This window comes from Carya illinoinensis, chromosome 8 (genome assembly GCF_018687715.1).
Source record: "Carya illinoinensis cultivar Pawnee chromosome 8, C.illinoinensisPawnee_v1, whole genome shotgun sequence".
Taxonomy (NCBI): domain Eukaryota; kingdom Viridiplantae; phylum Streptophyta; class Magnoliopsida; order Fagales; family Juglandaceae; genus Carya; species Carya illinoinensis.
In genome coordinates, this window is record NC_056759.1 from 5497015 (window position 1) to 5551526 (window position 54512).

Sequence of the window (54512 nt, forward strand, 5' to 3'; positions counted from 1 at the left end):
CATATTCATGACTTCCCAAAGTTGACGGCACTTTTAGCCTTAAAATTAACGAAGTTACGAAATTACAATCCGTTCATCTTTCTATGCAAAGATTGCAAACAACAAAAGAAATCAAACCAACCAAATGAAAGAGTAATTCCCCCCATATGCATCCCTGACAATCCACAGCAAGGCTGTCTTCGAAAGGTCTTCACAACGGCGACGCTTTTCTGTTCGTGACAGCATAGCTTCTGCTTCTGGGATACAACAAATCCGCCTTCCGGCCCTTCCCGCTCACGCCGACTTCTTCAAAATCACAGGGCCCGTCTTCATCTATCCTGCCCATTCCAACGCTACAGGACTTGGGCAAACCCTTGGATCCCCCGGCCTGCTGCTTCATAATCATCTCCATGTCAATCCTTTCGATCAAAGTCCTAACAGAGGCAGCTCTGATAAGCTCTCGCAATTCTTCATCGTTGTTGGACCTCGTCGAGCTGACGCTGAAGCTCTTCGGTAACGCGGTCGGGCCGCCCGTACTCTGGCCGTACCTGACTCCTGTAGCGCAGTCCGTGATGCTCCGGACGTAAACGTCTCTCGCTTTGCCCAAGATCCTAATGGGTGTAGTTATGAACCGCACGAACTTGTTTTGGTTTCCCTTGCTTCTCATTTTTCGCTAGCTTCTTAGCGAGGAGAAGATGAAAGCTAAAGAAAGATTGGTGACAATAACAATCAAAGCCTAGAGTGAAAACGAAATTCAGTAATGAAAAACCTGAAGATTGCAGAGCGACGATTCAAGACTTAAAACGACAAAATTAAGGTTTAAATTTAACCAGTGAGTTGGGCTAATGATCAGTTACAAGAGGAAAACGTTCTCGATAAATCTAGAGAGGGAGGAAGTGGCTGTTGAGGATGGATTTGGGTGTTGGAGATCGGTTTTGTAGAGGAAAGGAAGAAGAAGCAGTAGGATTGAATATAAGCAGGTAGGTGTGAAATCAAGAACAGAGCAGGGTAGGATTGGACTTTTTCTTCGGGGCACGCCGTATTAGAAATACCAGAGATGAGAACGAGCTTACAATTGCTGTGTGCTTGCAAGATATCTGATATTATCTATTATCTACTAAAAAAAAAAAAAAAACATGATTGTTTTGACTTTGACATGTCACAATAAGTTTTTGCTCTCATCCCGTTGGTTGAGTCACCACTCCTCTACGTAACCTGCTCTTTTGTTTTTGTATTCTTCGGCGTTTTTCCTGCTATCTTTATCTCTTACCAATTTTTTAAATTTTTATATAAAATATAATAAATAAATAATTTTTTTATTTTTAAAAAATATATATATATTTTATTCAACTTTCATCTCATTTTATCTATATAAATAAATAAAACCTTCTTCCTCTTAATAAGGGTTAATTAAATAATTTTAAAATTTATGACAATGATATTTTGAATTGGAGTGATGATGTCCACAATTTTAATTAAATTTTTCATACACATTTTTTATAAAAGATTTATTATAAAAAAATTTAAAAAAATTATCTTTTTCAATAGATTCTAATTTTCTACCACCAACTTACGGGAGATTAGTATATTTAAGACTTGTACATAATATTACTCTTTAAAATAATTAAATTAATATATATAGAGTTTGATCAAAATAAATCCAGTGGACAATGAATTATAGTGTATATATTAAAAATAATGATTGTTTAAGATATAAAATTGTTGATCAATAGTGATTTTTACGTGTAATTTAAAAAGAAAATGGTATATGGTGCCTTGACTATAAAAAATAAAATTGTCCTAAGTTTTAAATAATTCCCTCGATCATTAGAGATTACTTGTTAGATCAGTTTTGTTGAAATATTAGTTCAAAAGCCAACCTTCGCCGCAAAATATTTGTGTGAACTATATACAGTACGATATAAATAGGACTTTCAGTCAAAAATATACTAAGCATTTAACGTATATTTACATCTTCTGTCCCAACCAATTAGATTGAGCTCAATACGTATTAATCAAGATATATTGTATTAAAAAGTACGGGTGTACAGGAATAGAGTAAACAGGCTAGAAACCGATTAGATCGGTTGTCAAAGCACAGAACCAGTCGGCCGGCAATAAAAAATTAACAAAACTGACGTCAACTGATTCGGTCTCTATTTGATTCAATAAAAAACCGCTGAACCGGTTAATCGGTTTTACCATGTTTTTTTTTTTTTTTTTCATTTTATACTTATGCAAAAGCGGCATCCTTTTCAACTTGGTCTTTAAAAAATAAAAAATAAAAAATAAAACACCCCTGCCCTACCCTTGCCCCTTCCGTCCCTCTTCCTCAATTTCAGTTTTCATCCTCTCTCTCTCTCCCATCACCACCCATTTCCCTTTCTCCTTCCAAACTCCTCCAGCGATGGTGCAACCACAACACATGCAATAGGGGAGCGACCCCCTCCCCTCTTCCTTCACGCTGCTCAAAGCTTGGCCTAAGATCTCTCCTCTGAGTCTCTATTGTTTACCAATTTGCTTTCATGCCCAGGCCAGCTTTCTCGTTCTCCTAATCCTCTCATCTTAATTTGTTATGTATTTGTTATTTTGTTATAGATTTTTAAAAATTTGTTGTATTTTGGTTGATTTGATTAGAAATTTTAAAATTGTGATGTGAAATTTTAAGGATGGTTACCGACCAACGAACTTATCGTGGAACCGATCAGTATCAACTGTAAGAAACCACCGGTTTTCTTTGTCCCTACTGGCCGATTTTGGTTAGCACCACCTCGTTTATAAGTTATCGGTGCGATTGTGTCGATTTTGAGGCCTATTAAAAAGAGTTTTTATGCTCATCATTCTTACATCATGTACTTATTAAGAAATAAAATAAAATAAAAATAAAAACAGATGCGTGATATATATAGAGATAATGAATAGAATTTGTCTATTAGAAAATATTTACACACTCTTATTTACAAGAATAATAATAATGATAATAGTCTCTCCAAAATATATTTCAATAAAAATATTTAGTCTTTCAAAAATTAAAAATATATATATTTTAGACATAAAGGAATTTTGTATAAATAAACTTATTTACTGATATGACTTAATATAATACATTATATTATAAAATTAAAATTATCTCAAAATAGATTTATCAAATATAATTACGTCAATTTGTAAATAACAGTTTTCTATTTTAATTTGTTATCAGGCTTAGTTTAGATATATAAATATTAAACAGTTTCATCTCATTTCATCATTATAATTTTTTTAATTTTTATATAAAATAAAATAAATAATTCAATCTTTTTAAATTTTAAAATAATAATGATATTAAAAAATAATATTTTATTTAATTTTTATTTAAAATTCTCTCATTTTATCTTAGTGTCCAACTGCACGTTAAGCTGGCAAGCTGCATCTGCCACGAAGCCGACGGCAGGCTAGCAGCAGACAAGCCACCACAACTCAACATGTTGATAATTTTGCGAAGAAAAACTGTAGGCGCCCCTCGCATTTTTCTACTTTTCTAGGATTAGGCCCAGACGTTTCTAGTCACTGCTAAACGGTTACCATCAATAGTCATTTTTCAAACTCCAAGTTGCCGACTTGCCGTGGCATACATTAATTAAAATCACGCTACTAATATTTGCGAAAAGTCGCATGTCAAAATACGGCGATAAACACAACATTCAAGTATGAATAATAATACACGTTCGCAAAATGCTCATACTTTTGGGCACGGAAAATTATGTTATTTTGATTAGTCGCGTTCGGTATCGAAAACAAAGGTATAGAAGAAAGTAGAAAGGGTCAGATGTTTCTCTACTTCTTTGATAATTTGGTATCGATCTCATCATTTATTTCATTACTGTAATTATAATCTGAATGTTTTGGTATCGTTTAGTCAATGCAATGTTTTTTCTGCGTTTTCAATAACAGCGTGTCCAACTTGTGTATGGGTTTGACAACTAATTTGAATGATAAGCATGCCAGCATTCTCAGCTCGTGGCATTGGGCGTTGAAATCCCAGACTCTGTATTGGCTGCTACTGCTATAATTCATTTAAATTGAATAAAATAGTCAATTATGACTCGAACCTACCAGCAGCCGTGCAAACATTATTGTTATAAAAAAGTAGTAGGAACGCAAAATAAACGATTTTTGTTTATATATATATATTAATATATACTATAACAGAATCAACGTGCAAAATACGTTTGTCTAATTAAGTGAAATGATTATTTTAAAAAAATAATATATATTTTATTAATAATATATATTTGGACATAATGATAGTTAAGTAGAGTACAATAATTACATGTTTGCATAGATTAGAAGATAAAAATATTAGTTCAAAATATAACATAAAAAAAAAAGAGGCATCGCCCAGCATGAATTATACATTTAATAACTGGAGGAGCATAATATATAAGAAGATGCACAGCATTAGGATTATGTTTAACAAAGAATGAAACAAAGTATAATTGCTTAAAAAAGAGAGGAAAAAATGAAATTAATGGTCCAACAAAATGAATTGTAATTTAAAGAAAATTCCCATTTCTCATTAACTTTTCCATTTTTTTTTTTCCTGAAATGAAGGTCAACAGAACTCCAATCAAATACCAAGGCAATCAGTTTATTTAAATTGTAAAACTAAATAGGCAGCCACTCTACTGTTTAAATCCAAACAATAAAACAAGGACAAAAGAACTAACAACCCGAGATATCATGGCCTTTAAGGACAATTAAAGATCCAACAGCTGATAAGAGATAGACTGATTAACCTTGTACACATGAATCTTGCAATTATGAGGTGTGTGCAAAGAATGACATAAACCATCCTTAGTAATTGTAGAGGTCACTAAAATTAAATATTAGCTTTTTATGGGAAGGATTTGATTGCAGAAGATTAGGGAACACCATATCAAGGTGATTTATCATATAAATAAGAATGACTATTAATCACACTTGTGTACGGATATAAGTCATATTCAAATAATAACCAACTTACACCAACAAGTAACCGCAGCTGCTAAAAAATAGCCGTCCATGAGGATCAAATTATCAATTCCCAGTAACTCTACCCCTCGGGGTGACTTCTGGTATTTCATCCAGGGCTTACATCTGTCAACTGCACATTCGGGGCAGTACCAATCACCCTCTGGCCAAAGATCACTACTAATTCCTGGATACTTTGAATGGTAAGCAGAAGGACAACCGTCACAATATATTAAGTTTCCATCCATCTTACAAAGGCAACATTCATCACTATTCCAATCAGTGGTGTCCTTAACAATCTCTTCTATCAAGCAAGAGCCCACAGAAACATCTACTGTAACTCTCCTTTTCTCGCAAACATCAAGGTTCATACTTCGATCGAAAACCATGTTAGGCTTAGCCACCAACGATCTTCTACTAAGCTCGGACCTTATAGCTTCCACTTCAATCATATCATCAGACAGACACCGAAGTACCTCGACCTTCACAGAAGCAGGTTGTTTGTAGTAGTCAGTTCTGAATAGTTTTAAGGGACTGATATCAAATCCAGGTTTCAATTATGAACCATGGATCAATAGGTACTCAGCCATAAAAATGGGCCATGGATCAGTAGGTACTCAATTAGCTTCACTTTTGCATTTCAAGCACAATTATGATTGTAAGATGGTTTGTTTCTCTACTCCTCGATTGGTCATAAGCACGTTATGGTTTCTTTCTTTCATTGTCATAAAGATGGCTAGTAAAGATACTTTCCAAAATTTGATGGCATGAAGAAAAAAATTATCTCACGATTAATAAACCACACTACTCAAGATGACCCGGGGAGCACTGAAAAAATAGTCTTTTATTCCTATGTTGCTCTCACGTTTTTAATCTAACACATACTACAAATCGAGTTTGTCATTATAAAATAAACCATCAACATCTTTTTCTAATTGTTGTACAGAAGACTTAGAAGGTATATGGGATGTTAGATGATCACAAAGAGCAAGCCACCCTTGAATTAATGAGCCTCCAAAAAACTCATTTTAGAGTAACTTGTGTCCTTTTATCTCTTTTTCTCCATTTTTAGTCATAAGTTGTATATCAATTGATCCAGAAACGAAGTAAGAATTTTGTTACAACAACCTCCAAAGTAGAAATATTTGATTTATTTAAAATTTGAGGCCATTTCATCAAAGGTAGAGGAATAAAACTGAGAAACTCCCTTGCAGAAAAAGAAAGTCCATTTCTTCTCAAAATCTTTATCCTCACTTCTTAAGTTCTATGAAGAAATTATAAACCAAACAATCTTAAAATATATATTAAACAGGTTCGTGAAAGTTGGGTCATAGTTAAAACAAGAACTCAATTGTATCAAGTAGTGTCCCTTTTTACAACCTCTTTTATCATATCCTACCTTTCTTCAATATTCCTTGAATTCCATGATTGTAACACTTTTATCTATAAGGCTTGTCCCTAACATTTCAGCAGCAGATTCAAAACCTTCATTCAAAGGTACTCCAAAACAAGTTCAAATCATAAAATAGGTTCTACTTAAAATAGTTCAAATCAAATCCAGCATTCACATTAAGCCCATCATTCAAATCAAACCCGTCTTTCAAATTATCATTTCCATTAACATTTCCACCAACAGAAACACTCTCTTTCAAATCCACCCCAAACCCACTTGCGTTTTTTGGGATTTGTTCAATATTAATATTCAAATTTAGATTAACCTTCACACTTTCTCTCAAATTCCCTCCAACAAACCTGTGTCCCATTTCTAAAGTCCTTTCTTTCATATTCTCTTCCAACCCGTATCCCATTTCTAAAATCCTTACAAACCCATCATTTAAATTACCGTTTCCATGTAAATTGCCACAGTTCCCCACAGTTTCCCTCAAATTTCCTTTAGGAGTATTAAGTAAATTACCTGAACTGCTTCGAACTTCACAAATCCGCTCGATATGGCAGCACTTCTTGGCCTTACGTCCGAGCTGCAGTTTTTCATGAGGCAATTCAGAGGCGGCGAAGGCTTCTTCTGTGCCCTCAAAGAGAGAAGCCACTTCGAAAAACTCCAGCTCCTCGAAACTGTCGTCCTCATATACGATCTCGAAGAACCCAGGCGAGGCGTTGTAGATCTCACGATCCCTAAGAATACCCTGAAGCCCTTGAACTCTTTCTTCACCGACCTTCCCAGGAACTCCATTCGGAGCAGTCCTTGCGTGATCTATGGGAAGGGAAGAAAACAATTGAAGATATTTCAAGCAAAGTAAACGCATGCAGAAAGGAATCGGGAAAATGGAATTCCGATCGCTTGGAGCTTTTACATTATCGCTCGCTTGCAATTCTCCTCGGATGGATTTCGTCTTTTGCAATTCTTCCTCAAACGGTTTTAGACTAACGGCGTTAACTTTAACAGAAAAACAATAAAAAATCCGTTAAAACAAGATTTACCGTTTCATAGGCTCTTTATATATATAGAGATGTGAGTGAAACGACCAAGTTTGGTTTGACCGCATGTACTGTTCTAATGGATTTTTCTTATCATTTTCTGAAATTAAGCACTTGGATTTAGAGAATATAAGTACTATAGACAGAGAGATTTCATAAAAATTAATTAAAAAATTGACGTGACTAAATGTAATATTTTAGATATATAATAAAATTAATTTTATAATCTAAAGTACCATATAAAATAATATTAATTTGTGAGTTTATTTTTATAAAAAAAATTTGTCTAAATCATTTTTCTTTAGAAAAAGCCGTGTGCGTTACTTGAACTATAAAATTTATATAGACAAGATTACGTCAAATGTGAATATTACATGCATTTTTATAGTTGTAATTAGCTAATTCGAGTTTAGCATTCATTTTAATTGCTTTTTATGATCATTTATATGTTTTTCTAAAGAATTCAAAAGAAAGCAACTCAAGACTTAGGATGGAAGTGTATGACTTGGAAACTCTAAAGAGTATTTGTATATCTACAAGAAAGTATTACACCACACACATCTATCTAACTAAATGTGATTTGTCATTTTTTACATTATATTTAAATACACATATTAAGTCTTAAGATAAAGGGCTAAAATAACAAATTATATGTTAATTAGATTGAGGTGTATGGTATAAAGCTACCATGTAGAATTTCTCTTTGTATATAGAACATACATACAAGGCTAATGCTACTATGCCATCAAAGTTTGCCTACTTAGCGTGCCCCTAGTGCAAATTAGTGGTGAAAGTTTAAATTGAAAAATCGGACCAGTTCCAGATTGGTTCCTATATTTTAAAAACCAGTTAAATCCAATACTCTGATTTCGATTCTTAGCTTTTCAAGATTGGATCGGACTGGTTTATAAAAAATATATATATAAATTAATTTTTAATATTATATAAACTATTATATATAATATATATGATTATATATGAAATTTATCTATATATTATATATGAAATAATTTTATATTATAATTTATAACAGAAATTTTAATCTTAAATATAAATATTTGTTTGATCATATGTTATTAATATAAAATATATATTAATTATATTTTATGGCCTAATAAATTTTCAACATATTCATTTTGATAAATACAGAATATATTAGTTGTTGAACTCAATGTTTCAAGTTTTATGCGATTATAAATCTACATATAGATTTTGATGATAACAAATAAATTCAAAGAATAAAGAAGTTTCAAACTCAAGTTGTCCACACAATGGAGTCAAGCACATCAAAGAACTAAGCATGAGTAAGAAGGAAACAAGTTCACATTAAAATCATAGAGTAATGTTGTAAATCTCTTAAAATTCGAAATGAGAATTAATACTCAAAATTAATATTTTATCATAAAGTATTAAAATACATTTTCCACATGTGCATGAATATTTTTGAAAATTAAATTTGAAAATTTTGAAAGATGATTGATTGTCATCTTTTACATGTGCATGCCTTGATTAAAGGGTTGAACTTTGAAAATATTAAAGATGATTGATTGTCATCTTTTACATGTGCATGCCTTGATTAAATGGTTGAATTTTGAAAATATTAAAAATGATTGATTGTCATCTTTCACATGTGCATGTTTTATTTGAATATTTTCAAAAGTGATTGATGCTTTTTTAGACTTATACAAAAGGTAGATGATTTTGTTTGAATTTTTTGAAAAGTAAAGTGTGCTCCTTTTGTCATATACAAAAAGTAAACGATTAGGTTTGAATTTTTTGAAAAAAAAAAGTGTGCTCCTTTTGTCATATGCAAAAAGTAAAAGATTAGGTTTGAATTTTTTTGAAAAGGAAAGTGTGCTCCTTTTGTCATATGCCAAAAGTAAAAGATTAGGTTTGATTTTTTTTTGAAAAAGTGAATGATGTTGTCTTTGACATGTGAATCTTTTTAAATTTGAATATGAAGTCTCATATGCCTATAAATAGATCATTTGAGAGCTTCACATTCATAACATCCAGAGCATACAATATTCATTCAAAACTTTCATTATCTCTTCTCTAAGCATTAAGCCTTAATCCTTGTTCATTTTGAGAGATATAGTTTGCGCTGTATTGTTCTTATTTCACTCATTGAGGAGTGTTTTCTGATAACCTACCCACTATCAGTTTTTATATCAGAAAAATAGTGTGTATAACCCTTGTGCGTGTAGAAAGTATTCTACACGGGGAATAGTTGAATCACCACGTGTAAGGTGATTGCAAGTGTAGAGGGTGTTCTACACGAATCCTTTGTAGTGGTGTTGTTCAAAGGTGTAATAGGTTTCTATCTCCACCTGAAGGGGGTTGAATAATGAATTTGGGAATCCTCAAGGGTTAGCTTGAGGCGAGGACGTAGGCAGTGGGGCCGGACCTCGTTAACATACTGAGTTTGCTTCTCTCTTACCATTACTCTTTATATTTATTGTTATTTCATATTTTGTTTATATTTTATATTATATATTTGATTTATAATTGTTATTTTTTAATACAACTCAATTCATCCCCCCTCTTGTGTTAGTCATCTGGGCAATATTAGTAATACTAATATATATTAATATAGTAATTATATTTTACTTTAATTAATTAGTATATATTAGAAAATCATATTTTTTTTAATGGCATTGATACTTTATTAAAATCGAAAACTTGGACTGAACTGGTTTAGAGGGTAACCGGTTTGAAATTAGTTCTTGAAAATATAAAACCAGTATATATCCATTCGGTTTGAAAATCTGTACAAAATCAGACCAAATCGAATCAGTTACATCCCTAGTGCAAATTGCACATTTTCTGTTTTTTTATTTTTTATTTTAAACATTTTTTAAACATGTTTAAATATTTTAAAAAAATATCAATATAATAATAGCCACTTTTTTCTATCATTAAGTAAAAACAATATTAAGAAATAAAATAAAATAAAAATAAGCAATCAAATTGATGGGACAAACTTAGGGCCAGAATATTATTTTTTGATGACCATTACAAGTTGTAATTAAAGCATATACAAATAACAAATAAATATTAGAGATCAATCATTACTACGTTGGGAATCTGTATCCTTTCAAAGTTGTTGATGTACTTTATTCGATCCTTACCAGATAGTTGCACAGTTGCACTGCGTGATCTATGGAGGACTTAGATAACGATTCAACGGGCAAATTTCTATAAATCCGCCCACTTATACCATGCATGAATTTCATTGAGAAGACCACAAAAGGTTCTACTCAACCCATGGACCGCCACCATCAGTGTGCATGGTCTCCATGCGTCGTCGAGTTCCAAACGCCATAGCAATATTTTTTTTTCTTCCCTCCATTATTGAGTCTCATACTTTAATCTATAATTTTTTCCCTATTTTAAAATAACCAAACGTAACTGTTCGTCCTCCCAACCCTCACTATTAAGTAACGGGCTTTGAGCTTTCGTGGATCAAATGGGCAAAAGAAATAAGGTTCCTGAATGGGCTGGAAGGTTGTCTTAATTGGACCGAATGGGCTATGGCCGAAATGTCTAAACCAGGAATTAAAACCTCGGACGGACCAAACAAAATGCACCTAACTAAACCCCAATTTGGTATTGCCACACACTTGAGAGTATTGTTAAATTAATTTGTTATTTTCATTGAACTGCAACTTTTATCATTTTTGTGTTGCTTTTTTAATTGGTTTATCTAACATGCAAGAAGACAGGCCAATGCAGCGGCTCACAAGCTTGCAAAGAAGGCTTTAAATTTAGAAACGGTTTGGTTTGGTTATACAGATAAAATGAGATAAGATATGATAAAAATTAAAAGTTGAATAAAATATTATTATGATATAATTTTTAATGTTTTTATTTTAAAATTTTAAAAAATTGAATTATTTATTATTTTATGTGAGAGTTTAAAGAAATTATAATAATTATATAAAATAAGATGAAATAATTTTATCTGTGTAACTAAACCAACCCCAGCATAGGGGTGTTCATTCGGATCCGGATCCGGATATCCAGCCATAACCAGATCCAAATTTCAAAAACCGGATGGTTATCTGCCTGATTGAATGCGGATTCAATCTGGGCAGATATCCGGATTATTTGCTTTTTTTGGGGGATAAAACCCTCAATCCGGGTTATAACCTGAATCAATCCGGTTTTGTAATATTTTATTTTTAAAAAAACTTTATAACTTGAAAAAAAATTTATAGCACTTTTTTAAAAAAAAAAAAAATCTGATATCCTCTTCAAATTGCCTAGATTTAAAAAAAAAAATAATAATTTAAACACTTTTAAAAAAGTATTTTTAAAAATAAATTGAAGAACAAAATTTAAAAAAATGCAAAATATGTAATATTGTTATTACATCACAATGCAAAACATAAATTTACAAAAAAAGAAAAAATAATAATACATCACAACTAATTAAACTAATACAATATTACTACTCTTAACCGATAAAAAAAAAACTAATACAAATGCGGCAAACATAACCAAGATCATCCTGCAAGACAAAAGAATGATCAGTCTTCCCCTCCTCCTGCTTGTTCTTCAGATGGAGGATCTATAGCATCATCCTAATGAAAGCAGCATAAAATTAAGTTGATATAGTCAATAATATCTAGTTATCCATATCAATTTCACATTTATAAAAAGTTATTTCTCCAGTCCTTAGTAAGGTTGAGTGACCATGACCATTTTCTAGGTTTTTGGTAATACCAAACAAACGCCTTAAATTGAACCTAGATTTTCAGGATTGAAGATTAAGTATGATTCATATTAATGCTTGTGTAGCAACTTTGAAGTATAAATAAGCAAAACTTTGTCGTTAGTGCTCATTATAGAAACACATAACTTTTAGTTTTAAGGACAGGAGATAAATATAAAATATGAAAAATGAGAAAAGAGCTTATGCAATGCATACATAACTAAGAAAAATTACAGGAGTAGAAGTTTAAACAAACAAAATAACATGAATAGATGTTTAAACTACTAGTAATTAACGTACATTTTAGATACACTGATGCATTCCATCCAGCACAATCACTTGGCAGTGACTTCTTTGTAGAAAGTATTCATCATCTTCTTCAATCTATCTCATCTTAGAGAAAAATAAAACAGAATGAACAAATTGAAAATTAAGAACCATGTCTGTCTTGACAATGACTAAACTTTAAATACTTTCGAACATTCTAACGCCATTGACATCTCCTACCACATATCTTCCAGGTCATCATCTTCAACATCAGTTTGATAATTGTCTTCATCGTCCATTTAACTTAACACAATAGATTGAAAGAATTAACACTCTCTATAAAAGACATATCGTGGCTTTCAATATATATATAATTAAGTTGCAAGTAATATCAACAAGTGATGGTATTGATTAACACTCCCAAGAGAACAACACTTCTAACTAGATTAGTATCTTATTCTACACCAGAATCTCACTTTCTATGGTAAACCTAGAAATAAATAGTGGTTTACAACCGCAATATTTACCTGCAACAAAGTGCTTGGTGAGGATGGGCCATGAGATATTGGTTCGGACTTTCTTCCATCAAGCTCATAAAGTTCTCCTACACCATTCATTTGTATAAAATTAAAAAAAGAAAGAAAGAAAAAACACAAAAAATTTTAAAAGTATCTATGATCCACTAAAATTTTAAAGATCTAAGAAGGCCCACACAGGCCAAAACAGAATAATATACTTATAGTTACAGATGGTTTGTTAAATGTGCTAAGCCCAACACCAATGGCAATGACTGAAGGCCCTGCAAAAGAAATCATGAGTTTGATTAAAGCCCCCTCAAATAAATGGAAGCCCCCTCAAATAAATGGGAATTGATACAAAGTAAAGCCTCATACCATGATTGAATATGCACTGTATGCAAAGTTAGAAGCTCCAAAGTTTATACCATCAAGAACAAAAAATTAAGTTGCTGAAGTTGAAGGAAGAGAGTTACCTTAAGAAGAAAGAAAAAATGTAGAGGTTTATTTAAATGGATAAACTAGAAATAAAATAAAAAAATCATAAATTAACAAATAAAAGCATTAATCTTCTATGTCAACGTCTTCTACATGCTCCTCCACCTCCCAAGAACTAAGTGATTTACAACTCAACCAATTTTACATGTAGATTAGTGCTTGGACAATCTTTGGCGCTAATGAGCTTCGGTATGTGTCTATTACACGTTCACCGGTACTGAATGCAGACTCAGATACGACGGTGGAAATAGGGATGACCAATATATCACGTGCAATCTCCGCAATGATGAGATATCTAAATGAGTTTCTCTTCCACCAATTCAAAATCTCAAACCCGGATACTTTTGGTTCAATCACATCCGACAAATACCTCTCTAAGTTCGAGCTAAATACTGAATTGTTTTGCCCCTCAAGATATTGATCTAGAGATGTATCAAAATTTTTATATTCCAAGTCGTTACCACTAATACTTGAGGAACTTGAAACTTGTGCCATATTTGATCTTCCACTATCTAGTCCATAAAACTTGTGGTATTGCTCAATCAAACGATTTATGAGCAATCTTACATTGGCCTCAATTCTATCTCTGTATTCATCCCCTTTACACTTTTTTTACCAATATAACAAGGCTGTAATCTTATATCAAGGGTCAAAGATAAAAGTTACATAAACAATTATGTTCATCTTATTCGTGCTCCCCCAATATTTATCAAACTTAAGTTTCATATTAGACGACATCCTCCTCAATATATCATCCACACTCTGATCCATTTTGTTTAAATTGTGCTCAATTGTAAAAATTTGTTGAAATAACATATTAGATGTCACATAAGATGAACCGGAGATTTTCAAAGTGGCATAATAAAAAACTTTTAGAAATTTAATAAAAACACGAGCCATTTACCAATCTTCAAATGAACGTGTCGCAAGCTGTGACTCCCTTTCATTAGCACAAAACTTTTTCATATTTTTCAGCAATACTAAGTATTAGTTGTGACGTCCCCAAATTCCGTTTGGGATCGGACGGACATTTGAAGCGTCGAGACATGTAACACAAGGTTACCTGCCCCCGTTCATGACATATAAGATGCAATAATCCTAACATGCATCTAACATTATGCAATATTCGCAGCGGATAATTTTTTTTTAGCAATACTATGCACCAAACTGAAAATATCCCAATACTTAAAACATACTTCATACATAAAGATCCATTGAATAACTAAGATCACAGCACTATTCCAAAATAGTTATGATCCAAAAGTACTGGAGATGCAACTCCATCGTACAAGTAGTAATTTAACTACTATATTAACATTAACGACGCACCGTCGTTCAGTCGACTGTGTCTAGTTGGTCAGCTCTTGATCCTCCTTCAGGTCCTGTAACAAGATCTACCATTCGGGGGGAATGGTAGTTGGGACTACCACAGTGAGATTTGATTACAAATCTCAGCAAGTTAACAAAAAACTTCCATACAGACTAATGATGCATGTATGACAGTAAAAGCATAAATGCATAATCAAATTCATAAGTAATTAAAGCATAACTTAGCGTACAACATAACATAATTGACATAGCTTAAATTGAATCATGAACTGAACTTGACTTGACATGAACTTGATCTGAAACTTGACTTAGCATGAACTTGCTCTGAAACTTAAATTTAACATGAAAAATACATACTCCACAGTTGTTGTGGCCCCATGTATTCTACGTGTAAATACATATTCCACAGTTGTTGTGGCCCCATGTATTCTACACAAACTTGACTTAACATTAAAAATACATACTCCACAGTTGTTGTGGCCCCATTTATTCTATATGTAAATACATACTCCACAGTTGTTGTGGCCCCATGTATTCTATACATCACTATGCAGTTAAATACATACTCCACAGTTGTTGTGGCCCCATGTATTCTACATAAACTTGACTTAACATGAAAAATACATACTCCACAGTTGTTGTGGCCCCATGTATTTTACGCATCACAATTGTAGTTAAATACATAACCAACTTGAGATAGTAACATTTCGTAACATGGCATAACATATAACAGACAACATATTTAACATGACATATTTGTAATGTATAGTAATACATGACAGAATATATTGTGTAACAGATAAAAAATTGATGACAGAATAAATTCTGTATAATAGACAATTACATGATAACTTGGCATGGTATGACATATATGATAACATACATACATACACTGTAATTCTTTTACTTAGCACACATACACAGTAGACTGCTAGTAAGTTAAAAGCTAACTTACCTCGATCTCCGCGTTTCTTATAAAACTTCAAGTGCGATCACGAGGAACTGTAATTAGTGATTCTAAAAATTAGAACTAAATCACTAATAATTTGAAATATGGAAAATATTAACTTAAAGAGTAAAATTTTCATTTTACTCTCTACATGTGGGAAATTGACCGTTTTACCCATAACTTAAGGATTTTGCATACTAATTTCAAAAGTTTCCAAAATTTACATTCCTCATGTAAATTTTGTCCTAAACTTAAATATCAACTCATAAAAATTTAAAACAAAACACAACCATGAAGAACACACTATGGTCGAAACATCCATAGGCCATTTCCCTTTATTTTTGTTGCAATTCCTTCCAACTTCAAAACTCATGCTTAAACCAAAATTTTGCAACAAACATCTTCCAATCCTAAGTTCAAAACCATACTTAAAACATCCAATTAGAAAAATCTAATAATCAACACCAAACTTTTTTGTAAAAAGATCCAAGCATTTGAATCACAAGTTTTGACCTTAAATCAAAACATCTTCAAGAATTTCAAAAATCAAATCTTACTTCTAACATATTCATAATATCATCCTAACATCAACCATGCTTTAAATCATCAAACTAAAGTCACCAAAATCACAAAATAACATTTGGAGTTTTTTGGTTTTACACTTAGTCCAAAAACAGGAGCTTTTTCCTCAACTAGTTTTGATAAATCTCTTGATCTATAACTTATAAATATATGATCTTCAAACCAAACCATTACATGGTTTAAAAAGATGTCCTAAAACATATACAAGCTTCTAATTCAAGATCACATGGTTAGAAATTAACCAAAACATAAATTTAGCCAAGAATATCCACACTTTGGCTTATCTGAATATCTCTTTGCATAAAATTTCATATCTTTGAAACTAATATCAAATATCTTCAAAATAATAATATAACATGTATATAAGATGTTTAGGATCCTCCAATAAAATTATCAAAGTCATTAGAATAGGTTTAGACCACCAAAGAGTTAAACTTTCTCAAAACAGAAACTGTTTTTCCTCTTCCAGTTTCTAAGTTTCTAAATCTAAGAACATCTTTCATCAAAACCTTTAATCATGCAAAAATCCTCAACCAATAGTCACATATACATGTTAACAATACTCCATAAAAATTTCGGATCAATATCTATCCATTAGCTTGGTCAAAAACTCCAAACTATAACATATTCTCCAGTTTATCTCCCAGAATGACCTTTCTATAGTTTACATAATATTTGACTGACCAAATGATCTTCAAATGGGGCAAATAAGATATCTATGTAAACTAGACTAAAAACGGAACAACTTATATGAAGGAGATTTTATGATAAAACACTTACAACAGCTTCGAAATGGGCGTGCAAAAGATCTCCTAAAATCTGTCCGAGAGAGAGTGTTTGATAATCTTTTATTAGAAGGAGTAATTGAAGATAAGTTCATGGGTGCTGGCTAGACACATTTATGGACGAGATAAGGGAGGTGATAAGGCTGGAGTTGAGAGTGGTTTTCTCCTACCCAAAATATCTATAAAAGATTATCTCATAATATTCTATCCAATAATATCTACAAAAATCAACTTAAGATATTTTTATCTAATAATATCTATAAAAATCAACTCAAAATATTTTTACCCAATAATATTCACGAAAATTACCTCAAGATATTTCTTTTTTATCCAATAATATCTACAGTTTTGAACAGACGTTTTGTCCGAAAATGTGAAAAAAAGTTATTGCGCCATAAGACTTTAAATAACCCTCCGAGTCTAATGGCACAAATCATAATACATTTTGACACTTCTAACTATCTCCAATAATCAAAAATACACTTCTGATACCATAGTAAATAATAACACTAACTATGTAGTTAGACAAAAACCTATACGATTAATGGATTCGTGAAAACTTATGGGTTTTTCATGAGATTCCTAAAGTTAATAGAAATTTCACAATTGAATTTCTAGCGGGCTGTTACAATCTCCCCTCCTAAAAAAAAGATTTCGTCCTCGAAATCGAAGTAAGTAAGAAATAACAATTCAAAAGTTAAGGAAACACATATACTTTATTGATATTCGAATAACGAAGTACAACGTCTGATATTGTCAGTCCCGTACAAGTGAACTACAAAGTATCAATTAAGCAAAAGCCCAAAACAATTCTGCAAGACTGAATTTAGATGTCAAACAACTGGGGGTACTTGGCTCGCATATCAACTTCTTTCTCCCAAGTCGCCTCTTGAATATTATGATTTTGCCAAAGTACTTTGACCAATGGGATCTTTCGGTTCCGCAACTCTTTATCTTTCCAGTCAAGAATTTGCATTGGCTTCTCTTCATAGGTCAAGTTGGGTTGTAAAGGTATGCTATCGGGATCCACTATCATTGGTGTCTGATTCCCAAAACTTTTTTTCAAAGAAGACACGTGGAAAACATTATGAATTCCATGGAACTCAGTTGGCAATTCCAAACGATATGCAACTACTCCCACTTTCTCCACTATCTCATAGGGTCCCACATATCTCGGACTTAACTTGTTTTTCACTCCGAAACGACTTACTCCTCTCATAGGAGATACCTTCACATAGACCCAATCTCCAACTTTAAAATCTATGCTCCTTCTTCGATTATCAGCGTAGCTCTTCTGTCGACTCTGTGCTGTTTTCATCCTTTCTTTAATCAAGTGTACTTGGTCCTTAATCTCTTGTAAGACTTCTGGTCCAACTACTTTGCTTTCCCCTACTTCATCCCAATACAGAGGTGATCTACACTTTCTACCATACAAGACTTCATATGGTGCCATTTGAATAGTGGCCTGGAAACTATTGTTATAAGCAAATTCTACCAAAGGTAATTGTTTCTCCCAATTCCCTTCGTAATCCAAAACACAGGCTCTTAGCATATCTTCCAAAGTTTGAATTGTCCTTTCTGTCTGTCCATCTGTTTGTGGGTGGTATGCACTACTAAACCTCAGACTAGAGCCCATCGATTCTTGTAAACTTTTCCAGAAGCGTGACGTAAAACGAGGGTCTCTATCTGATACGATCGTCTTAGGCACTCCATGCAATCTGACAATCTCTGCTATATAAATTCTCGTCAATCTTTCTAGAGAATCTGTATTCTTAATGGGTATGAAGTGAGCACTTTTTGTCAGACGATCAACTATTACCCAGATAGTATTATTTCCGGCTGAGGTCCTTGGAAAGCCTACTATAAAATCCATGGAAATATCCTCCCATTTCCATTCTGGGATTGGCAATGACTGCAATTTACCGGCTGGCTTTTGGTGCTCTGCTTTTACTAATCTACAGACAGAACATTTGTTCACAAATTCTGCTACGTCCTTCTTCATTCCTTCCCACCAAAAAGACTATTTCAAATCCTGATACATTTTTGTACTACCAGGATGAGCAGTGTAAGGTGTGTTATGAGCTTCCTTTAGTACTTTTTCCTTTAACTCTTCATCTGCTGGAATGACTCTTCTGTCCTTGTAATACAGAGTCCCATCCTCTCTGAGGCTAAAGTCCACTGGTCCTTTTGACTTTTTGATCTTTTTTATAACTTCCGCAAGTTTACTGTCCTTCTTTTGACGGTCTTTCAGTTCTTCCCAGTCCAATGGAATGAATTCTTGGATTGTAGTCAACATGGTTTCCTGACTACGGTTTCTAATCAACAGTTTTCTCATACTAAATAAGAGGGAATTTACTTCTGATGAAGGAACTGATGAAGCTTCTTGTCTGCTCTTGCGGCTTAAAGCATCAGCTACCACGTTGGCCTTTCCAGGATGATACTTGATGTCGCACTGATAGTCGCCGATTAATTCCAGCCATCTTCTTTGCCTCATATTAAGATTCTTCTGCTCAAACAGGTACTTTAGGCTTTTGTGATCTGTGAAGACTTCACACTTCTCGCCATACAAATAATGTCTCCAAATCTTAAGAGCAAAAACTACTGCAGCTAATTCCAAATCATGAGTAGGATAATTCTGTTCGTGATTCTTCAGTTGTCGTGAAGCATAAGCAACCACTTTCCCTTCTTGCATTAGCACACATCCGAGTCCTGCCTTAGATGCATCGCTATATACTACAAAAGATTTAAGAGGTTCCGGCAGTGTAAGTACCGGTGCGGTGGTAAGTCTTTTCTTCAACTCAAGAAAACTTGTTTCGCACTTATCATTCCAAGTAAATTTCACATTTTTCTTAGTCAGGGCGGTGAGTGGTCCAGACAAACGGGAGAATCCTTCCACAAATCTCCTATAGTAACCAGCCAGTCCTAAGAAACTTCGGATCTCATGCACACTGGTCGGTCTCTGCCAGTTCGTTACAGCTTCAATCTTGCTCGGGTCTACTGCTACTCCTCTACTAGAGATCACATGACCTAGAAATTTTACTTCTTCCAGCCAGAACTCACACTTACTAAGTTTGGCATAAAGTTTCTGATCCTTAAGTATAGTTAAAGCCATGCTTAGATGATGTCTATGTTCCTCCTTGTTCTTAGAGTAGATTAAGATGTCATCAATGAATACGACAACAAAATTATCCAAATAAGGTCTGAATATTTTGTTCATCATGTCCATGAATGCGGCTGGAGCATTGGTTAACCCAAAAGGCATCACTAAAAACTCGAAGTGGCCATACCTTGTCCTAAAGGCAGTTTTCAGCACATCTTGATCCTTGACTTTTAAAATCATCGATTCTGGGTAATGGGTATCTATTCTTAATCGTCACCTTATTCAACTCTCTATAGTCTATACACATCCTCATAGATCCATCTTTTTTCTTCACAAATAACACAGGTGCTCCCCACGGCGAAGAACTAGGGCGGATAAAACCCTTCTCCAAAAGTTCTTCCAATTGTAACTTGAGCTCCTTCAACTCGGTAGGGGCCATACGATATGGCGCCTTGTGAGTCGGAGTTGTTGCCGGCTCCAACTCTATTTGGAATTCTACTTCTCTATCTGGTGGTAAACCAGGTAACTCATCAACGAAAACTTCAGGAAAGTCTTCAACCACAGGTATCCCTTGGATTCCTATAGTTTTGGTTGTCTCCTCTACAGTTATCAATAGAAACGCTGAGACTCCATCATCGATACACTTCCTAGCTTGCAACGCCGAGATCAAAGGTGGGGTGGCCTTAACTGATGTTCCTGCGTAACTCATCCTGTCTTCAGTTGGAGGTTCAAACACAACCTCTCGTTTCCGACAGTCTATCTTAGCGTAGTGCTTGAAAAGCCAGTCCATCCCCAAAATCAGGTCGAATTCCATCTGACCGAATACTAACAAGTTAGCCTTCAGTGTCCTTCCTTCTAGCTCTAACGAACAATCATTAACTAAACGGGTACAAGATACTGTATTCCCATCGGGAATTAATACTACAACCTGTCGTGGTAATAGTTCAGTCTGCAAACTACAAATTCGTGCAAACGCTGCAGACACAAAGGACTGCGACGCACCTGAATCGAATAGTGCACAAGCCGAGAACCTAAACAAATTAACCCTTCCTAAAAAAAATATATATACACCAATATTAATACTAATTCTAACACATTCATAACACCTGCAACATCATCAATACTAAAAGGAAAGAAAAAAAAATATAAAATAAAATAAAAAAAAATACCAGTCATGACGCCAGCTTCATCAGTTTCAGGTGCGTCAACATCAAAATCACCGGGTGTTACTGCATACACTCGTGCCGGGATGTGGGGCCTTGGCTTGCGATCACCAGCTCCACTACCTTGTTTGGCGTTAGGACAATCTCTAATCATATGTCCTGGTTTTCCACATCGGTAACAGACTCCATATCCCTTGTAACATTCTCCAGAATGAAGCTTACCACACTTAGGGCATGGTGAATAAAAGGACGGCTTCTGTCCTCCAATCATTATTCCCTTGCCTTTCTCCGGACTAGAAAAAGGCCTCTTTTTCTCAGCACTACTGCTTGTAGTAAATGGCATGACTCTCTTTCGATCGGTCATGTTCTGGATCGCCAATTCCTTATGCTCAGCCTCTGCTATTGTCGCTACATTTACCAACTCTTGGTAATTCTCTATTCTAAGGCAAGCTACTTGACTTCGGATTCTAGGCAGAAGTCCTGCTTGAAACTTTTGTGCCTGCATCTTTTGAGTTGAAATCAAGTGTGGTGCAAACCTTCCCAATGCCATGAATTTAGCGGCATACTGCTCTACAGTCAAACTACCTTGTTTTAAGGACGCAAATTCCAGGGCTTTCAATTGTTTGACAGAGTCTGGGAAGAATCTGTTGTCAAACTCTTCCTTGAACCTCTCCCAAGACAATGCAGCCATACTACCTAGTTCCCTAACTAGAAGTTGCCTACGTGTATCCCACCATATTCCAGCTTCTCCTTGGAATAGGTATCCAGCATATAGAACCTTTTGGTCCTCAAGACATCCACAAATCTCGTACGTTCTCTCGAGATCTATAATCCATTTCTCGGCTCTCAGTGGTCCTTCATTACCAAAAAAATTTGGGTAACGGTAAAGCATAAACTTCTCATATGGACAACCCCTAACTTCGGGTCTAGGTGCGTTCACTTGTTGCTGTTGCTGATGTCTAAGCACGTCAGTCAGCATACGCACAGCTTCAGCTAATCCTCCATCCATTGGGGAATCATGATTCTCCTGATTGATACCACCTTCAGGGTTTTGAGGTATTCTACCATGAGTCATTTGTCTCTTCCTGTAACACATGAGTATACATATTACAATCATATAATACCTCTCATACCTTTAAGAAATTCAAGCCTAATGACAACTAAATTTCAAATCTAATATTTGGTGCATTTCCTAAGGACATGTGGATTTACTGCCCAGAGACGTATTGCTCTGATACCACCCTGTGACGCCCCCAAATTCAGTTTGGGATCGGATGGACATTTGAAGCGTCGAGACATGTAACACAAGGTTACCTGCCCCCGTTCATGACATATAAGATGCAATAATCCTAACATGCATCTAACATTATGCAATATTCGCAGCGGATAATTTTTTTTTAGCAATACTATGCACCAAACTGAAAATATCCCAATACTTAAAACATACTTCATACATAAAGATCCATTGAATAACTAAGATCACATCACTATTCCAAAATAGTTATGATCCAAAAGTACTGGAGATGCAACTCCATCGTACAAGTAGTAATTTAACTACTATATTAACATTAACGACGCACCGTCGTTCAGTCGACTGTGTCTAGTTGGTCAGCTCCTGATCCTCCTTCAGGTCCTGTAACAAGATCTACCATTCGGGGGGAATGGTAGTTGGGACTACCACAGTGAGATTTGATTACAAATCTCAGCAAGTTAACAAAAAACTTCCATACAGACTAATGATGCATGTATAACAGTAAAAGCATAAATGCATAATCAAATTCATAAGTAATTAAAGCATAACTTAGCGTACAACATAACATAATTGACATAGCTTAAATTGAATCATGAACTGAACTTGACTTGACATGAACTTGATCTGAAACTTGACTTAGCATGAACTTGCTCTGAAACTTGAATTTAACATGAAAAATACATACTCCACAGTTGTTGTGGCCCCATGTATTCTACGTGTAAATAAATACTCCACAGTTGTTGTGGCCCCATGTATTCTACACAAACTTGACTTAACATTAAAAATACATACTCCACAGTTGTTGTGGCCCCATGTATTCTATATGTAAATACATACTCCACAGTTGTTGTGGCCCCATGTATTCTATATGTAAATACATACTCCACAGTTGTTGTGGCCCCATGTATTCTATACATCACTATGCAGTTAAATACATACTCCACAGTTGTTGTGGCCCCATGTATTCTACATAAACTTGACTTAACATGAAAAATACATACTCCACAGTTGTTGTGGCCCCATGTATTTTACGCATCACAATTGTAGTTAAATACATAACCAACTTGAGATAGTAACATTTCGTAACATGGCATAACATATAACAGACAACATATTTAACATGACATATTTGTAATGTATAGTAATACATGACAGAATATATTGTGTAACAGATAAAAAATTGATGACAGAATAAATTCTGTATAATAGACAATTACATGATAATTTGGCATGGTATGACATATATGATAACATACATACATACACTGTAATTCTTTTACTTAGCACACATACACAGTAGACTGCTAGTAAGTTAAAAGCTAACTTACCTCGATCTCCGCGTTTCTTATAAAACTTCAAGTGCGATCACGAGGAACTGTAATTAGTGATTCTAAAAATTAGAACTAAATCACTAATAATTTGAAATATGGAAAATATTAACTTAAAGAGTAAAATTTTCATTTTACTCTCTACATGTGGGAAATTGACCGTTTTACCCATAACTTAAGGATTTTGCATACTAACTTCAAAAGTTTCCAAAATTTACATTCCTCATGTAAATTTTGTCCTAAACTTAAATATCAACTCATAAAAATTTAAAACAAAACACAACCATGAAGAACACACTATGGTCGAAACATCCATAGGCCATTTCCCTTTATTTTTGTTGCAATTCCTTCCAACTTCAAAACTCATGCTTAAACCAAAATTTTGCAACAAACATCTTCCAATCCTAAGTTCAAAACCATACTTAAAACATCCATTTAGAAAAATCTAATAATCAACACCAAACTTTTTTGTAAAAAGATCCAAGCATTTGAATCACAAGTTTTGACCTTAAATCAAAACATCTCCAAGAATTTCAAAAATCAAATCTTACTTCTAACATATTCATAATATCATCCTAACATCAACCATGCTTTAAATCATCAAACTAAAGTCACCAAAATCACAAAATAACATTTGGAGTTTTTTGGTTTTACACTTAGTCCAAAAACAGGAGCTTTTTCCTCAACTAGTTTTGATAAATCTCTTGATCTATAACTTATAAATATATGATCTTCAAATCAAACCATTACATGGTTTAAAAAGATGTCCTAAAACATATACAAGCTTCTAATTCAAGATCACATGGTTAGAAATTAACCAAAACATAAATTTAGCCAAGAATATCCACACTTTGGCTTATCTGAATATCTCTTTGCATAACATTTCATATCTTTGAAACTAACATCAAATATCTTCAAAATAATAATATAACATGTATATAAGATGTTTAGGATCCTCCAATAAAATTATCAAAGTCATTAGAATAGGTTTAGACCACCAAAGAGTTAAACTTTCTCAAAACAGAAACTGTTTTTCCTCTTCCAGTTTCTAAGTTTCTAAATCTAAGAACATCTTTCATCAAAACCTTTAATCATGCAAAAATCCTCAACCAATAGTCACATATACATGTTAACAATACTCCATAAAAATTTCGGATCAATATCTATCCATTAGCTTGGTCAAAAACTCCAAACTATAACATATTCTCCAGTTTATCTCCCAGAATGACCTTTCTATAGTTTACACAATATTTGACTGACCAAATGATCTTCAAATGGGGCAAATAAGATATCCATGTAAACTAGACTAAAAAAGGAACAACTTATATGAAGGAGACTTTATGATAAAACACTTACAACAGCTTCGAAATGGGCGTGCAAAAGATCTCCTAAAATATGTCCGAGAGAGAGTGTTTGATAATCTTTTATTAGAAGGAGTAATTGAAGATAAGTTCATGGGTGCTGGCTAGACACATTTATGGACGAGATAAGGGAGGTGATAAGGCTGGAGTTGAGAGTTGAGTGTGGTTTTCTCCTACCCAAAATATCTATAAAAGATTATCTCATAATATTTTATCCAATAATATCTACAAAAATCAACTTAAGATATTTTTATCTAATAATATCTATAAAAATCAACTCAAAATATTTTTACCCAATAATATTCACGAAAATTACCTCAAGATATTTCTTTTTTATCCAATAATATCTACAGTTTTGAACAGACGTTTTGTCCGAAAATGTGAAAAAAAGTTATTGCGCCATAAGACTTTAAATAACCCTCCGAGTCTAATGGCACAAATCATAATACATTTTGACACTTCTAACTATCTCCAATAATCAAAAATACACTTCTGATACCATAGTAAATAATAACACTAACTATGTAGTTAGACAAAAACCTATACGATTAATGGATTCGTGAAAACTTATGGGTTTTTCACGAGATTCCTAAAGTTAATAGAAATTTCACAATTGAATTTCTAGCGAGCTGTTACATTAGTTATGTGGAGTTCCATCTAATGGGAACATCTAGACATGCCACTTTTCCATACATAATATTAAGCTTATTTGCACATATTTTAAACATATCAAACTTTACTGGTGAAGACCTCATCCCTTATCTTATGGTAATGGAACTATGGATGAAGAATTTCCCTAGTCAAATCCAATGATGCAGTCAGTCCTAGTAAAGTAGTGCTCATGAACATTACCCAACAATAATGCTATTTGAGGATATTTATATATTATTTATGTGTCATGATTTAATTTATCAGACTAAAGTTTTAAAATTTATTGTTTAAATCAAATGATTAACATGAATAGTGTATCGTGTAAATAAAATTTTCACTCCAATTTGTGAGGAAAAGATGTCAGAATTTAAAATAATTTTTATAAAGATTATTAAATATACAAATAACAAAGAATAATAATAAATAATAAATATTATAAGGAAGGCTTCAATGTCGTCTCTTTTTATCAAGTTCATATCTAAAAAAAAAAACTCTAAACATAAACCTACACATCACACATCATAATTTTTTTTTTCTGTTTGATATATATATATAAAATGAGTAGAAAATTTCAATTAGTTTAAGAAGAATAAACTCAAAAAAAATAAAAAAATAAAAAAATAAAAATTCTGTGATTTATGGACTTATGTAAAAAAATTAAAATAAAATAAAAATAAAAATAAAATAAAATAAAATAAAAAAAAGGTCAGAAGGCATTGTCCACCACATGTTGCATCTTTCATCGCACCACTCTTGGCGGTCAAGTAAAGCCACTAAATCCAAAAGTCTCTCATCCCTCTATTTCCATCTTCTCCTGCTCTTGCAGAACTCACAGCGTCACAGAGGAGCTGGAGCTGGCAGGAACAGGTTAATGGGCATCAATTTAGCTCTGGTTTCAGTGGCTGTGATGCTGTACACGTGCCACGCAGGCAGCAACCTCCACCCTCTGATCCTAATACCTGGGAATGGTGGGAACCAGCTAGAAGCCCGGCTAACCGCTGGCTACAAGCCCTCGAGCTTGTACTGTTCCAAAAGGTGGAACCCGGCGCGGCAGAACAAGGAGGGTTGGTTCAGGTTGTGGTTCGATCCCAGTGTCCTCTTAGCTCCGTTTACCAAGTGCTTTGCCGAGCGCATGACGCTTTACTACGATTCTGATTTGGATGATTATCGTAATGCCCCTGGGGTTGAAACCAGGGTTCCTCACTTCGGTTCTACTCGGTCCCTTCTGTACCTTGACCCCAATCTCAAGTAAGCTCCTGTCCTGAATCATCTTCGTATATAGTTTGTGGTAAATGAAGCTGCTTTGATTTTAATATTACAACGGAAAGGGGAAGAAATTCTCTGATTTTGAAAAACATTCATAACTTGTTGATGGCGGAGACGATTTTTGACGTAAAAAATTGAAATGCATAGGCCAGTGTGTTCATTCTCATGCTCCATAGTCCATATCTTATCCAGAGCCAAGACAGGCTAACCGCAATTCATGAATATTTTAATTTGGGCTACTGGCTGGGGAGAGATTTTATTAAAATAAATATTAAATTAAATAAATATAATATTAAATATTATATATACCAAACAAGCAGGTGTGCTTATATAAGTAAAATTGTAAATATTGGTAGCATTTTCCTTTTAAATTATATCAGTCTTCGCTACAATGAACAGGCTTATAGCGAGCTTACTCGTGTTGAGTTTTATCATTCAAGGCTTACTATAGTTTACTGGGTCAAACTCGTGCTCTAGTTTTAAAAGTTGATCATTCAAAGTAAATCATTTAACTACATTGTGATCAATCTGCTGTTGAAACAAAGAGACTGAAGAGTACTATAGATTTCAATAATCAAATTCTTCAATTTTGTTTTGAAACATTCTTCTTATTCCTGATGGATGACAATAGTTCAAGTACATATCGTAGGAAGTTCAGTTTTTAACAAGCAATGGTCACATTTACAGGCACATTACAGCATACATGGAACCTCTAGTGGAATCCCTGGAACAAATTGGTTATGTCAATGGCGAAACCCTCTTCGGAGCTCCATACGATTTTAGATATGGTTTAGCTGCAGAGGGTCACCCATCCCATGTGGGCTCCAAGTTCCTTCAAGACCTAAAGGATTTGATAGAGAAGGCCAGCACTTCCAACGGAGGGAAGCCAGTAATTCTTCTCTCCCACAGCTTAGGGGGCCTCTTTGTCCTCCAACTTCTCAACCGGAACCCACCCTCTTGGCGGAAAAAGTTTGTAAAACACTTCGTTGCTCTCTCGGCGCCATGGGGTGGCACTGTCGATGAAATGCTTACCTTCGCTTCTGGGAATACGCTTGGAGTGCCGCTGGTGAAGCCACTGCTTGTGCGAGAAGAACAAAGGAGCTCTGAAAGCAATCTCTGGCTTATGCCTAATCCCAAGCTATTTGGGCGTGAAAAGCCACTCGTCGTCACCCCAAACGCAACCTACTCGGCCTTCGACATGGTGCAATTTCTTAATGACATTGGCTTTCCCCAAGGTGTTCATCCATATAAGTCTCGGATATTGCCTCTGGCAGACAAATTAGGAGCGCCTGGAGTGCCTGTTACGTGTATAACTGGGAGTGGCGTAAGGACGGCGGAGACTTTGTTCTATAGGAAAAATGGTTTCGATGAGCGGCCGGATATTGTTTATGGGGATGGAGATGGGACTGTGAACATGGTGAGCTTGTTAGCACTTGAATCGCTGTGGTCGGAAGAGAAAAATCAAACCCTTAAGGTGATTAGAATTCCTGGGGTTTCTCATATATCGATACTGAAAAATGATGCTGCACTCGATCAAATCATAGCAGAGGTTTCTGATAGTAATTCATGTTTAGAATACTCTGTTGTGTAAATAATTGAGCAGAGCTGTGAGATTGGCTCATGTAATTGGGCAACACCTTGGATTTTATTCAATATTTCAACATCCACAGAAAACAAAAAATAAAACATAAACCTCTTTTATTCATTCGTCGTTACTCAATCAACTCTCATGAATTTATCCAAAAAATAAAAAAATGAAGATTTAAGATTGTCATTTGAACATAGTTCAGAAATCAAAGGGCAAACATGATTATCCTTTACGTGGCTATGGACTCTAATTGATAAACAAGTTAAAAGAAGGAAAGTCAATTACGGGCATGATAGAGAGAACAAGAAGTTTTTCATGGTATGTATACAGTATATTCTAGATCTCCTTAATTTCAAATCCAAACTTCTTAAGGAGCGGAGAGATAGATATATATTTTTTAAAGTTATTGCAAAATGCTCATGAAATCCAAAACTAAAGACCTGAGGAAGTGAAATGTGAGTGGATGAAAAGGGGAAAAAGAATTCCAAGGTTGAAGATCACAAATTTGGTTTGGTTGACATGAAAATGCCACTTGGCGTATGTGCAAGAATTCACAAAATTGTCTTAACTGTATCATTGGTCAGTGTGGCTCTTGCAAAATTTACGTGACATACAATAACGGGAGTAGATATATATATATATATATATATATATATGAAAGAAGAGGACAAAGCTCCAATTTTATTATTAGATCCTCACATGTGACAGATAAATACTTTATACAAAAGAGCAAGGGGGAATTAGATGAAATCTCAAAACCATGCTATTATGAAAGAAAACCATTGATAGGAAAGAAACAATATTGAAAATATAAAGAAAACCATGAAGAACAATCTAATGAAGAAAGTTGGGGACACCTGCATGATCTAAAGTAAAAAGGCCAAACACATGCTTGGGAGGTTCACATATGGAAGAGAAACTTACAGTGCTGCCCGTAGCTTCATGATTTGCAAGACTATTCGCCAAAGTGTTCCCTTCTCTATACACGAGTAACACTAAAGGAAGAGAACTGGTTAAAATGTAAAATATCATTCCAAAGATTAGCATATTTCCAAGGGGGTAAGAATTGTTATTAAACCAATTCACTGTAAGGAGAGAGTACTTTTCCACAAGAAGGTTAGGAACACTCAATTGATAGCATAAAGTAAGTCCAATCTTTAAAGCAGATAACTCAACAAAAGTATTAGTACTCATCCCAAAATAGCAAGAAAAACCTACAACAAAAGAGCAATCATGGGATCGAAGAACTCCGCCACAACTAGTAGACCCTAAATTACCTTTAGAGGCACCATCAATGTTGAGCTTGAAAGATCCTTTTGTGGGGGGGAACCAATGAACAATGAAGGGTCCCTTTATCAAGATGATGGTTGGAGGAATGTCAAAATGACAAGGACAAAAATATTAGTAGAGGACACAAAAGAGCGAGGCTTAAGGAGAGGATTAAGGTGTCTAAGCCAGGAATTGATTTTATGGATAATGGTGGCAGCAGGGGTATAAGAGTCCCATTCAAAACGAGACTTATTTCTAACAAATCAAAGTTCTTAAAAGATGTTTTTTGGGGGGGGGGGGGGGGGGGGAGTTGAGCAAGTAAATGGAGTTGATCTAAGCCTATGAAGGTGAACCACCAATGAGTAGCGTTAAGTCTCCATATGTTATAGGTTGTGTTAGTGTAGCCAAAAACAGTACATAAACGATACCAAGCCTCTTTAAAAAAGATTACAGTTGGAGAAAACATGATTAGAGGCATCACCATGCCCTTCCATGCAATTATTGCATTTAGAAGCCAAATGTATAAATTTGTTTAATTTTTTCCTATGACAGTCATATGTATGAAATAATGTTGCTCTTTTTATATGCTTGTTTCCATAATTGTCTTGTCACGTATCTAGCCGTGTTGGAAGGACACTTCGGGTCGGGTCGTTGCTTAGAATATGTAGTTATTGGACTCCCTTTACGGCCCATTTGTTCATCACATGCTCCCAACCGGGCTTTTTGGGTCGTTGCTGAGAATGTGTAGTTATTGGACTCCCTTTACGGCCCATTTTTTCATCACATGCTCCCAACCGGGCTTTTTGGGTCGTTGCTGAGAATGTGTAGTTATTGGACTCCGGCCCCCTTTTCATCACGTGGGCGTCCAATGGGTTTTATGAACCTCATGGGCTTTTAGGGCTTTAATACGGCGCAACAATAATTATATCGTAACCCGTACTGTAAGTTGTCCCAATTATCGATTTAATTGCCACTGTTTGAGAGGAAGTTGCTAAGTAATTTCCAACAATTCAATTACGAATATTTTATTCCAGAAAATTGGAAAATAACTGTTGCAATGTACATAAAAAAGAAGTGGACAAGACCGGAAGCCCGTGTGGTGGGCCCACACAGAGCTTTGCTTTCGTAAAGTGCCAGCGCATCATTTGACCAGATTTGCTGGAATGCTGGTGTTTGACTTGCGTGTACCCATCGTAAAATCTAGAATGCTGTTCTGCAAAATATTTATATTAATATTTTTAAGATATTTTATATTAAAAATAACTTAAAATATTTTATATTTTATGTAAAATAAAGAAGATCCTTATCTGGTTAGCCCAATCAGCTCGAATATTTATAAATTTCTATTTCAAAATAATTTTTAAAATCCAAATACTTATTATTCATAAATAATATAAATTTTATATATTATTATTATTATTATTTATATTTCTTGAAATTATATAAAATATTTTAAGTAATCGAGTCTTTGCTTGCTTTAAGGGGCCAATGACAGACACTTGCACGTGATAGTGGCTGCCGTGCCCCGTGCGTTTTCCGCCCTTTTGGTCTGCCTTCCTTTCTACGTCTTGGACTTGGACTACCCGATTTATTCAAATTAAGCACTTTATTTTCTGTAGTTTTATTTTTGCCCTTTTTTCTGGTTGTATTATAAAAGCAGCTGGGACCTCGGAAAGTGTGTCTATTTCATCATTCCAAGGTGTGTATATATATATATATATATATATATTTTCCTGTTCTTTTAACATATTTATCACATTAGGTTATATAGATTATGAATTCTCACTTCAAATAAAATTCGAGTAAAGGGTTAACATTTGTTAAATATAGATTTGAACATTTATTTTATTTTTATAACTTATAAAGGTTTTAGAATTTATTATTCAATTATTTTTTTAATCAAAATCTAGTAGTTTCCATGATATTTAATTGATGTACATTTGAAGAGGGTTGAACAAAAGTTGTCCCTATATAAGGCTTTTAAGTGTGACCCTACAAATATAAAATATGCTTGGTCATTGAGATTTTTTAGATGAAAATTTTAAGTTTTAAGATTAAATATTAAAATATTATATTTTAATATTATTATTATATTAGAATTTGAAAAAGTTAAATTATTTATTATATTTGATATGAGAATTTGAGAAAGTTGTAATGATAAGATGAGAATTTTATGTTTAAGATAAAAATTTCTTGTAGCCAAACACATCGTCCCAAAAAGTCTATTCCAAATTTCCAATGTGTGGAAATCATACGCCCTTAACGATGAGTTTGGATAACAAAAATATCTATATTCATCTCATCTTATCATTATAATTTTATATAAAATATAATAAATAATTTAAATTTTTTAAAATTTTAAAATAATAATAATATTAAAAAAATATTTTAATAATATTTTATTTAATTTTCATCTAAAATCATATTATATTATCTTAATATCCAAACCACAACTAAAACAACAAAAAACCAACTTAGAATCCTTTTTTTTTTCCCCTCTTGTTCCACTTAAAAAAAAATAAAAAAATCTACGTGTAATCAATTATAATGCGATTGGTTGTGTCACTTTTTTAATATAAAATAATTATTTTGATCAATAATATTAATAAAATATATAATAAATGCTTAAAAGTGATGATAAATAACGTAATTCTAAAAAAAAACCCATTCTAATTTTTAAAAAATAATTCATTATTTGCAATAGCTCAGAGGTTGAGCTCCCAACTCTCCACCAATTTATAATAATTTAAATATAATTTCTTACAATTATTCTTTATCATGAGGGATTAGAATTTCTAATTTTGTTTTAAAAATATATATTCAGTTTTGTTTTGGTAAAAAAAAAAAAAATTGATCATGCATGTACGAACATCTAGACCAAGTTTCAGAAAGAAAATTTTTATTCCCAAAAAAAGAAAGAAAGAAAAATTTGAAAAACAGGGAAAAGAAAAATTATTAAGTAATTAACTTATATAAAATATTCCTTGTGGATCGTATTCTGTAGTTTGTTTGACTGCCGAATGGGGAACATCAATTTATCTTTTTGACCGTCTCACAGTCACAGCCGAGTCGGGCTGCGCCTTCAGCTCCCTCTAGATTATCCCCCCAAGTGGCCACAACTCCCAGAAAAAGAATAAACAAAAAAGCAAAAGAATATACTTTCCATCAAATGTTTATCCTCCCAACACAATTTCTAGGGCCTTGAATATCAGTCCTATTTTGTTTTGTACATTGGTAATCCGAGGTGTGGATACTGTTATTGTATGAGTGGATTTGTAGCTCTCTTTATCACTTTTTTATGGTGTTTTTATTTTCTCACTGATCTGTTGCTGATGATTTCATACTTTTCTTTGAGCTTGAAGAGCAAGTGAGCTTTGGTATTAGGGAAGAAGATTACAATTCCATCATTTCCTTCTTGATGATGAGGATGATGGTATTGAAGAGGAATGTGGCCCTTTTGACCGGGGAAAGAAAGAGAGAGATCAGGTAAAGAGAGAAAAAGGAGAAAAGAAAGCCAAGGGTGGAGAAAAGATGTCCCTTTGACGGGCATTGTTGCGCTCGTGGATTGTCGATGAGTGAGATATCGTAAAGGAGTGAAAGACAAAGTGAGAGAGAGAGAGAAAGAGAAAGCGGCTCTTCTCCTTTCTCTTTCCCACACGCTTCTTTTCTTCTGTATGTGATGGGTCTCTCAGAATTTTAAGGGTCTCTCTGTCTGCTATTTCTTGTCGATAATCTGTGATTCTGTGTCAAATTTTATTTGAGCATTTGCGTAGAGGGTGTTCAAAAAAATGCCGATGTACCAGCCGTCTAGTCGGAGAAGGGATGGGGGTGACGGGAAGCTCGATGCTGACGGTGGTGGGCAAGTGTTAGATCTGAAGACCGCGGTGAAAGATGGCATTTTGGGCGGAGACGGCGCGTTTTTCGGTGGCGGTGTCGCCGAGAAACTGGATTTGAAGAAGATGATTGCGGAGCTCGAACCCATAGATGTGCCCTCGGTTTTTATCTGCCCGATCTCTTTAGAGCCGATGCAAGACCCCGTGACCCTTTGCACGGGCCAGACCTACGAGAGATCCAACATTCTCAGATGGTTCTCTTTGGGCCACTGCACTTGCCCCACCACGATGCAGGAGCTGTGGGAGGGTTCGGTCACGCCGAATACGACTCTGCACCAGCTGATTTACAGTTGGTTTTCCCAGAGCTATTTGGCGATGAAGAAGTGGTCGGAAGATGTGCAAGGCAGGGCTTTGGAGCTTTTGGAGACTTTGAAGAAGGTTAAGGGCCAAGCTAGAGTTCAAGCTCTTAAAGACCTGAGGCAGGTCGTGGTCGCCCATGATTCGGCGAAGAAGACTGTGGCGGACAACAACGGTATATCTTTGGTTTCTTCTCTGCTGGGCCATTTCACTTCGCATGCAGTTGGGTCAGAGGTAATTGGGATTCTCGTGAATTTAGATCTCGACTCGCAGTCGAAGGCCAATTTGATGCAACCCGCGAAGGTATCGTTAATGGTGGACATGCTGAATGAGGGATCCATTGAAACGAAGATCAATTGCACGAAGTTGATCGAGTCGTTGATGACCGGGAAGGATTTTGGGTCAGAGATAATCTCAAGCTTGAGTCTTTTGAACGGTTTGTTGAGGTTGGTGAAGGACAAAAGATATCCAAACGGAGTCTTCGCCGGTCTCAGTTTGCTCAAGTCGGTTTGTTCCTATGAACCAGTTAGGATCTCTGTTGTGAGCATTGGGGCAGTTCCCCAATTGGTTGAGCTCCTGCCTAGTTTTAATAACGAGTGTCTGGAATTGTCCCTTTATGTTCTAGAGGTGCTGTCCACTCTTCCGGAAGGAAGAATGGCTTTAAAGGATTGCCGGAACACCATACCGAATGTAGTGAGATTAATGATGAAGGTTTCGGAGAGCTGCACTGAGTTTGCACTGTCAATCTTGTGGGCTGTTTGTAAGCTTTCTCCAGAAGAATGTGCCTCACTTGCTGTGGAGGCTGGTTTGGCGGCTAAGCTGCTACTTGTAATTCAGAGTGGTTGCAATCCGGCCATGAAGCAACGTTCTGCTGAGCTCTTGAAATTGTGTAGTGTAAATTACACAGCTACTATCTTCATCTCCAAGTGCAAGCTTACAAGAACGATACAATGAAAGGATTATGACAAGTTGTTGATATACATCTCAATTCTTTTTCCCTTTGGTGTGAAATGATGAAGGTTTCAGGGAGATTCACTCGGTTTGCACTGTCAATCCCGTGGGCTGTTCGCAAACTTGCCGCAGAAGAATGTGCCTTGCTGTGGAGGCAGGTTTGGCAGCCGAGCTGCTACTTGTAATTCAGAGTGGTAGCAATCCAGTTATGAAGCAACATTCCGCTGAGCTCTTGAAATTGTGTAGTCTAAATCACACAGCCGCTATCTTCAATTCCAAGTGTAAGCTTACCAGAACGATTCAATGAAAGGATAATGACAAGTTGTTGATATACATCTCAATTCTTTTTCCGTTTGGCCTGATGGACCAAGGTACCAAAGAACTTGAGGAAGTAGCTGAATTGGATACTCAGATTCATTGGGTTTCTGAGGCACCCTTTCCTTTCTTGTGTATACTAAGAAATTCGTGTCTTATCAGTTTTGTTCCAATCCAAGAAGCAACATAAAAGGTGGATTGACCTCTACATCGTTTATTGTATAGGTATAAATCCTTGTCTATAACCGGCAGTTTTCACTGAATATTGTCAATAAGCTCCAAAGTCTTCATTCAAATTGTGCTATTTCTGTCCGTATACTGTAGTATCGACCTTAAAATGGTTGCTGATTGCTTCAATCCTCGAGAGAGCAGCGTCTATTTTATGTGAAGATGAGTTGGGGCTAGGATGTGAAAAACGGAAAATACAGGCATGAGTTTAAAACGTAATTTTTCTTCTTCTGATGATTACAGGGGACTCTAATCTTCATTTTGGGTTTGATGGGGGACGTTTTACTGAATCTCACTGTTATAGAGTTTGTAAAGGTTGCCAAGGATTGAACACAAAGTCCATGTACACCCATTTCTATTTCCTACATGCTTAATTATGTTGCTTACTGGCTTACTGTCTACCCAAACTTGGACAACTGCAAAAGAACTAAGATAAATCAGCTTGGGCTTGAACTATCCGCTCCCATCCTAATTTTTATTCTGTGTAACTCTGTATTTGTCTCTAAATTTACCTGTCATTTCATCTATGAAACGTGACCAAAGTTGAGACAGAGAGAGAGACAAGAGGGGTGGTGGGGGCTCCGATACCTTGATTCATCTAGTGCTAACACTCTGTTTATTCAAGTGGAATGAGAAGAAAGACACTCTTTTGTCATATGTCAAGTTCGTTTATTCGTATTATCATACAGGAACGGTGAGAAAAGTGAGCCGAATGAATGAGCTTTTGTAATTGCTCCAAAATATACGAGCAACCCCTACGCACTGATTAGTCTGAACATTTGTTTTTGGAAAGACGGTGTCATTTCACTTGTGCATGAAAAAGGCAAAAAGGTTGGCTTGATGATTCCATGTACTCCCAAATCTCTAATCTCTCTCCCCTTCTAATGCATCTGAGCTCCAGCCCGAACCATTTTCACATGCAGAAGAATAATTCAAACTTCGAAGATATCTATACTATAGACTACAGTACAGTAAATATTCGGAAAGGATCAAGTAATTGAATCTAAAAGCACCATATTGGCTGGCTCAGCTGGGTGCAAAATGTCCAGAAGAGTTTTTCATGCTGCAAAAGGGACTACCAAAGAGTTTGTGTTTTCGGTATTCCTCTTTCGTAAGTGAAGATTTTTTAAATAAATTTTGTGGGTATCATCTTCTTTGATGTATGGAAAAAATAAATAAAAACTCTCATGGAACGTTGGCCATGTCTCTCCCCCTTCCTAATTGTTAAGATTTTTTGCCCCTGCAAAAGATGTATTCTGATTGGTGGGAAAAGGATTAATATGGGTAGGATATCTTGGTATTTTTAACTTTTTGTGGTGTTCAAGGCCCCTCAATGTCCACTTTTGTCGTCACGACTCTGTGCACACGGCCAACCCCATGACCGTGGAAAGGAAAAGGAACCTCAAATCTTGTCCATCTGAAAAGAAGAGCAGGAAACAAAGACAGCTAAATATGGGCATCTTTGAATCAACCCCCACTCATCAGACAAATTGTCATTCAAAGTTCGTTGCAAAGTAAAAACACGTTAAAAAATGCCGCAGGCCCGTAGATGTGAAATAGGCCCAAGCATTCATGGGCTTGGGCCCTTGGCTCAGCTTTTGAGAGAACTTAAAATGGGTCACTTCTGACTGAACTACGTTAAAGAATTTGATCTTGGGCCTACATGAAGAGCTTGTGTAGGGTTTTTAATTTTAATTTTTTTAAAATTCCGATTCAATTTAATTTCGGAATATGTAATTCGAATGTTACTTAGCAATTACAGTTTTTTTTTTTTTTCCCTTTTAGTTTCAACAGTTTTTCCCCCCTCAATTATTGGGAGCGAAGTTAGTTTAATTAAGGTCGCGCAATGGCCTGTGTAACGTAAGTTGTAACGTCCCAGAAACTTTCCGGCACTTTCTCCAATTAAATCCCAAAATATAAAAAATAAAAAATAGAGAAATAGAAAATGTCATGGTTAGCTCGTTCTCTGGCCAACTCCCTCCGCCTCGACGAAGAAGATAATAGCGATGGTGACGGCGACGGCGAAGACTACGACGTCTTAGCGTACAGAGCTGACGATCCAGACCCGGCACCATCTTCATCTGCCAAGCCATCGCGCCAGCGACAAGAAGATCAATACGAAGATAATGACATCCAATCAGAAGAGGCACAATCTCGAGGCGTCAAAGACGACCTCTCCGAACTCAAACAAACCCTCACTCGCCAAATCTGGGGCATGGCCACCTTCCTCGCTCCCCCTCCATCGCAACCCTCCACTCCCTCTCATTTCCGCCAATCCGAGCCGTCCGATCAGTCCGGGTCCAGAGGCGAAGATGATCCGTCTGATGATGCGGCCTCTGGGATCCGGAGCGATATCGTGGAGATCGAAGGGAGTTTCAGGAGCGGAAATATAGCCTCGAACTTTCTCCCCTTTGGCTCGGAGAGAAACGAGGAACTACTGGAGGAGCGTGGCTTAGAAGGAGCCATTGGGATTACCGAGGAGGTTTTGGCGTTCGCTAGGAATATCGCTATGCATCCCGAGACGTGGTTGGATTTTCCAATTGATGAGGAGGAGGACTTGGATGGTATGTGTGTATTCTGTGATCCGCATTTTTTGTCAATGTGTTTTCTGATTGTGAACATTGGCTTCCTTCGAATAGAAATTAGGGCTTTGTTTAGTCAATGCTTGATTCAGCAACTCAAACTTTTCCTCTATTTATGCATAATTCATTGTGTTGTAGTTCATATTTATTGCAAAGAAAAACAAATGGTTATCCTCTACAATTATTGGAATTGTAATCTCCTTCCTCAATTCCTTCTGAACTGATTCCGTAACATTAGGAACTTTGACACTCAAGAGGAAGTTGCTTTCTTTTGAATTGTATAATATCAACCTTTCCAAGTGTACATTCCTAGTTGTGAGTCACCTATCAAAAAAAAAAAAAAGAAAATATTCCTAGTTGTGAGTCTTAGGTGTTCGTGTTGAACAAGCGACATTGTGCTGCCATTGGTGGTGTTGAGGAGATTAGGCCTTTAAGATTAGCTGCGGCCTGTTGCGCAGGATGCCATGACATAATTGTAGTGGCCAAGAAGCTTGATTATTAGGCATTCACAATTATGAAGCAGATGGCTGGATTTTTGCATTATGACTTCAGCCATTGTAAATGATGACGTTAATTTTGCATAACTAGTGCTTAAACATGGGTAAAAGCGCACTCTATATGTTTTTGCATGGTTATCATCTGATCTAGCACTGTTCAAGTTTGTGCTGTAATTGGAGAAGAGAAAGCTAGTATATTTATTCTAGGAATTATATGCCATGAATAGTTTGGATGTAGATTCAGTGGATTATCTGATACCTTAGGTCCTTCCTATTTTTTTGCAGGGTAAGCTTTAGTGCATATCATTGTTTAGTGAATGCTTGGATATTCTTCCCTATGCCAGCTTTTGATTTTTAACATTGGAATTCCCAGAGGACATCAGTGTCATTAATCGATACAAGAACTTGCTGAGCCCATGTTGCACTGGTTCAATATGATTTCTTACACAACTGTGTTAAATTGAATGGAAATTGTCCTCTTTGCATTTCCATATACATCTGAAGTTTGTTGGCTGTATCTTCATCTATGCTCTATTTCAGTTGCATTAGTGGTAACTGTTTAAGTGCATGCTTTGATTATTCATACTACATTATTTCTATATTTGTTTTTCTTATTTTAGATTTTCACATGTCTGATGCCCAACATGAGCATGCTTTGGCCATCCAAGATCTTGCTCCAAGATTAGCTGCCCTGAGAATTGAACTTTGTCCTTGCCATATGAGTGAGAGTTATTTTTGGAAAGTCTACTTTGTGCTTCTGCACTCTAGACTCAATAAACACGATGCAGATATCTTGTCCACATCCCAGGTAAGTGTTTTTTTTTTTTTTTTTTTCAATTTAGTTATTCATTATGTTGTTGAGTCCCCAATAAGTTTCTATTTCAATTTGGAATTGTTGCTAGATGTTGTTGTTATATATATATGCATTTGAGATAAATATATCTTTTAGAGGGTCATTGTTGATGATTTTGAGCACCTTGTCAGTTGATTGATTTCTACGTTATCCTTTTCATTTTATTTTGTTACATTTTTGGAGATGGGGTAATAATTTGTCCACTTCAGTCACTTCATGGTGGGACTCAGTTGATGGCATTCTTTCATAATTTTACATTATTATGAAAAAATAATTTTACATTCTTTACTGCATAGCAGACCAGAGTATGCTTAGTTTTTAATTTTACTTTTATAAATGGGATTAAGCAGACCCATTTGTTCTGACCTTTCCAGATTTTCTGTTCATGGGCATGCACATAAAACCTCTGCTTTCTAACCCCTAGGGGTTGGCTCAAGTGGTAAAGGCCTTGGACTTGGGGGTATGCTCCCCTCTAGGTCTAAAGTTCAAATCTCCTTGGGTGCAAACAATCTCTAGGGGCATCAGACCGAGGGATTTTTCCCTTGAATTACTCGAGGTGCACTTGCAGGAAATTCCTTGCTGAGGGCCTGTGCACCCCCGGGGTTAGTCAGAATGATGTTCCCGGACACCTTGTGCCAATCAAAACTAGAAAAATAAAACCTCTGCTTTCTAAGCTCTTTTGAGGGTCTTGTAAGATTGTTAGTAAACAATCATGATCGTCACACTTCAGATGTCAAGTGTGATAATCTGATCCTACATTTTTTCTGGGTCTACAATAATGCTATCCATTTGCAGGCATGCTCTGGTTCTATATATATATATATATATATTTTTTTTTTGGGGGGCGGGGGCAGCATGCTGTAATTTCGTGAAGTATGAAGCCGCTTGGCAATTGCTTTGTGTACTATCGTGTTTAGTTTTTTCAATGAATGTATAAATTATTCCTGACTGTCAAAGGCAGTTGCTTGAAGTATGAATTGCTTTTTAGAAGAAAAATATGTTGGTTTTTTCTTGATAGTTCTGCAGGTCGGTGTCTATGATTTGTTATAAGTGTTTTGCATGTTTCATTTTTAAATTTGTAAGGGTTTCCCCCTTTTCCCCTGCTGTTTTGTTGAAATGTTATATCTAATATTTGAAATGCTGTTGTAGCAATTTTTGGGTGATAAGGTTTGCTTACACAGGCGTTTTGCATAATATTTTTGAGGTTCAATGGTTTAACCTACTTCTTGCAGGTTGTGGCTGCCAGAGCAATGTGGATGCAGGAGCTACAGAAGCAAACAAAGGTGGATACTGATTGGTCCGCCAGAAGCACTTCCTATTCGAAAGACAATGCTAATATACTGGAGGAAGATTTTGATCCTATACCATCAGGCACATTTTATTTTGAACCTTCTATCTCCTACTTGGCTACAGATGTTGAGACTGAGAAGCATCCAGTTGAAAGCACCGAGCTGCAATTTGTTGATAAGTCTGTTATTGCAGAGAATCCGAGAATTAACACCAAGAATAAGGATTTACTGTTTGGTCCATCCTCCAAACTACAGGTACAGAATTTAGAAGACGATGAGGATGACTGGCCAGAGGATGATTCTGAATTCGGTAGGTTTAGTGGAGCTGCCATTTGCGTGGGGAATGAAGATGACATATCTTTTAGTGATCTAGAGGATGATGAGTATTGCAGTCTACCCATAAAATCAAAGAGCCTGGTTTCAAAGGATTAGGAATCTTCAAAACTCCACGATTGTGCATATAAGTTCTGCCGATTGGACAAAAGATGGTGCTGGACAGTCATGACGTACGAAAACGACAGGGCTTCAAGAGAATTCCTCAGCTGTCTCAGGCCAAGTATATAATCAAGATTTGTCACAACATGAGTCTTTTTTGTACATTATGAATGTTTGGTTGGTTGTGTGAGAATTGTAACAAACGCAGTCTAGTGATTCAGCAAAGATAGAAAGCTGTTGTCAAGTTGTCATTGATGATCAAATTACTTTTGTTGTTATCTGAAGACAAACGTGCGAGGACTCGGTTAGATAACCGTGCAAGCATAGAAAATATCCTTGTATTTGTTGTCACATGAATCTCATGATATACAAAAAAGCCTTATTTTAAATAAATAAGGCCTTTTCAGCTTGCGAAGATGCATGCTTATTCTGTTTCTGTAAATTTAAGATGCTTCAAAGACTTGGATAATTTATGATGCTATTCTGTTACTGTTATCTGTTTTTTCTCCATTTTTTAAGCATCACAATCACAGATTCCGCCATTTTTATCTTCTCTAGATCTATAGAATCATAGATGCATACAAACAAATATATGTGAATAAAGAATGATATAGATATACATATTTAGATTAGATAAGCTTGTCCATTTACCTTGGCATCCGAACCCTTTGTAGTCTTGCGCCCATCGTAAACCGAAACCGTCAGGTATCAAGATTCCCCTATCCTCGAAAATCTTTTCTGTATCTTTGATTCTTTATTTTAGAAAGGCCAATGTTTCTCACTTGCTCTACGGTTCCCAATTTCTTTTCATTTGGTTATCTCAACCTTGGTATAAGCTCCAGAGTTTGATTGGTCGCTTCGCTGTTTATGGATCTCGGGTTAGTGAAGAGGGGCTTCGATTTTTCCAAGAGGAGAAAGAAATGGCTTATTCTTCTTGCCGCTTTCGGCGTCTCCGGTTATGGTGTTTACAAGGTCTATCATTTACCCTCTGTGGTCAATAAGAGGAAGAGGCTGGTTAAGCTCTTCCGAGCCCCACTTTCCATGGCTGAAATGCTCGCGAATTCGGCAGAGACAATTGGTATCGTCTCCAAGGACTTGAAGGAGTTTCTGCAATCCGATTCCGACCAAATTCCTCGTAGTCTGAAGCAGGTTTCCAAAATCGCGCGGTCAGAGGAGTTCTCGGAATCGTTGGTTAGGGTTACGCAGGCTTTGACGGTTGGGATTTTGCGGGGTTCCAAGTCCGAGGGGATGACTGACAGGGAGTCCGATACAGGTTCGGCCAATTCGAGCTTTCCTAACAGGATTTTGGAGAGGATTTTCTCTACGGCTGGGGCAGGTTTTGCTTCAGTTGTTGTTGGAAGCTTTGCGAGGAACCTGGTTTTGGGATTTTACTCCAGTGGCGGACCCATGGATGGTCCTAGTGTGTCCCCACCCGGTTCTGGTTTATCCGACGAGCCCAGATGGATAAATGTGGTCTGTTCTGATAAATGTAAAGATCTCATAGCAAATTGCATTCAAGTTTTTGTAAGCATGGCAGTTTCTGCTTATCTAGACAAAACAATGGATATTAATGTGTATGAGGAGATGTTTAGCGGATTAACCAATCCCAAGCATCAAGACAAAGTGAGGGATATTCTGGTTACTGTTTGTAATGGTGCGGTGGAGACACTTGTAAGAACATCTCACCAAGTATTGACGAGTTCAAGTTTGGGTTCAAATTCTTCTTGCTCAATTGTTGATCAGAGCATTAGTACAACTGCCATCAAAGATGAGTGTTTTGATCGAGAAGAATCTTCACAGCAGCTGAAAGTAGGGAATTCGTTTTATGGAACTCAGGATACTGGGTGGGTTGGCAAGGTTTCATCTACATTGGCAGTGCCCAGTAATAGGAAGTTTGTGCTTGACGTGACTGGGAGGGTGACATTTGAAACAGTGAGATCCGTGGCGGAGTTTCTTTTTTGGAAGCTAGTAGATGGCTTGAAAAAAATTCTTGATGTAGTTCATGTGGAGGTTGTGGAGAGAGGGTTGCAAATTATCAGATATTTTGGTGCAAAGTCTTTTATTATTGTTACCATGTGTCTTGCTTTGTATCTACATGTTCTTGGTGGTAGCATGGGTCTCTTGGCTGCTTAATTCGATGAGGTTCTCACTCCCCTATATAGATCTTGTCATGGAGATTTCAACGACTTAGTGCTACAATTGCTCCTCGATACAGATGGTTCTGGTGGATTAGTTTTTTTCTACGTTTTCTATTCGGAACAATTCTACAGTTAGGAGAGAGATGCACCATCCATTTTTTTAGTTAAATGTTTTATTCATAAAGAGATTTCACACAAATAAATATACAAATCAATGTGGTTTGACGTGGTACGTTAGATTGTAAAATTATTTTTATTGTAAAATAGATCCTATACTAATTTTGTGAGATTACTTTTATAAAATTTCTTTATGGCTTTAGCAATTCTCATTATTTTTACGGATTCAATACATGAACCCACAATATTTAATACTGGGATCTACACTGCCCATCACAGCATTTTAATGCCATGAAGTCACCGTGTTACGACTACCACTCGGAATTGTTAAAAAGCGTTGAGGATGGTAAATTATTGGAAATCTTCTTCCGATTCTCTTACGTGTATCTTTGCTGCCCTTAATCGAAATGCAATAGTGGGTTCCTCTTATTCATTTTGATTGAGAGAGCTTTTGAAAATTCTTTGCTTTCCTCTTCTTCTAAAGAATGCCTTCGCTGATTATTTTCGGGGTGACTCTCTCTCTCTCTCTCAAACAAAGGAGTATCGGCTGGATTTCTTGTCAGATGGTACTTTGCTGAACTTTTAGTGGCAGAATGGTTGAAGTTAGACCAGAAGTGGTAATTAATTGTTTGTTTTTATGTATCTTTGATACCGTTTCCTCGCCAAGAAGTAGAGCTCGTGGTGCATATAGAAACATTTTTAAAATTGCTTATTGTTGCGACTAATTCAAAAGGTTGATACGGTTTATTCAGTCGGCTTCATGTCTGTCGTTTGCTATTAAACAGTGTGGATTTTACCTGTTTACTTCTTCAGACCATTTGCTGTTGTATAAATGATTATTTGTGGAGCTTATTTTTCTCGTCTTCTTCTGATTTTTTTTTTTCATTTATGATCGAATGTTAGCCAATCAGATACTCTTTTACCTCTGTTAGTGATCGTGCTTGAGATCTTGTAGCATTTGTTTCATCAGTAGCATATTACTGCCAGCACTTATATTTCGACAGAAGGAAGGCTCTTGGTGTAGATGTCTCCATCATTTTATCTTCCTATCCACAGTATGTAAAGCCTGATGTTTTTTCATTTCGTTTTTGTCGTTCTAATTTTCCATATACAAAACCATAAATTGCACTTTGGTAGTTCATTTGTTTTATTTTCTCAAAGTCCTTTTTGAAGTATCTATATGGATCTAATATGCTACTAATTAAAAGTGTTAGGCGCTTGTGGTACGGGACATACAATTACAACTGAAGTAAAAATGAGAAAGAATAAAAGAAATAATAAGAAACTCCAATTGTAGAAGAATTTCACTTATAGCAAAAGGATTACAAGAATTTCTCTCTTGAATAAGGAGAGCACAATTGACAATACCCACTTTTATAAAAGGAGAAAACTCACTCTTTCTTATAAAAGGAGAGACAATATATAGGAGAAACCTCACTATTTTTCTCTCTAAAACTCTCTCTCTTTCTCTAAATTTTTCTTTCAAAATGGGATAGGTTTTTAAAAGCAAAAACATGTATTTATAGGAGTTAAAGGAGGTGGAAGATGGCGGAAGCAAATGTGAACGCAAGCTTGATGTAGGTTGTCAACTAGCCACCATTTTTGACCCATAAAGGTGGCTTTGGCGGTGGAAGATGGTGGAAGCAAGTGAAAGATGGTGGAAGTAAATGTGAACGCAAGCTCAACTAGCCACCATTTTTGACCCATAAAAGTCCATAAAAGTGGCTTTACCGCTACATATCTCCCACTTAAAGTCACTTTTGTAATCCTTCTATCTTTTCTACACTTTCCATCTCCATGCCGCTTACATATCTGCTAGGCCTAAGGAGGATCGACACCAGATAAACTTGTCATTATTAATTGGTTTTGTTAATATATCTGCTAGGTTGTCTTTTGTATGGATTTTTTTGTATATCCACACTTCCTTCTTCCACCTTCTCACGAACGAAGTGATACTGAACTCGTATATGCTTTGTCCTTGAATGAAATGCTGGATTCTTTGCCAAATGCAAAGCGCTCTGACTATCACAAAATAAATCAACATTCTCTTGTACGTGTCCGAGCTCTTCCAGTAGCATTTGCAACCATATTGCCTCTTTGCTAGCTTGTGTAGCTGCGACATATTCTGCCTCCGTTGTAGAAGTAGTCACGATAGACTGCAATTTTGAAACCCAGCTTACAGCTCCTCCAGCAAGAGTAAATACATAACCTGAGGTGGACTTGCTCTTGTCAAGATCACCTGCATAATCTGAATCAACATAGCCTCTGACAGTAAAGTCTGATCCTTCATAACATAATGCGACATTTGAGGTACCCTTGACATATCTCAGGATCCTCTTTACAGCACTCCAATGCTTTTTACCAGGATTCGCCATGTATCGACTAACCACTCCCACTGATTGTGCAATGTCTGGTCTTATACAAACCATAGCGAACATTAAGCTACCCACTGCTGATGCATACGGTACTCGAGACATTTCCATTCTCTCTGCTTCATTGCTAGGACCCATACTTGAGGATAACTTGAAATTAATAGGAAGATGGGTAGAAATTGGCTTACAATCTTGCATGTTGAAGCGTCGCAAGATTTTCTTCAAATAATTTTTCTGAGAAAGCCATATCTTCCTATTATTTCTGTCTCGGTAAATTTGCATCCCTAGAATCTTGTTTGCTGGTCCCAAGTCCTTCATTTCAAACTCCTTAGCCAACTGTGCCTTTAAGTCTGTAATACGATCTTTGTTGAGGCCTGCTACCAACATGTCGTCAACATACAACAACAGAATAATGAAATTACCATCACCAAATCTCTTGTAGTAAACACAAGGATCTGAACTATGTCTGTTGTATCCAAGGCTCATGATAAAGGAATCAAATCTCTTATACCAACATCTCGGCGCATGTTTGAGACCGTATAGAGATTTGTTCAACCTGCAAACCAAGTTCTCTTTTTCTTTTTCTTCAAAATATTCTGGTTGGAGCATGTAAATTTCTTCTTCAATTTCTCCATGAAGAAATGCAGTTTTCAAGTCCAGTTGTTCTAAGTACAAGTCAAATGTAGCACACATCGCAAGGACTGCTCGAACCGTTGAGAGTCGAACAACAGGAGAGAATATTTCGTTGAAGTCTATGCCTTCTTTCTGAGCAAATCATTTCACCACCAATTTAGCACAATATCGCTCCACTTGATCATTGCCATTTCGTTTGATCTTGTAAACCCATTTGTTTCCGATGACCTTTCTTCCTTGTGGTAGTGGTACAAGATCTCATGTTTTGTTTTTATGGAGAGTTTCAATTTCTTCTTGCATTGCAACCATCCACAGAGAAGCTTCTTGACTATTTGTAGTCTCATGAAAATTTGACGGTTCTCCTTCTTCTGTTAGTAGACAGTATGCGACATTTCCCTCCATGATGTACTCTGAGTGCCAAGTTGGTTTTCTTCTCTCCCGAGTTGACCGTCGAACTTGTGGAATTGCACACTCAGCTTGTTCTTGTACTTCATGCTCTGATATTGCTTCAGAAGAATCTGGAACTTCTAATTCTTGTCTTTCTTCAATTTGAACTGTAGTAGTCTCTGGTTTCTCTTTTGAAGCGCTATCATTTTCTTTTTCTTGTACCTTATTTTCTACAAATACAACATCCCTGCTGATTAGCACCTTGCGGGTAGTGGGATCCCACAGGCGATACCCCTTGACTCCATCAGCATACCCTAAGAAAATACATTTTCTAGATTTTGGATCTAGCTTTGATGTTTCTTGGGCATTGTACATAACATAAACAGGACTTCCAAATGTATGTAAGTGAGAATAATCAGCTGGCTTATTAGTCCACATCTCCATCGGCGTTTTCAGATCAATTGCGGTTGATGGTGACCGATTGATCACATAACAGGCAGTCTTGACTGCTTCTGCCCAAAATGACTTAGCCATTCCTGCAGTTCTCAACATCGCTCTTGTTCGTTCTAACAAGGTTCTGTTCATCCGCTCTGCTACTCCATTTTGTTGTGGAGTGTATGCCACCGTGAGCTGCCTTTTGATACCTTTTTGTTGACAGAAGCTATCAAATTCAATACCAGTATATTCTCCTCCATTGTCTGTTCTTAAACACTTGATCTTCTTTTCAGATTCAAGTTCAACCTGCGCTTTGAATATTTTGAAAACTGGAAATACATCTGCTTTATTTTTTATTGGATACACCCAACATCTCCTAGAGTAATCGTCAATAAATGACACAAAGTATTTTGGTCCTCCTAGGGACAAAACTGGTGCTTGCCAAACATCAGAATGGATTAGTTCTAAGATAGCTTTACTTCTAGCATAGGAACTACTGAATTTCAATCTGTGCTGCTTACTAGTAACACAATGCTCACAAAAGGGTAATGAAACCTTTTTGAGCCCTGGAAGAAGCTTTTGTTCAGCAAGAATCTTCAAACCTCGTTCTGACATGTGGCCAAGCTTACAGTGCCACATCATTGTTAATTCTTCTGCCGAACTTGCCAACGCAGTGGATGCTTCTCCTTCTTGTTGTGTTTCTCCTTTAAGCATGTACAAATTTGCAGTTATCTTTTCCGCTTTCATCATTATAAGCGCGCCTTTAACTATTTTCATGATCCCATCTTGAATATGGGTTTTACACCCACTATTATCTAATTGTCCTAAAGACAATAGATTTTTCTTTAGGCCTTTCACATGTCGTACCTCCTGAATGGTGCGAACTGTACCGTCACACATCTTCAATTTGATGGTACCAATACCAGCAATCTCCAAGGCATGATCGTCTCCCATGAACACAGATCTTCCTGAGATAGGTTCATATTGATAGAACCATTCTCTCCGGGGAGTCATATGCCATGTTGCTCCTGAGTCAATAAGCCAGACATCAACAAATCTTCTTCTACCTTCAGTAACTGTTATTGCCTCACTGTATAAAATTTCACCATCATCTGAGGTGCTTGCTACACAAACCTGAGCTTTTAACAACTCAGGGCCTTTTCCTTTGGCTTCTTCGTTCTTCTTGAGATGCCAACACTCCCTTTTGTAGTGCCCTTTCTTGCCACAGTGATGACACTTGACATTCTTCTTACTTCTGGATTTTTATCTCCTCTGATTTTGACTCCCACTGGGGCCACGTTCCGTTGATCTCCCTCTCGTCATTACCAAAGCTTCGGCTTGTTGTGAACCTCCTGGTCTATCTTCTTTGCTTTTGCGCCGACTTTCTTCTTTAAGAACTGCAGCTGCAATATCATCGAAGACTAGAACTTCAATGTTGTTGGTTAAGTTGATGATGAGTTGATCATACGAATCAGGTAGACTTTGAAGTAGAATTTCAGCACGTTCACCCGTCTCTATGTTATGCCCCATTGCTGTGAGTTGTGAAAATAAAGTGTTGAGGGTGTTGATGTGGTCTGTCACCATAGTTGACTCCATCATCCGAAGGGTGTAGAGTTTTCTTCTCAAGAAAATTTTGTTGTGTAGTGATTTGGCCTTGTACAATTTTGTCAGAGTATCTCATATCTCTTTTGCTGTCTTTTTCTCCGCCACACTTGACAATACTCCATCAGCTAGTGCTAGGTGCAGATTAGCAATAGCATTGCCATCCATCTCGTTCCACTTGCCGTCGTCAGTGATCTCATCGGGCCTATCTCCAATTGCCGTCAAGCAATTATCTTTCCTCAAAATTGCTTTTATTCTCATTTTTCACAATGAGAAATTACTCCCATTGAACTTCTCTATTTCGTACTTCGTCGCCATTATTGAAGATGCCTCCTTTCCACTAACTGGATCTAACTGTAGCACGAAAACTGGCTATAAACCTGATGCTCTGATACCACAATATAGCAAAAGGAGACATACAATTGTAGAAATGAGAAAGAATAAAAGAAATAATAAGGAACTCCAATTGTAGAAGAATTTCACTTATAGCAAAAGGATTACAAGAATTTCTCTCTTGAATAAGGAGGGCACAATTGACAATACCCTCTCTTATAAAAGGAGAAAACTCACTCTTTCTTATAAAAGGGGAGACAATATATAGGAGAAACCTCACTATTTTTCTCTCTAAAACTCTCTCTATTTCTCTAAATTTTTCTTTCAAAATGGGATAGGTTTTTAAAAGCAAAAACATGTATTTATAGGAGTTAAAGGAGGTGGAAGATGGCGGAAGCAAGTGGAAGATGGTGGAAGCAAATGTGAACGCAAGCTTGATGTAGGTTGTCAACTAGCCACCATTTTTGACCCATAAAGGTGACTTTGGCGGTGGAAGATGGCGGAAGCAAGTGGAAGATGGAAGCAAATGTGAACGCAAGCTCAACTAGCCACCATTTTTGATCCATAAAAGTCCATAAAAGTGACTTTACCGCTACAAAAAGTATTCTATGAATAAAGAAATGTAATTCCTCCTGAGTCCTCAATAGGTGGGTAGCTCAGGGATCTATCGTGCAACATGGAAAAAGGGGACTCGGTGACCATCTATTCATAGGAAGGAAATAAATTCTAGTCTGTAATTTGTTTATTGCTGACGGGTCGTTCTCTTAGGTGTATGGTTTTTTAATTCATTTTGGCAACAAAGACGCATAAAGTCTTTTAGTCAGCGTTCACACATAGTCCAGTGTCTTAGCCGTCTTTGACACTGCCTTCATTTTGGCAACAATGACACACACAAACATTCATATTGGACAAAAGTTCTTCGGATTCATGACTAGAAGAAAGAAGAAGAAATGATGTAAGTCGGGATGAATGGAAATTTAGGGTGCTGAATTCCGTGGTAATTGCACTTGCATCCTTTTAGTCATGATGTTAATCATTGCTTTGTGTAGACCTCGTTTGACCAAAGGTGAGCCTTTGAGGCTGTGTTTGGATATCTCATTTATGAGTTAATGAACAGTAATATTTTATAGATTTTATTAAGATGTGTTTGAATATAAATAGATTGAAATATGTGTTTAAATTTATGAAATAAGTTGAGATATGAGTTAATGAAATAATTGGTTTAAGTTGAATTAAAATGAGTTTGTTTTCCAAACATAGCCTTTGGCCTTCTGTTTCTCACTCCACCAAACTGGAATTGTGATTGGGAACGCCCTCAAGTATTCTCAACTTTATTTTTCCTGCAACTTTGCTTGTTATATTTTATGTAGATGAGACAAAGACTCAAAACAATGTTGAGGTCAAACACCTGTGGTTTTGCTTAATTATGCGCGTTAAGTTTTTCGCTGGTGATTAATTTCGATACCATTTTCTTAAAGAGTATTGCTATATGTATTTATACTTTTACTTATAATATTCATTCTATTAGTTTTCTTTTAAAATCTAAATTAAAATTTTTTAATTTCATAATTTTCAGCTTATTAAAAACTGACATGTGGATAAATAATTTTTTTATAAGTTTTTCTTAAATACATTTAACATTTTTCCTAAATATTAGCTAGCTGGGCATGGAACGCTTCACCAAATTTTAAACTTTCCAACTCTCTCCTTAATCACCCAATAGAACTGAAGGCTAAACTGGCGACGCAACAGTATTATTTGAATGCAAGAAATCTGAGCATGAAAAAGTAGCAAGAGCCAGTAGACGGTATAATATAATTGATACATATAAAAAATCTCGATTTATTTAATAATTATGATTTGATGCTAATGACTGGGTACAGAACATGCATCGACGAGAAGTCGACGATAAGTACTTCAAGGCTTTTTCTTTTGTGTGTAGATATAATCCAGATGAGCAGCGAGGGTCCTTCTCATCAAGCACTCTTCTTTCCCTTTTGCTCCTCCTTGTTCACAGCTCTCCTCAACTTCCAAGTTTCTTGCTTCAACATCCTATATATATAAATCAAACCCAAAAAGAATCAGCCAAAAACAGAAAAAGATTGTTTAAAGAGTGAATTAAATATTGGATGTACATACGTACCCCATGTCGAGTTGTAGCCGGAGAATCTCCTCGTGCTGGAGCAGGCTCGGGAAGAACGGCAGCATATGACGTTAGAGCCAAGCTAAGGAGGAGGGCTATTGTGAAGAGGGTGCTAAGCTTATAAGAAGACATGTTCTCCGGCTTCGCCAACATTAATTTTTTGGCTCTTTGCGAATGGGAAACCAATGCTCTGCTCACTGCTGAATTTATAGACGTTGAATGGTATGTCTCATGTAAATTAGGTAAGCTCCAACTCGGGCTCTTTAACAGTGGAATAGGCTTAAGCTCTTCCTTTTTATCATGTTATTTATTAGGTTCAACCAAAGGGCCCGTGACATGTCAGCATGGTGAGATTACCATATCACAAACAAGCATTGATATGGATATTTTTTTTTTTTTTGGTAATGTTTATGGCAAAGATCGTTCATCCATCTTTTTCTTTGACAATAATCATAATGTGAAATGAAATTTTATCTTTTTCTTAATTTCCTCGTCTTTATCTTTTTTCTTCAACATGTAAGTGACAAGTTTATTAAATGAATGAGTGGTGCTACACCAACTGATAAAGTCATTTGACTTTTTTTTTTTTTAAAAAAAAGAAAATTGTTTTAAAAAAATCACAACATCATTCAAAAATATTTTTTTAATCACTAGTAAAAAAATAAAAATTTTCAAAACCCATTTCAGGATCCATTTATCAGGACGAGTAGCATTATTCTAAATGAATTTCATCGTCTACCTAAATTTCCTTTACGGAGGAGAAACACGTTTACATTCTTCGTTATTTTAGGTGCTTATTTTTATTTTTATAGTTTGATCTAAACTCTATGAATTGAAAGAAAAAAAAATATTGATCAAAGTGAAATAGATAGTGTAATATTTCTCGTTTTATATGTCTGTTTACTTTCAACTATAATTCTTAGAAGTAAAAAAAATATTAAAAAAAAAAAACAACTCTAAGAAATGTTAATTTGATTGTTAGATGATTGATAGTCGAATGGCGCGAAACAATAAACTCTAAAAAATAAAAAATAAAAATATTCACATAATAAGGAGGAAGGATTTTATTTAAAAAATGAGGACAAGAATCAATTTTATTAATTACCGTTACTTATGACAGTCGAATATCTTGTAACACTAATGAAATTTGGGGATTACAAAGAAATTAAAATAAGCCCGAAACTAAATTCCTAAAAATTTATAAAGACTTCAATAAAGCTTACAAGAAGATCGAATAAGAAAAATCCTAAAAGACTTAATACCTAATAGTAGAAAAACCTATGCGATCCATAGAAAACAGAACAATCATATGCTTAGGGAGTAGAAAGAGAGGTGAAAAACTTACCGTATGTCCCGTAATATCATAATTTGCTAGATTGTTTGTTAACGTATTATATTTTCTGTAAACATGATTAATATTGAAGAAAAAAATATTTTTAAAATATAAAATATCATCCCTAATATTGAAATAAATCAAGTGAGAAAGAGTGAGAAGAACCCAACTTTTGAAATATGGGGGTACAACCCAATATTAGTAGTTATAATACTTCTTCCTATTCACTCACTGGGCAAATGGATCAGCTCCAAGAGAGACATTTACGGGTGGAAAGCGAAAATCTCAAGATTCTAATTTCTCAACAAAGAAAGAGGGTTCTAACTGATACTCCAAGTTGAAATAGGATTAATTGCATTATTCAGCCCATCTTTTTCAGGCTGTCGAGTCCACTTGACTTGCCCATGCTTGAAGGCGTAAGCGTAACGCAGGATGATGGTAATTATGTGATTATTAAAATAATGCCTTCCTGTTTGCTTAAAACACATTACCCTTATAAAACATTTATTTTCCCCTCTATGTAGCAAATATTTAATGAAAAAATGAGATGGGGTCGTTTGAGTGGATCACCAACATCACGAGACGCACTCATATGACCTATGTTTCATCGTTGTCTTCCTCTTCCACAATTTTTTTTTTGGTCGTCTGTTTAAGTTCTAGAGAAATCTTAAGTGAATTGATGGTTTGATAGATGGTTTGATCGATTGTTTTTTTTTTTTTTTTAAATCCTTAATAGTTAAGAAAATAATTATTGCTGAATTTGTATATTTTTTCCTTTTTAAAAGGAAAATGTTTAAAGATATTTAAAAAAAAAAAAAAACAAAAAAACTACCTACAATTTTCGATCAAATTATGAATCGGTACCGGTAGCAGAATTCTAAATTTTAACAGGCAGCCTCTCCTCATTCCCTCCCATCACATCTTTTATCTTCTCATCCACACCCACACATATTATATAGACACACACACATATATATAGACATATGCGCACATATAACACATGGATTAACTTGTACAATTATATGTTTTGAGATCAAATACTAAAGCAGCCCATGCTCTTTGTTTAATTGGCATATTGGTCCCGAAACTTTAAATTAAACTTGTTAGTTCATGACACTAGTGCGAGTTGAGTGAGAATGATCATATCCTCCATGAGTGGTGGCACAATCTTGCAATGACTCATGGAGTCACACTACCCTCTATGACTTGATGTGGAGCCCCCTTTTCCAATTTTATTTTAGTTGAATTGAGATGTGAAAGGAACCTCCACCTACAAGGCCGGATGGCACGACCACCCCGAAAACCTTCGTGGGATGGCACGAGAGAGGGGTTCCCTGATCTCCTCGTCAAATTCACAAATGGGAAAGGGATTTCCCACCTTTTTGTGATTGTCTCCTACTTATTACTTCAGTAAGGTAGGAGGGGGAGGTAGAGATGGAGGTCCCCTCCACCTCCTTGGATGGGGGTTGTTACGTTGTTGGGTGTTTTTCTTTACAAGTAACATGTTAATACGCAACACTAAACAATATCTATTGATGCTATGTGATGTTTCAAATGGTTTCCTAATAAAAGGGTGATTGAAGGAGGGGTGATCTTAGGGCTGGAAATTAACCCCATGCATGCATGCATACACACACACACATATATATCAA

At 35.7% G+C, this 54512-nt stretch overlaps 6 protein-coding genes across 6 annotated transcripts in view; 4 read left to right on the forward strand and 2 right to left on the reverse strand.

The window, feature by feature from the left end:
• LOC122318013 overlaps positions 1-1064 on the reverse strand; it is a 1082-nt gene extending 18 nt beyond the window's left edge. The window contains exon 1 of the mRNA XM_043135131.1: positions 1-1064. This exon is cut by the window's left edge and continues 18 nt beyond it. Coding sequence (XP_042991065.1) covers positions 191-646 — 456 coding nt within the window. The 5' untranslated portion in view covers positions 647-1064 and the 3' untranslated portion in view covers positions 1-190.
• A 25558-nt stretch (positions 1065-26622) lies between these two features.
• LOC122274787 (lecithin-cholesterol acyltransferase-like 1) lies at positions 26623-28875 on the forward strand. Its single transcript, XM_043083825.1, has 2 exons — positions 26623-27152; positions 27858-28875. Exons 1-2 carry the CDS (start codon positions 26632-26634, stop codon positions 28759-28761), a joined length of 1425 nt encoding a protein of 474 aa, XP_042939759.1. The 5' UTR covers positions 26623-26631; the 3' UTR covers positions 28762-28875.
• Positions 28876-33055: 4180 nt separating this feature from the next.
• LOC122318020 (U-box domain-containing protein 30-like) lies at positions 33056-36097 on the forward strand. The gene is made up of 2 exons (XM_043135145.1): positions 33056-33271; positions 33390-36097. The coding sequence occupies exon 2, from the start codon at positions 33816-33818 to the stop codon at positions 35169-35171; it is 1356 nt and encodes a 451-aa protein (XP_042991079.1). The 5' UTR covers positions 33056-33271; positions 33390-33815; the 3' UTR covers positions 35172-36097.
• Positions 36098-37547: 1450 nt separating this feature from the next.
• LOC122318021 lies at positions 37548-41794 on the forward strand. Its single transcript, XM_043135146.1, has 3 exons — positions 37548-38275; positions 39411-39598; positions 40876-41794. The coding sequence occupies exons 1-3, from the start codon at positions 37657-37659 to the stop codon at positions 41362-41364; spliced, it is 1296 nt and encodes a 431-aa protein (XP_042991080.1). The 5' UTR covers positions 37548-37656; the 3' UTR covers positions 41365-41794.
• Positions 41795-41932: 138 nt separating this feature from the next.
• Positions 41933-43792, forward strand: LOC122318022 (protein PHLOEM PROTEIN 2-LIKE A10-like). Its single transcript, XM_043135147.1, has 2 exons — positions 41933-42072; positions 42210-43792. Exon 2 carries the CDS (start codon positions 42235-42237, stop codon positions 43498-43500), a length of 1266 nt encoding a protein of 421 aa, XP_042991081.1. The 5' UTR covers positions 41933-42072; positions 42210-42234; the 3' UTR covers positions 43501-43792.
• A 7407-nt stretch (positions 43793-51199) lies between these two features.
• On the reverse strand, positions 51200-51753 carry LOC122319212 (phytosulfokines-like). Its single transcript, XM_043137170.1, has 2 exons — positions 51528-51753; positions 51200-51436 (listed from the first exon to the last, which is right to left on the reverse strand). The coding sequence occupies exons 1-2, from the start codon at positions 51678-51680 to the stop codon at positions 51302-51304; spliced, it is 288 nt and encodes a 95-aa protein (XP_042993104.1). The 5' UTR covers positions 51681-51753; the 3' UTR covers positions 51200-51301.
• Positions 51754-54512: the final 2759 nt, after the last annotated feature.

Bases quoted from the DNA above. Each gene is read 5' to 3' on its own strand.
- LOC122319212 (XM_043137170.1), bottom strand. From the start codon at position 51,680: ATGTTGGCGAAGCCGGAGAACATGTCTTCTTATAAGCTTAGCACCCTC. The intron at 51,437-51,527 runs GTACGTATGTAC...TTATATATATAG, and splicing joins CGGCTACAACTCGACATGGG to GATGTTGAAGCAAGAAACTT.
- LOC122318022 (XM_043135147.1), top strand. From the start codon at position 42,235: ATGGATCTCGGGTTAGTGAAGAGGGGCTTCGATTTTTCCAAGAGGAGA.
- LOC122274787 (XM_043083825.1), top strand. From the start codon at position 26,632: ATGTTGCATCTTTCATCGCACCACTCTTGGCGGTCAAGTAAAGCCACT. The intron at 27,153-27,857 runs GTAAGCTCCTGT...TCACATTTACAG, and splicing joins TACCTTGACCCCAATCTCAA to GCACATTACAGCATACATGG.
- LOC122318021 (XM_043135146.1), top strand. From the start codon at position 37,657: ATGTCATGGTTAGCTCGTTCTCTGGCCAACTCCCTCCGCCTCGACGAA. The intron at 38,276-39,410 runs GTATGTGTGTAT...TTCTTATTTTAG, and splicing joins TGAGGAGGAGGACTTGGATG to ATTTTCACATGTCTGATGCC. The intron at 39,599-40,875 runs GTAAGTGTTTTT...TACTTCTTGCAG, and splicing joins ATATCTTGTCCACATCCCAG to GTTGTGGCTGCCAGAGCAAT.
- LOC122318020 (XM_043135145.1), top strand. From the start codon at position 33,816: ATGCCGATGTACCAGCCGTCTAGTCGGAGAAGGGATGGGGGTGACGGG.